The 72,089-nt window shown below is 40.8% G+C and overlaps 3 protein-coding genes across 4 annotated transcripts in view; 1 reads left to right on the top strand and 2 right to left on the bottom strand.

The window, feature by feature from the left end:
- Positions 1-2,757, bottom strand: part of LOC115223232 (alpha-L-fucosidase-like) — a 30,825-nt gene extending 28,068 nt beyond the window's left edge. The window contains exon 1 of the mRNA XM_029793718.2: positions 2,242-2,757. Coding sequence (XP_029649578.1) covers positions 2,242-2,612 — 371 coding nt within the window. The 5' untranslated portion in view covers positions 2,613-2,757. The remainder of the gene's footprint in view (positions 1-2,241) is intronic.
- A 7,485-nt stretch (positions 2,758-10,242) lies between these two features.
- On the bottom strand, positions 10,243-36,734 carry LOC115223279 (alpha-L-fucosidase). The gene is made up of 8 exons (XM_029793785.2): positions 36,087-36,734; positions 30,214-30,320; positions 29,220-29,347; positions 21,344-21,477; positions 14,278-14,375; positions 12,992-13,124; positions 11,331-11,501; positions 10,243-10,661 (listed from the first exon to the last, which is right to left on the bottom strand). Exons 1-8 carry the CDS (start codon positions 36,512-36,514, stop codon positions 10,406-10,408), a joined length of 1,455 nt encoding a protein of 484 aa, XP_029649645.1. The 5' UTR covers positions 36,515-36,734; the 3' UTR covers positions 10,243-10,405.
- A 29,533-nt stretch (positions 36,735-66,267) lies between these two features.
- LOC115223094 (B-cell linker protein-like) overlaps positions 66,268-72,089 on the top strand; it is a 114,051-nt gene continuing 108,229 nt past the window's right edge. The window contains exons 1-2 of one of the 2 annotated variants that reach the window (XM_036512331.1): positions 66,277-66,419; positions 66,531-66,689. In XM_036512331.1, coding sequence (XP_036368224.1) covers positions 66,673-66,689 — 17 coding nt within the window. In that variant the 5' untranslated portion in view covers positions 66,277-66,419; positions 66,531-66,672. Of the gene's footprint in view, positions 66,690-72,089 lie in introns of both variants that reach the window. The other variant, XM_036512330.1, reaches the window with a different exon arrangement.

A 72,089-nucleotide genomic window follows, 5' to 3' on the forward strand; every position in this document is an offset into this window, starting at 1 on the left:
ATACCTGTTGTCATAGGTGCCCTAGGAATGATAACAAAAGAGGCTGATTGCTACCTAGCTCAGATATAAGGAAACCCCAGAATGGCAGAAATTCAAAAGATAGTGCTCATGGGAACTGCCCATATCCTACGTAATCTCAATGTAACTGGAATGAAAAAGCTGACAAACCCATGGTCATAGTTATGGCTCACTCCTGAACAAGAGATATCAACATACAATCTTTCTGAGAAATGTGATAGGTGTAGGAGTGGCTGTGTGCGTGCCAAGCTGTCAAGGCACGGAAGTGCTGTCTCGCCATGTCTGCGATGTGAGCAGGATAGGGAAACCATCTTGCACACATTCATGGAGTGCCTGGAGTTATCGGGACTGATTGCTTTTGCCGAACAACTGTTGTCAGTGAGTGGAAGAGTACAGCTATCAGCAGAGACTATCATTGAGATTGTGCCACATCCTTTCCTCAGCAAGGAAGGCTTGTTTTTCTTGCGTAGTAGCCATACTGAAAGAAACAGTATGGCAGACGCGTACGAAAGGTATAGTGACAGGTACCTTTGTATCCGGCCAGGGGTTGGTTAATTTTTTAGTTACCACCTCAGTAGTAAGATCAGGCCGGAGAAGAGGTGTCTGTCACGAGATATGTTTGTGAAAAGATGGAAGCCTGTAGCTTGCAAGCTGGGTATATTTGGCACCAGGTAAGTGTGGCCGGATCAAGAAGTAAAGGTTCTACCCAGATGGCTGGGTTCCTTGCCCTACTGTGTAATATTAAATTTGTAAACTTTATATTGTAAATACTAAAACGTTTTAAGCTACTTCACCCTATATGTTTGTATGTCCCCTCTATGTAACGCCTTAATGGCGAATTTTCATGAAATAAAGTAGCTTGCTTACCAACCACATGGTTCTGAGTTCAGTCCCACTACGTGGCACTTTAGGCAAGTGTCTTCTACTATAGTCTTGGGCCAACCAAAGCCTTGTGAGTGGATTTGGTATGTGTTTGTCCCCCCAACATCGCTTGACAACCGATGCTGGTGTGTCTATGTCTCCATAACTTAGCGGTTCAGCAAAAGAGATCGATAGAATAAGTATTAGGCTTACAAAGAATAAGTCCTGTGGTCAATTTGCTCGACTAAAGGCGGTGCTCCAGCACGGCCACAGTCAAATGACTGAAACAAGTAAAAGAGTAATAATAATAACATAGGTACATAGGTTACAAGAACAGACACATATGGAGACACGGATCCACACATATAAAGATGCACATCCATACATACAAACAAGGTACATAGATGCATAACACACACACACACACACAGACATGCACACACAAGGAGACAGAGGTGCATACATATACAAACACACGCTCACACACACACATACATAGAAAATACACAAACACGGACGGGCAAGCACATAAAGATGCAGGATGCGTACTTACAGATGCACACACATACATACATATATACATACATGCATGTATAGGCACACACACACTGACCCACACACATGCGCACAAACAAACAAAAGGGAACGCAGTGTAAATAAGGGACAGAGTCAAGACTATTGAAAAGGTTGCAAGACGCAACGAAAGTTTTGGGAAAATAAAAATAAGAAATAAGTGGAAATTTTACCGGTGAGTGTGTTAAATTATAAGGCACTAAAAGAAAATGACCCTCCCCAGACACAACAGAATATGCTTCAACACACAAACTCATATAAAGAATCTTGCAAACCAAATCCCCAAAACGAAAAACAACAATAACATTGAAACTCCGATGTCTGGCAGCTGACTTGGCAGACACCCATAAAATTATCAACCATCTTACAAACAATAACTCTGAGCACCTTTTCAAACTCCACCCGTCTAACACCCGTGGACATGTTTACAAAGTCAGAAAACAGCACAGCTCCCATTACTTTCAGAAACATTTTTTCACGCTGAGAGTTGCTGAAGTATGGAACAAACTGCCGGCATCAGTTGTTAGTTGTCGGAGCACTGCATCCTTCAAAACTTCCATGCTTTCTGAGATTCGCCAACACTACACCTGATTTTCTCCCCTCCATACACACACAAGCATGTATCTGACTCATACATTGTTCGCTTCCCAGACATTTGTACATTACTGCATATGCTTTATACGCACTTTTTGACAAGTTGTGGTGCACCTGAGCACTGCATAAAATAATTTCATTATTATTATAAAGTTTTTTTTTATAAATCCTTAAAGGAAAAAAAAAAAAACTCACTGTGCCCCAGAAGCTCCAAATGTATTTGCCCAGACATCAGGGTTGAAGAATTCAGCAGTAAACCTTGGTGCAAAGTCAGCATAGGTGAAGTCAGGTCGGTAGTTTTTGTTCATGAAATCAATATAAGCAGGAATTTTTTTACCTTGCCAGTTCCACCAAAACCATTCTGAACCATAACTTGGCACAGAAAACACCCCCCAGTGAAGGAAGATACCAATCTTGGCGTCATCATACCATTTTGGTATTGGTCGAGTGTCCAAAGAAGTCCAATTGGGGGAGTAACGCAATTGTCTAGATCCATGTGAGCCCTTCTGGAAAGAAACCAAAACAGCAAGTAAAAGGAGAGCAAGAATTGTCTTGGAGATTCTCATGATTCTTTGGTTTGGTTTGATTTGATTTGTATTTCTTTTGGAAGCACAAAAGTGGAATTGTTTAGTTTGTTTAGCTAAATGGTTGCTTGCTTTCTCTGTCTAAAGTCTGTCTCTTCCCAACTATCTCTATATATATATATGTGTGTGTGCGCATGTGTGAGTGTGTGTGCACGTGTGTATATGTGCTCACATGCATGTGTGTACCATGTCAAAATATTACCCCTTCCTCTATACACTTTGACACAAATACCTGTTTCTCTAATGATAAACAAAATTGTTTCATTTCATTTGTTGTTTTAATTGTTGTTGTTGTTGATGTTTTGGTCTTTGCCCCAAAATGTAAAAATAGAAGCCACATGATGTTAGATTTTTGTTTATTTTGGTCCAACTTGACACAATTTATCTGTGGTGAGGGGTGGCCATGGCCATGTTAAAGCTTGTCTTCCATTGGCAGCAAGCTCAATTTATCAGATATGGTTTAAGAGGGTTAAAGTGCATGTCACCCACCAACACCAATACCATTACCACCATCGACACCACCCCTACTCCCAAACCACCACCACCACCACCTTCAACATCCATTATCACTATCACTGCTACCATCCTTGTTTTTCATCAGCAGCAGCATCATCATCACCATTATCCTAACTGTCATCTCTAAACTCTTCATTCACTGTTATTACCTCCTCACCACCATCATAATCATCACCATCACCATTACTACTACCAAGTCTACCACGACCACTATCATCATCATCATCGTCATCAGCAGCGCTCCCACCACCACCACCACCTTCCAACACTCTCTCCAGCACTGATATAAATAACAATCGCCATTATCACAAACAATTGTCCAGGTGATTGTCTGATAGATCTGATAAAAGGGTATCTGAGTTCAAATAACATTCAAGTTGGCTTTCCATTTTTATTCCTTCCGGGGGTGGGGGGAAGGATGCAGATTGAAACAAAGTACTATTTCTATATTAATGTCAACAATATATTCAACATTGTCAAAAATACTGTCTGGCAGTGGTTTAACAGATCAAAGAATTTCAGAGTGTAAAAATTTTGGACATAGTTTGTGTGTGTGTGTATGCATATATATATATATCTTTATATATACAAAACTGAGAATGTGTGTGTGTCTGTCTCTGTGTTTCCCTAAAACTTGAGAACTACACAACCAATTTCATTCAAATTTTACACATGCCTTACTTAGTGTCCGGGGAATGTCATCGGCAAAAATGTTCAACTTCTTGTCTAGAGCGAGCCAATAGCAATATCATATCTTAGCAATTTAACTTTTTGCCTAGGGCGAGCCCACAGCAATATCATATCTTCTCCACTACAATTCCCTAAAACTTGAGAACTTCACAACCAATTTCATTCAAATTTTACATATGCCTTACTTAGGGTCCATGTAGTTTCATGGGCAAAAAAAATGTTCAACTTCTTGCCTAGAGCGAGCTGATAGCAATATCATATCTTCTCCACTATTTCAGTATTACGTGTTAAAAGTGAAACAAAAACATTTCTCTATTTTATGTCAGATACTTTCACTTTAACAATAAAAATAATAATAACAATTGAATTATATGTAGTAAGTAATAATTAAAATCAAACTAAAGTATAATATAACCGTAACATAACAAAAGTAAAAATAGCAATTGGTATAAAATTGCATCAATGACTTGAACTTGAATAAGTGATTTCACATGAATGGGAATAAATTAAAAATAAAATTAGCATGCAGAAATGGAATAGTCCAGATGGATAATAAAAAAATTAAATTAAAGAAAAGACTATTGTCTATAAAGTATACAATATAGAGAAAAAAGAATTTTTGAACATATGGAGGAAAGCACCTCCGAAAAGTGTCTTGGTGCGACTATGAAAGGTATCTAATCAGAAGCGGTAAATTCGCCACAATAGAAGCAAGGTTCGAGTCAACTGAGCATGCAAGGGAGTACACGACTCGAACTTGCAAAGTGGAAATATTTTATTTTTACCTTTATATCTGGGACGTAGGATGTCCTGGAAAAAAATTTTAAATGCCCCCCCTCCCCCAGAAGTAGAGGTAGGCTGGATTGTAGCCACACTTCTATACAAGAGGGAGGACAAGATACAATTGATCGAAATTACAAGAGACGGGCTAACAATTCCAGTCTGTTATATATTTTGAGTATTGTTATCACTAGCGATATCGAGATATAACTTTGTATTTTGTATTTTATGTGTAGATGTATATATATAGATGTACATGTAATATGTACACATATATATACACATACATACATGCACTAGCACTATGACCCAGCAACAACGGGTCTTTAATGCTAGTATATATAAAAATATATATATATACACATATACACACACACATATATATGTATGTATATATATATATATATATAAAGTTAATCCAAACAAGAAAACAAAAAGACAACAACGCAAGGATGTGGAACAAATAAAGTATTATTGGACGCTCAGGAAAGAAGGGAAGAAGGAGGGTTTGACGTTTCGAGCGGAGCTCTTTGTCGGGAACATAGGAGAAAGAAAGATCCCGAGACGGGAGGACAGAGGAAAAAAAATTGCAGGTAGTATTCACGAGGTCACATACTAAAAGACGGAAGTGGTAAAAAAGGAGGAAAATGTTTTTGAGGCGCAATGGCCCAGTGGTTAGGGCAGCGGACTCGTGGTTGTAGGATCGCGGTTTCGATTCCCTGACCCCAATGTTTGTTTTTCTGTCCTTGTATCGTTCCCTCTTTTTCTCAACCTTATGGCGAATAAAGAAATTCTCTCTCTCTCTCTCTTTGTCTCACTCACTCTCTTTCTTAGTCTCACTCATACTGCAGACAAATATATTTATGAGGCATCAGGCTTCGCTTTGATACAGCTAGCCTCATTCCAAGCTACACTGTAGAAACGGTCTCAGTTCCTACCAGCTTTCAGTCAAAGACACGTCTTCTCTGTAGCTCCACACACAAGCTCCCTCATGCAACTCACATGTCTATTCACCTCGGCACAAGATATATGGTTCGTAAATGAAAAGATTTTATCACACACACATTCTCAAAATAACTTCTCATTACACACATGCATACATACTGTAATACAAATATCACCAGCTGACACTTGACGATATATCGAAGAGGCCAGGGAACAGAAGAAAGAAGACATGCACCCAACACCAGAGCTGAAGACACCTCCGAAAGGGGGTGCCCCGCCACATCAAAACGGTAGAGGAGTAGGGGCCGAAACCGGACGTGGTTCCTCCTGATGATGTCTTGAGCTAACTGGATCCTATAAAGGAGCTGTTGTGGCAGCAGACCACGAAACACGGTTGTAATTCCTCCTGTTACTTCTGTCAGTGCAAAAGCATAAATCAAAAGTTTCTTTGTATGTAAACACGCATGTTTTTGTGTCATACTCCATGCTTCCACCACAAAAGGTGAACACAGAATAATCAATATATTTTTACACCAAAATGTCTTATGGTGATTCATACTGTTTTTTCCATTTAATAACATGAAGCACGTGAACAGTCAACGACAGCTGTTATAATGTTTTTTATGAGTATGTGCGAGCGTCCAAGAATTGATACATGTAGAAAATTTCAATAAAAATATATTTACTTTCTGAAAGTTATGAGGAAGCAAAACCAGGCGGGACACACTAGTGTCACTGTTGTTCTCTTATCTCCCCTTTCATACAACCTACAGAAAAGTCATCAGGTGATAAAACATTAATCATCAAATGGATTAATTAATTAATTAAAATTAATTAATTAAAAGTGAGTGATATTTTAATTACTTGATACAAAAATATGGCACAATGAATCATTATTGTTTAGCCTTGATCAAATAGATCTCATATGGAAAGCATTCCGGCCATGACCATCCTGTCTTTTTTGTATTTCAGTGACTGACTTTATTGTCCAATGTATTTGTCTGGAGATAGCAGCTCTGATGTTAGATAACAGAAATATATGAGTAAGAGATAAAAATTGTCCAGCAGTGGTGGCGGTCAGAATGTTAGATGTATGGGATGAATACAGCAGTTAATTTGGCTTTTTGTGATGTATTTGCATTAAGTATGATATACAAGTGACGGTCGAGTACGAGATTCAAGCCTATTCTCCTTATCTCCTCAAAGACATACATCATCTCGAAAGAGTCCAGAAGCTGGCTACCCGCGTGGTTCTTGGTCTCAAGCATTTGTCTTATGAAGAAAGGCTGAAGACACTCTAGAAAAACAACAATGCGGAAAGGCTGAAGACACTCGACCTTTATTCTCTAGAAAAACAACATAAGCGGAAAGTGTAACCCCTCGAAAGAGCTGTTCTTCACTCCTGCTCCAGAGTGTCGGCTGCGGGGTCACTCCGAAAAGCTCTATCTGCGACGATTTCATCTCAATCGAAGGAGAGGGGCTTTCTCCGTCCGGGTTGCGGATCTGTTGAATAAGCTGCCGGACAAGATAGTGAAGATGCCGACGACCGCTCGGTTCAAAGTCTCTCTTGACCAGAAATGGCCTGAACTCTTTGCATGAACACCCTCCCTGTACATAACTCCATGTCCCCCTACATGGCCTTGCTTTTTGCTTTTTGAGCCAAAAAATTAACTTAACTTAACTATTTAACTCTTTAACTGTGAAATTAAATTCTGTGGTTATTCCAGTATTTATGTTAAATATCTTACCAAAATATAGAATTGGAATTTTCAGTAAGTCATATTGTGTCAATAAACTTGACATATCTTATTCTTTTATATGTTTCAGTATTGAGGCTGCAGCCATGCTGGGGCTCCACCAGTGTAATCACCTTTTAATTGGCCAATTCCATTGGTTTGGCTCTTGGTCAAGGAAGGAGTTCAATACCGCTGCCCTCTTTTGAGTTACCTGCCTTGATATTGGTTCGTCTGGGATCTTGGATAGCAAGAAGTCAAGTTGTTTCTTGAAAACATCTCCTCCCACTCCATGGAGATCCTTCAGATGTTTTAGCAAGGAGTTAAATAGCTATTGCAGTACATGGCCTTCACCTTAGATGAGACAGCTGGGGCTTTTGGAACAGTGCAGTGACGTCCATTTCGAGGTCTGGTATAACTCTCAATTCCAAAGTTTGGTGCCAGACCCTCCAGTATCTTCCATACATATATCTGTTTCTTTATTACCCACAAGGGGCTAAACATAGAGGGGACATACAAGGACAGACAAATGGATTAAGTTGGTCACATCGACCGCAGTGCGTAACTGGTACTTAATTTATCGACCCCGAAAGGATGAAAGGCAAAGTCGACCGCGGTGGAATTTGAACACAGAACATAACAGCAGACGAAATACGACCAGGCCCCTGATGTTTAACAAGAATACTGGTCTGACATGTAGGGTGTTGGTGGTGGCCACTGGTCTGACATGCACAGAGGTGTTAGAGGAGGCCACCCTAGATCCTTTGTTGTTTGAGGTGGTTGTGGGTGCTGGAAAGTGTTCCTCATACTGGATGTCTGGTGAAGCCAGGTTAGTTGCTGTACAATCTTTTGTGCAACCTCCAAAAAAGCCTGTTGTTCAACAGCCACTGTCTGCACTGCATCGACAGTTTGTTCCTCCTAGGAGCAGTGCTTGCACCATCCACACACTTCCATGGTGGTGGCATTGTATCTTGTGTTGTTGGAGGCTGTTCTTCCTGGTCTTCAAGGGAGTGGAATGAGCACTGCTCATATGGAATTTGGGATGAGCAAATCTGCAGCCTGTCCCAATGTCACCATGCCAACAGGTACCCTTTACAGACTCTGAGCTGAGAAAGAATGGAACTTGTTTCAACCACCTTCTCTTCATGGATGATTTAAAACTGTTTGCAAAAACAGAGCCTGAAATGGAGAGGCTGGTTGAGACTGTGCATACGTGCAGCAAGGACATGGGGATGGAATTCGGTATCTCAAAGTGTGCAGTGCTTACTTTGAAGTGGGGGAAAAGAGTAAATTGTAGGGGCATAGAATTGCCAAACAGAGAGAGGGAATAGAAAACCCGAATGATAATGGGTACATGTACCTTGGGATCCAGGAGCTGGACAATATCTTTCACAAAGACAAGATCATCACTGCTTATTTCAAGCACTTCAAACTTGCAGACTGGTTTGGTTTCCTTTTTACCAGAGCCATCACCTTTGCAGGTTCTATTTCGTTTTCCTTGTGAACCCACCTTGGGCCAACATCCATCCTCAGCCCACTGTCCACTGGAGTTTTTGTTTTTATTTCTTTCTCCTGATTTACTTTGCTGCTGTTTTTCTCCTCAATGCATGTCTTCACCTTTGGTTTCTCCTGGAGAACTTTGGCATCCTTCTTAGACTCACAGTTGTCCAGGGTGTTGCTGTCTCCTTTGTTTTGTTCCTTACTTTCAGCCTTATCCTGACCCTTCTCAGATTCTATGGAGTCACTAACTTCCTTTTCTTTTTCACCCTTTTGTACCTTCACCTATACTTTAAATATTTTCTCTAATAAGTCCAAGTGTGGTTGTGAAAGCGCATGGCTCAGTGGTTAGAGCATCGAGCTTACGACCACGAGGTTGTGAGTTTGAATCCCAGACCATGCTGCGTGTTGTGTTCGTGAGCAAGACACTTTATTTCACGTTGCTCCAGTTCACTCAGCTGTAGAAATGAGTTGCGACGTCACAGGTACCAAGCTGTATCGGCCTTTGCCTTTCCTTGGACGACATCGGTGTCAAGGAGAGGGGAAGCTGGTATGCATGGGCAACTGCTGGCCTTCCACAAACAACCTTGCCTGGACTTGTGCCTCGGAGGGTAACTTTCTAGGTGCAATCCCATCGTCATTCGTGACCGAAGGGGCTCTCCGGTTGCATTAATGTACATGAGCGAATGAGTTCATTCTTTTTCCTCTCAATTTGAGCTATGGTTCAATGAAAACCAAAGCTCTTCAGGGCCTCTGCAATAAGAGTGTTTGACAATGTTCCTTCTGCCAGGTTCCATGCATAAAATAATTCTGTTCATGACATTCCTCAACAAAAGATTGGTATGTAAAACTGCTTTCTGCAGTTAAAGGTAATCAAATTTTGAGTGGCTCAGATCTCTGCAGTAAAATGGTTAAGATGAAGATGGAAATGTCATTTGAGGGAGGTTTGGTTGGTATTTCTTGCAGGGGGATTGAATACATAGAAGCTCCCATTGCCTGTACATGGTTGCCTGGCCTGTTAGAAATAGCAACCGAATTGTCCTCAAATCACAATAAAGAAGGACACTGGATTTTGTATTCCTTGCTACACTTATATCACAAAAGAAAAATATAGGAGAATGATTACAGCTACAAACCTGTGATCATAGGTATGCTGGAGAAGTACTGGCCTAGGGTTAAACACCACCACCACAAACAACATCTTGAGCCAATAAAGGTCCATCTATGTGGTTACTTGACTTGCTAGAAATAACAACCAAGTTTCCAAGTTACACTCTACATCTTAAAAGATACATACATTTTGGTCCAAGTTTTGTTGAATATAAAAAAAAATGATGGCTTGGTCATGGGTGGAATATTTTTGATCAGGACTGAACTAGGGCTAAACAAGAATACCAGCAGAAGAAATAAAAGAGAAAAATAATGTGAATAAAAACACTAAGATTCCAAAATTAGAAAATACAAATTTATTTTTCCATTTAACATAATAAAATTCATCCAAAAGTTAAGTTTCAGTAATTAAATTTTTCTTCCTTTAAAATTAGAATTTGACCAAAAATAGAAATATGCTTATGTTTTTTCTAAGAGAGAGAGAGAGAGAAAGAGAGAGTAAATTTATTCCTCAAGGTTTGTAATTTTAAACACCCATGCCCAGTCACATGGTAAGCTCGATATAGGGATGTTGGGTAGGTCAATTTGAAACCCAGTCGTAGCATAGTAACTGTATCCAATTGGCTTTGGATAACCAAGCATGTGGACAACTGTTCTTGACGTTGGTTTTACAGCTCCAAGGATGACAATATTAGTATTTGGCCAAAACAACATCGCAGCATACACGACTTTTGTGTTGTTCTCCATTTTACTGGTGTACCTGGAGGGGAGAGAAATGGTAAAACAAGAAAACCAGATAATGGCATGGAGCAATGATCTATTCATACATATATGCATATGTATATAGTTTACAGAGAAGAAAGTAAATTTTGAATGCAGTAAAGCTGTAAGAACAGCAGAGGAAGATTGAGTATTTACCCCTTATAAAAAAGAGAAAAAAAGTTGCTAGCAGGCAGTTATGGGAGTCGAACCTGTATCCCTCAGATACTAGCTGAGAGCTTCTACCATTAAGCCAAATGACCCTTGACAAGAATTACCACCAATTTTTAATGCTAAATTACAGTTTTTTTTAAATGTGACAACATTTTATAACAAACTTTGCAAGCGTCGAATGTGGGTGGTGATGTAGACAGACAGATAGACACACCCTGTATACATGCATACACACACATGCAGAGATATGCAGATACCTATATGCACACTCATACACATATACATACATAGACGCCAAGTAAACTATTTGTGAAGTGATCCAAACAAGGGAGTCACTACATTGGTGATTGATGTTCTAGAAATAGTAGCCAAATGTATCTACTTTCTTATAAAAAATGAAGGGCACATTGGTAAATGTTTTTCAAGGTACACGATGTCAGCAACAACATCTGAAATATTTCAGACAAACGAAGATAATGGAAGCAAATATTCTTACCAAACTTTCTTTGTATATGTGTCGTTCTGGTAGGTCCAAGGTCTGCTGGCATAGATGGCCTCTCCATTGACTTTGAGCCACTGACCAACTTGGAGCAATCTCTCTTCAAACAGCGGATCAATCCGTCCATCATGGGTGGGTCCAACGTTCATTAGAAGGTTTCCTCCGCAACTAAGAATCAATTAATTGATACAATCAATCAGCAATAACAGCATTAGTAAGTAAAGTACCAGTAATAATAATAATAATAATAATAAGGGGTTGATCGCTACCTAACTCAGATACCAGGAAACCCCAAAATGGCAGAAATTCAAAAGATAGTGCTCATGGGAACTGCTCATATCCTACGCAAAATACTTTCTATGTAATCTCAAGGTTTAAAACAAACATAATTTTCGTTTTTTTTTTTTTAGACATTCACTAGTACAACACTAAATACAAAACCAAATATATGGCACCCTAGGCATAACAACATCACAAACTTCCAACCTGTTGTCTCTTGAGGTCTCTAGGTGAGACTTGGAGCCAACTTGTACAAATATAAAGCAAAAGTCAAACATAGAATAATAATAATATGTAGGATTAAAAACAAAACCTGGCAAAGCGCAGAGGAACTTAAAAGAGTCAATGGCCATTCCGAAAACAGGTAGACAGAACTTGTGAGCCTTGGTTGGCAGTCTGTCAAGGAGAAGGAATACTCTGATTTAAAAATTAGGGTAGATAGGACTCCTTAGTCACAGTGGCGACAACCTGTCTCCTGACAGTCAAGCCTGGCTCCTTCACGAAATGAACAAAAGTGTGAGAAAAGACGAGTATCTGGCACTTCCAAATAACCAGTGCTCTGGGTAGGCTGCACTCATTAGCCTAGGAGAAGGAATACTCCAAGCCCCAAACCAGGGGAGCAAGGACCCTGCCGCTTTGGCAGACTACCTTATTGGTCTATACAGGTGGGTGGGTTAGGGGTAACATTGCTTACAGCAATGATTTAAACCACCTTGAACTAACCTTACAGCCAGATGAACTAGGTCAAGGCAGGTCATGTACGGAAGTGTGCACTGTTGCAGCTTGTTACTGCATCCACCAATCCTTGATCGCTTCAAGCAAGAACGTAGAACAACAAACTAAAATCTTGTTTTTTTAAGTGGCCGTTGCCAGCCTCGCCTGGCCCCCGTGCCGGTGGCACGTAAAAAGCACCGTCCGATCATGGCCGTTTGCCAGCCTCATCTGGCACCTGTGCCAGTGGCACGTAAAAAGCACCCACTACACTCACAGAGTGGTTGGCGTTGGGAAGGGCATCCAGCCATAGAAACATTGCCAGATCAGACTGGAGCCTGGTGCAGCCTTCTGGCTTCCCAGACCCCAGTTGAACCGTCCAACCCATGCTAGCATGGAAAGCGGACGCTAAACGATGATGATGATGATGATGATGAAACACAAGGCTTTTAATAACGGTGGTGGGAATAGCTGATTAAATCAACCCCAGTGCTTAACTGGTACTTTAATTCCTTTCACCCTTGAAACTGATGTAAAATAAACTGTATTTGAATTCAAAAGAAACAGGGTATATAACAGACTAGTGTTAGGCATTCTGAGTGATCCCCCCACAAATCTTTCAATCCACAAAAATACAATAAAAGATACCAAACAAAGTTAGTACTAACCTGACAGTCTCAACCAGTAGAGATATCAGCCCTTCAATGGAATAATAGTCAGAGTAGCGAGCACGGCGCCGGTAGCCCCAGGAATGCTTATCAATAGTCATGGCATTCTCCCATTTGTGATTTACCAATTTACCTGGATGAACAACATTTGGAAGAAGAAAAAGGTTTACTGATAATTATCTCCAGATCAATGTAAATTAATGTATCTTCTCTTTTTTGTGATGATACATTGGGGTTTAAAGCAGACTTGTTCAAGGAACTGGGCTGAGGCATCTTCCATTGGCTCACCACTGGTAGGGTAGTTTTAGTAGGGTATATGTGGGTGTGGTATTGTTGTGGTGGTGTCAGCATTTATATATGGCATGAAATAATAAATGGAGGATAATGAAATTATTTAAACCTTTTTTTAACTCTGAAATCTTGTTTTAAGCTTTAAGTAGAAAACATGAGGTTAACAATCAGAATAATGTATTTTCTTTTTCATCAGTTTTCTCTCTTCAATTTTGGAGAAGATTAAGTTAAGCCAAGCTCATGTCACAGCTTACCTCTTCAACACTGAAGATCAAATTTTGTCAGCTTATTATCGTCAACAATAAAGATTGACTCAATTAGAGTTCATGTCAGTTTATTTCTTCGATTTTGGGGGGTGAAAGCAAGTTCATGTCAAACAGATCGATTCAAACTGAATGCATGTCACAGTTTATTTCGTCAGCTTTGAACCGATAACTGATGTGCAGTGATCCTGTTATACACGGCCTCAAATCTACACAGGATCCCACACACATCAGTTGTAGTTAATAACATCTGATGCTGGGTCACAATTACTACAGTTGTAGTAATTTCCAACAGGCTGGTATCATATACAGAAAAAGATTGGTCTCTCACCTGCTTAAATGTCTCACAAAATGCTGTTATATACCTGCCCTGGAAACCATGTTGCTTAAAGAATTAACCTTAACCCTTTAGTGTTCGCATTATTCTGCCAAAATTAATACTTTTTCATCTACATTGTTTTGAGTAAATCTGCTTTATCTTGTAGCTTTGAGATTTTGATGAGGTAGCTGTTAATTTTTAAAATGATATTGTAGGGTTGGTGTGAGAGACCAGATATGGCCAGTTTGAACATAAAACAGGCAGAATATTTTTGGCTGGATATGGCCAGTTTAAATGCTAAAGGGTTAAAAACTTTTTCAAGCACCATCTCACCATTTTAACAGACAAAAACATGTTCCAAGTAGCATATAACTATCTTTCTATATATCTATCATTTGGTATTTTGTACTCACCAGGATTATATCTATCATGGCATGTGTAAAAGTCTCCATGGTGACAAGAAATTCCAGCTCCCCATCGGTCATTTACCACAACAGTGTCTTTCACTGGACTGGAAGAGAAAGACAGAGAAATGGAAGAAAATTTAAGATCGTTAAAGGTATTTTAGATATCAAAGAATCACGTAAAAGAAGATGCACTTGAGAGGTAGGGAATGGTTCAATTAAGGTGGAAGCAGGGATGGTGGTGGAATAGAGCAAGAGAGAAAGATGAGGGTGAATTAGAGGCAGGGTGGATAGAAACGGGGGTGGGGTTTAGCTAGAGAGTGAAAGAAGATTAAAGAAAGAGGAGAGAATTAAAAAGGAATTTCAGAATCAATGAGTGAGGTAAGAATTCGGTTAAAAATATTTAATTCGAAATACATACAGAAATTATTTTCACTTTCAGGACAAAAATATTATGCCAATGTTGTCATGGAAATAAGAAAAAAATTTCCTGAAATTTCTATAAAACCTAGAATTTCCCACTGCATATTGTTTATCCCATCACACCAAAAACAGGTTACATTCCTCGCAATTCCAAACAATTCTAAGCACTCAATAATCCTTGAATGTGGAATCAAATCATAAGCTTTCCGATAATCAATCCATCATTTTCCGATATGGATGTTTATGTTTAAATTTACAGATAACAACACTCTATTCACAACAAACAAACCTTAACAACTACAATTCAACAATTTCAAATAATTAATCCCCAGGTTGGCCCATACAACTATGCATACATTTTTTTAATAATACCTTTACCCATACCCTTACATATATTTTTTAATAATAATAATAATAATAATAATATTAAAATTGTCTTGGTACAAAAGATGGGCTACAGCAAATATTCTGCTCAATACCACAGATTTGCTTGTCAGTTGTTTGACCTTAACCAGTTGAGCATGTCCCTTAGTGGCTGGCGATATGTGCATCTCTGATCGTGAGCAGAAGTAGTGAGGGAGCGTCATAACCATGTGTTGAGAGAGATTCTTTGGGGTTTGAATAATTCACCTCAGGAAATTTGGGTGTTTCGTTCAACGTCCTTAAACAACCCTTATTCAAGGACCTTTTGAGTGGGATGGGTTACTCGACCAGAAGATAATTCTAACTGGGCCCCACCTGCAAGGTCATATGCTGTTTATCTTGATATGAGATCACCATGTCATGCACATATGGTTGTGATGCATGTGCCTAGTTTGCCCTTATCAGATGGGTAGTCATGATGGGTATACTGGGCTTCGTATATTTTACCCCAGTGTCACTTTGATGGCATGCGCTGCTCTCTCACTCAATAATAATAATAATGATAATAATAATAATAATAATAATAATAATAATAATAATAATAATGGTTTCAGATTTAGCCACAAGGGCAGCAATTTTTGGTGGGAGGGGATGGGTCGATTACATCAACCTCAGTGTTTTACTGGTATTTATTTTATTGACCCTGAAAGGATGAAAGGCAAAGTCAACCTTGCAGGAATAATAATGATGATGATGATGATAATGGTGGTGGTGGTGGATTGATCATCGCAAAGCTTATGATATGATTCCACATTCAAGGATCCAAGATTCTTGGATGATTCCACATTCAAGGATTCAAGAATATGATTCCACATTCAAATGCTTAGATTTGCTTGGAATTGCAAGGAATGTAACCTGATTTTCTGAAGAGAAGTATGGTGGGGTGGAAAACTGAGCTGACAGCCTATGGACATAGTTTGGGCACCCTGGGTATCAGGAGAGGGATTTTCCAAGGCAATGGCTTATCTCCGTTGCTTTTTGTTCTCTGCATGATCCTGCTGAGCTTGGTACTTAGGAAAATGAACCTGAGATATAAGCTAAAGGGAAAACCTCAATCAACCAACCACATCCTCTTCATGGATGATTTGAAGCTGTATGGCAAAATGAGTTCTTTGGTGAACACAGTTCACAGTTTTAGTACTGATATTAGAACAGATAACCAGTGCTCTGGGTAGGCTGTACTAATTAGCCTAGGAGAAGGAATACTCCAAGCCCCAAACCAGGGGAGCAAGGACCCTGCCGCCCTAGCAGACTACCCTATTGGTCTATATAGGTGGGTGGGTTAGGGGTAACATTGCTTACAGCAAGGATTTAAACCACCTTGAACTAACCTTACAGCCAGATGAACTAGGTCAAGGCAGGTCATGTACGGAAGTGTAGTGGAATGAAGTGTAGTGGAATGTACCTGAAAAGAGGCAAGGTACAGTCCCTAGCAGGGACAGAATTAGAGAACTGATTAAGCAAATTGAAGTGGAAGGCTACAAATGTCTTGGCATTCAAGAATTCAATGAGATAATGGGAAAGGAAATGAAAGAACAACTTTGAATGGAATATTTCTGGTACAGTCCCTGGCAGGGATAGAATTACCTAATAGAGAACTGATTAAACAAATTGAAATGGAAGGCTGCAGATCTCTTGGTATACTGCAGTTCAATGAAATCATGGAGAAGGAAATGAAAGAAAAATTGTGGACGGAATATTTCTGAAGACTAAGATTAGTTTTTGCACTCCAAACTGACCAGATGGAATAAAATCCAGACAGTGAATACATGGGTGATAGCATCACTTTGGAATGAAAATGGAATTGTCAACTAGCAAAAAAAACAAAAAAACTGATGAACATGGATATGAAGATGAGAAAAATATTGACAATGCACAGAGCCTTCCACCCTGTGAGTGACACCAATGGGCTGTACTTGTCCAGAAGAAAGGGTGAGAGAGGTTAGATCAGTTGTCAGGACTGTATCGAAGCAGAGGAAAACAGCTTAGAGTGGTATGTAAAAAATACTGTGGAACCATTGCTGAAATATGTGAAGAAGTCCAGTATCATCAAAATTGATAATTGTGTAAAGAAAGAAAAATTTAAAGAGGAAAAAGACACAAAAATGAAACATGGAAGGAGAAAAAAAACACGTGGTCAGTTTGCAAAAGATATGAAGACAGATACAGAAGATCAGTGGCTGTGGAAGAGGAGGAGTGACCTGAATATAGAGACAGAAGTACTTATATGTGCAGCTCAAGAACAAGCGTTAAGGACTAACTATGTGAAGTGCAGAATCAACAACACTACTGACAGCAACAAATACAGAATGTGTGGTGAGAGGGGTGAAATGGTATGGCACATCGTTAGCAAATGCCTGAAATTGGCACAATGCGATTACAAAAGACGATATGACAATGTAGCAAGGATGACCCATTGGGGAAATCACAGCCAACAAAGAGTAAAGATATGGTATGAGAAAACCCCAGAAGGAGTTGCCAAGAATGTAGATTGCAAAGTGAGACATGGTTATGGTTGCAGAAAGGAATGCTGAAAAGGGAGACAGAAACTTTGTTAGTAGCAGCACAAGATCAAGCATTAAGAACTAATTGGATAAAAGTTAAGATAGACAAAAACCATGTAGATTCCCAATATAGAATGAAGATCCTGTGGGATGCAATGATTCAGAGTGATCACCTGACCAGACATCAGAAACTGGATATTGTGGTGAATGAAAAAGAAAGAACATGCATGATAATCGACATAGCATGTCTTGGTGACACAGGATCAAAGAGAAAGAAGAAGAAAAACTAAACAAATGTGATGATTTGAAGTGGGGAAATATGAAGGTTGTGTTCAATGAGGAAAGTAGACGTGATGTCTGTAGTAATTAGCATGTTTGGAAGTATCGGCATTCAACTACCAGCATGGCTCAAAAAGACTGGAACTCCTAGAAAAATCAGCATTGCTTGGAATTGCAAGAATTCTTCACATAGGTGCAGGAGTGGCAGTGTGGTAAGTAGCTTGCTTACCAACCACATGGTTCTGGGTTCAGTCCCACTGCGTGGCACCTTGGGCAAGTGTCTTCTACTATAGCTTCGGCCCGACCAAAGCCTTGTGAGTAGATTTGGTAGATGGAAATTGAAAGAAGCCCGTCGCATATACGTATATATGTATGTGTGTATGTTTGTGTGTCTGTGTTTGTCCCCCCAACATCGCTTGACAACTGATGCTGGTGTGTTTACATCCCCGTAACTTAACAGTTTGGCAAAAGAGATCGATAGAATAAGTACTAGGCTTACGAAGAATAAGTCCTAGGGTCGATTTGCTTGACTAAAGGCGGTACTCCAGCATGGCCACAGTCAAATGACTGAAACAAGTAAAAGAGTAAAGAGCAAGTTTCTTGAAGCATGACCAGTATACAAGTGTCACCTTAGTCTGCTTGTTGGGAACAGCTGACACTTTCAATCGTACCCTGCAAAATAAGCTGTGAGTTTTCATCAAACAGTAGCAGCAGCAGTGCCAACAGCAACAACAACAACAACAATTAGCTAAATGGTCCGAAGCTAGTGAAGGTTGTAAATACTTGGGCAGTATCATTACTTAGATACTCAGCAGCTTTTGTAGATTGGACAAAAACTGAATTAGCAAAGCTAGACAGAAGAACTAGGAAGGAATTCGATATAAAATGAGGACTCCACCTAAGAGCAGGAGTATCAAGATTATACTTACCTAGAAAGGAAGGCAGAAGAGGGTTAATATCAGTAGAAGACTGCGTGGAGTTATCTAGAGTAGATATAGACTCCTGTGTAGGAAATATTGAAGAAAGTTTATTAAAAGCTGCTAGAATCACAGCAAGACTTAGAGAAACCAAAAACCCAAACAAAGTTAAAAACCAGAAGAAAGAACAGAAATTATCTGATGGCAGGAGAAGGCATTGTATGGTAGATTCCCAAATACAGTTGCAGCAAATAGTAGTTAGTGAGACATGGTTATGGTTGCAGAAATGAATGCTGAAAAGGGAGACAGAAAGTTTGTTAGTAGCAGCACAAGATCAAGCATTAAGAACTAATTGGATAAAAGTTAAGATAGACAAAAACCATGTAGATTCCCAATGTAGAATGAAGATCCTGTGGGATGCAATGATTCAGAGTGATCACCTGACCAGACATCAGAAACTGGATATTGTGGTGAATGAAAAAGAAAGAACATGCATGATAATCGACATAGCATGTCTTGGTGACACAGGATCAAAGAGAAAGAAGAAGAAAAACTAAACAAATGTGATGATTTGAAGTGAGAAATACGAAGGTTGTGTTCAATGAGGAGAGTAGATGTGATGTCAGAAGTAATTAGCATGTTTGGAAGTATCAGCATTCAACTACCAACATGGCTCAAAAAGACAGGAACAAATGTAAAGATAGAACTCCTAGAAAAATCAGCATTGCTTGGAATTGCAAGAATTCTTCACATAGGTGCAGGAGTGGCAGTGTGGTAAGTAGCTTGCTTACCAACCACATGGTTCTGGGTTCAGTCCCACTGCGTGGCACCTTGGGCAAGTGTCTTCTACTATAGCTTCGGCCCGACCAAAGCCTTGTGAGTAGATTTGGTAGATGGAAATTGAAAGAAGCCCGTCGCATATACGTATATATGTATGTGTGTATGTTTGTGTGTCTGTGTTTGTCCCCCCAACATCGCTTGACAACTGATGCTGGTGTGTTTACATCCCCGTAACTTAACAGTTTGGCAAAAGAGATCGATAGAATAAGTACTAGGCTTACGAAGAATAAGTCCTAGGGTCGATTTGCTTGACTAAAGGCGGTACTCCAGCATGGCCACAGTCAAATGACTGAAACAAGTAAAAGAGTAAAGAGCAAGTTTCTTGAAGCATGACCAGTATACAAGTGTCACCTTAGTCTGCTTGTTGGGAACAGCTGACACTTTCAATCGTACCCTGCAAAATAAGCTGTGAGTTTTCATCAAACAGGAGCAGCAGCAGTGCCAACAGCAACAACAACAACAACAATTAGCTAAATGGTCCGAAGCTAGTGAAGGTTGTAAATACTTGGGCAGTATCATTACTTAGATACTCAGCAGCTTTTGTAGATTGGACAAAAACTGAATTAGCAAAGCTAGACAGAAGAACTAGGAAGGAATTCGATATAAAATGAGGACTCCACCTAAGAGCAGGAGTATCAAGATTATACTTACCTAGAAAGGAAGGCAGAAGAGGGTTAATATCAGTAGAAGACTGCATGGAGTTAGCTAGAGTAGATATAGACTCCTGTGTAGGAAATATTGAAGAAAGTTTATTAAAAGCTGCTAGAATTACAGCAAGACTTAGGGAAACCAAAAACCCAAAGTTAAAAACCAGAAGAAAGAACAGAAATTATCTGATGGCAGGAGAAGGCATTGTATGGTAGATTCCCAAATACAGTTGCAGCAAATAGTAGTTAGTGAGACATGGTTATGGTTGAAGAAATGAATGCTGAAAAGGGAGACAGAAACTTTGTTAGTAGCAGCACAAGATCAAGCATTAAGAACTAATTGGATATAAGTTAAGATAGACAAAAACCATGTAGATTCCCAATGTGGGTTATGCAAATCAAAAGAGGAAAGTGTTACTCATATAGTAAGTGAATGTAGCATGCTGGCACAGAAAGAATGCTAGAAAATAGATGACAATCTAGGGAGAGTAATCCACTGGGAGTTATGTAGAAAGCTAGGATTTGAACATACTGATAAATGGTATGAACATGAACCTAGCAAAGTACTAGAAAGTAAGAAATACAAGAAATTGTGGGGCTTTAACATTCAGATTGATAGAGTGATAGAGTAATAGAAGCTAGAAGGCCTGATTTAGTAGTAGTAGATAAAGAGAATAGAAAGTGTCAGATAATTAACTTTACAGTCTCAAATGATGAAAAAATAGCAAAGTCCCTGGACCTAGCCACTGAATTACAGAGATTATGAAAAGTGCAGGCAAAATGTATCCCAGTAGTTATAGGTACATTGGGAAGTATCCTTAAAGATTTGAGCAGATGGACAGAGGAAATAGGCATAAAAGCCAGTTTAGTACAGCTCCAAAAAACAGTGTCATTTGGGACAGTTAGGATACTAAGGAGGGTTCTTGGTGTCTAAGGTTACTTGTTGTAGCCTGATGTTAGGAATTCTTCTTTTCCAACAGTTTAATCTGTAGTGTGTATAATAACAACAACAACAATAATAATAATAATAAATAATAAAAACCTGTCATTATAGAGCCATGCAATAAACTCTGTTGAATTCCAGTATTTATCTGATGCGTGCCCTTCACCATCTGACCAAATTACATCAGGTTTGTAATTCATAACCAGTTCATACAACTCAGGCATAGTTTTCTCCTAAGGACATATTGAAATACATAGTTATTTAGGACAGAAACACTGAGGACAAAGACACACAGACAGACACACACACACAAAGATAAAGAATCAAATGGAAAAGTTATTTTATTGATGCTATTCAGATTGTCTCCTAAGAGAGTGATGCACAATATTTTCCAGATGTTCCACAAAGTTATTGAAGAGAACTTCAAAGAATACCAAATATAAATTAACTTTTAACTGCATTAAGCTACAACATGGTAGGATATTAGACTGGCTGTGAACCACCATAACTTTGTCGTGGATCACTGGTGGCCTAGGGGTACAAATATCCTGGAATAAATTTCTGAAAACTTTATCCCAAAAACCTGAAAGCGTAGTCTGTGCTGTATCTTTATAGAAAGGTAGTCACACATCTGCTACTCATTGAAAAGTGAAAGAAATTGGAATACGATGATTACTTAATGCACTTTATATATACACTTTATATACTTTATATACAATTTTATATACTTAATACACAGCACTCATCAAAAAAATTTTCACTTTTATTTTTCCATTTTTTCCATAAAAAAAAATATTCTGTACATATGATACAACCTTTAGTCAAACTGCATAAATTCTGCCACATAAATATTTCACAGAATTGCATTTATGCACATATGTTAAGTGATAGGTGAATAAAAAAACTTAGTTCAATTACAAAAAAAAATATACTTTCACAGTCCACTCACCACCACCAACACCACCATATCTCTCTCTCCTCCTCTCTCTGCTTTTCTTTAACCTCACCATCAGAACATCACCCCTCTGCTAATATTATATTTCTAACTCTCTTTCTCTATATCACAACCTTCAACTAACTTCTGTAACCATGTAATAAATATTATGTTCCTCCTACCACACATTATGGACACTCTTTTCCTCTCTCTGTCTTTCCTATCTCTCGCTCTTTCTGTCTCACTCTTCGCCTTGTCCTCTTTTTCTCTCTCCATTGTTTTTTCTTCCTCTTTTTCTCTAATCACATGAAAGTGTTACTAATGGGCTAAGTATATGTATATATATATATATATATATATATATAAACATATACACATACATATATATATATAGTGTCAATGTATCATATGTATGTATATATATATATATCATCATCATCTTTTAGCGTCCGCTTTCCATGCTGGCATGGGTTGGACGGTTCAACTGGGTCTGGGAAGCCAGAAGGCTGCACCAGGCCCAGTCTGATCTGGCAATGTTTCTATGGCTGGATGCCCTTCCTAACGCCAACCACTCCATGAGTATAGTGGGTGCTTTTTACATGCCACCGGCACGGAGGTCAGGCGAGGCTGGGAAACGGCCACGATCGGATGGTGCTTTTTACGTGCCATCGGCACAGAGGCAACACACACACACACACACATATATATATATATGCCCTGCAAAGTGTGGCATATAACCAGAGTTCAAGCTCAGTAATTAGATCCCACATGCCAATCATATATCCAGTGCATTACAGCATAGAGGTTCAAACCACAGCATAGGATTTGTGCAGAAAATGATCCACGTAAATGTATTAGTAAAACACAGAAAATACATATGCTAATTTGTGCTTTCTAAAATATAAACGTTGCCAGTACAGCCTGACTGGCCCCCGTGCCGGTGGCGCGTAAAAAGCACCCACTACACTCTCGTCGTGGTTGGTGTTAGGAAGGGCATCTAGCTGTAAAAACCCCGCCAAATCAAGATTGGAGCCTGGTGCAGCCATCTGGTTCGCCAGCCCTCAGTCAAAATCGCCCAACCCATGCTAACATGGAAAGCGGACGTTAAACGACGACGACGACGGCGGCGGCGGCGGCTGCGACGACGGCGACGGCGGCGACGGCGACGGCGGCGACGGCGACGGCGACGACGACGACGTTTCACTAGTTTACTGCCAGGACTATATAATTGTATACTGAAAAACTATATAATCTCCTTAAAACACCTCTTTTGTGTTTATAGAAAAATTACTGAAGAGGTGTTTTAACAAGACTGTATAATACTTCAAAAAGCAATTATGTATTCCTGACAGTAATTTGTCAAAACACATAACATTTTGGCAAATTATAAAGCATTAATTTCTCAACTGGCATGAAGCCATTCCCTTCAATAAAAACCCCTCCCTACCGGTTTTTAGTCATTTTTGCCATGCAAGGTACTTGGTGACCCTGTTGGGGCTGGTGTCACATTAGAAGCACTGGTGCTGGTGTCACATTAGAAGCACTGGTGCTGGTGTCACATTAGAAGCACTGGTGCTAGTGTCACATTAGAGGCACTGGTGCTAGTGTCACATTAGAAGCACTGGTGCTAGTGTCACATTAGAGGCACTGGTGCTAGTGTCACATTAGAAGCACTGGTGCTGGTGTCACATTAGAAGCACTGGTGCTGGTGTCACATTAGAAGCACTGGTGCTGGTGTCACATTAGAAGCACTGGTGCTGGTGTCACATTAGAAGCACTGGTGCTAGTGTCACATTAGAGGCACTGGTGCTAGTGTCACATTAGAAGCACTGGTGCTGGTGTCACATTAGAAGCACTGGTGCTAGTGTCACATTAGAAGCACTGGTGCTGGTGTCACATTAGAAGCACTGGTGCTAGTGTCACATTAGAAGCACTGGTGCTGGTGTCACATTAGAAGCACTGGTGCTAGTGTCACATTAGAGGCACTGGTGCTAGTGTCACATTAGAGGCACTGGTGCTAGTGTCACATTAGAGGCACTGGTGCTGGTGTCACATTAGAGGCACTGGTGCTAGTGTCACATTAGAGGCACTGGTGCTAGTGTCACATTAGAAGCACTGGTGCTAGTGTCACATTAGAAGCACTGGTGCTAGTGTCACATTAGAAGCACTGGTGCTAGTGTCACATTAGAAGCACTGGTGCTAGTGTCACATTAGAAGCACTGGTGCTAGTGTCACATTAGAAGCACTGGTGCTAGTGTCACATTAGAAGCACTGGTGCTGGTGTCACATTAGAAGCACTGGTGCTAGTGTCACATTAGAGGCACTGGTGCTAGTGTCACATTAGAAGCACTGGTGCTGGTGTCACATTAGAAGCACTGGTGCTGGTGTCACATTAGAAGCACTGGTGCTAGTGTCACATTAGAGGCACTGGTGCTAGTGTCACATTAGAGGCACTGGTGCTAGTGTCACATTAGAAGCACTGGTGCTAGTGTCACATTAGAAGCACTGGTGCTGGTGTCACATTAGAAGCACTGGTGCTAGTGTCACATTAGAGGCACTGGTGCTAGTGTCACATTAGAGGCACTGGTGCTAGTGTCACATTAGAGGCACTGGTGCTGGTGTCACATTAGAGGCACTGGTGCTAGTGTCACATTAGAGGCACTGGTGCTAGTGTCACATTAGAAGCACTGGTGCTAGTGTCACATTAGAAGCACTGGTGCTAGTGTCACATTAGAAGCACTGGTGCTAGTGTCACATTAGAAGCACTGGTGCTAGTGTCACATTAGAAGCACTGGTGCTAGTGTCACATTAGAAGCACTGGTGCTGGTGTCACATTAGAAGCACTGGTGCTAGTGTCACATTAGAGGCACTGGTGCTAGTGTCACATTAGAAGCACTGGTGCTAGTGTCACATTAGAAGCACTGGTGCTGGTGTCACATTAGAAGCACTGGTGCTAGTGTCACATTAGAGGCACTGGTGCTAGTGTCACATTAGAAGCACTGGTGCTAGTGTCACATTAGAAGCACTGGTGCTAGTGTCACATTAGAAGCACTGGTGCTGGTGTCACATTAGAAGCACTGGTGCTGGTGTCACATTAGAAGCACTGGTGCTAGTGTCACATTAGAGGCACTGGTGCTAGTGTCACATTAGAGGCACTGGTGCTAGTGTCACATTAGAAGCACTGGTGCTAGTGTCACATTAGAAGCACTGGTGCTGGTGTCACATTAGAAGCACTGGTGCTAGTGTCACATTAGAGGCACTGGTGCTAGTGTCACATTAGAGGCACTGGTGCTAGTGTCACATTAGAGGCACTGGTGCTGGTGTCACATTAGAGGCACTGGTGCTAGTGTCATTAGAAGCACTGGTGCTAGTGTCACATTAGAAGCACTGGTGCTAGTGTCACATTAGAAGCACTGGTGCTGGTGTCACATTAGAAGCACTGGTGCTAGTGTCACATTAGAGGCACTGGTGCTAGTGTCACATTAGAAGCACTGGTGCTAGTGTCACATTAGAAGCACTGGTGCTGGTGTCACATTAGAAGCACTGGTGCTAGTGTCACATTAGAGGCACTGGTGCTAGTGTCACATTAGAGGCACTGGTGCTAGTGTCACATTAGAAGCACTGGTGCTAGTGTCACATTAGAAGCACTGGTGCTAGTGTCACATTAGAAGCACTGGTGCTGGTGTCACATTAGAAGCACTGGTGCTAGTGTCACATTAGAGGCACTGGTGCTAGTGTCACATTAGAGGCACTGGTGCTAGTGTCACATTAGAGGCACTGGTGCTGGTGTCACATTAGAGGCACTGGTGCTAGTGTCACATTAGAGGCACTGGTGCTAGTGTCACATTAGAAGCACTGGTGCTAGTGTCACATTAGAAGCACTGGTGCTGGTGTCACATTAGAGCACTGGTGCTAGTGTCACATTAGAGGCACTGGTGCTAGTGTCACATTAGAAGCACTGGTGCTAGTGTCACATTAGAAGCACTGGTGCTGGTGTCACATTAGAAGCACTGGTGCTAGTGTCACATTAGAGGCACTGGTGCTAGTGTCACATTAGAAGCACTGGTGCTAGTGTCACATTAGAAGCACTGGTGCTAGTGTCACATTAGAAGCACTGGTGCTAGTGTCACATTAGAAGCACTGGTGCTAGTGTCACATTAGAAGCACTGGTGCTAGTGTCACATTAGAAGCACTGGTGCTAGTGTCACATTAGAAGCACTGGTGCTAGTGTCACATTAGAGGCACTGGTGCTAGTGTCACATTAGAAGCACTGGTGCTAGTGTCACATTAGAAGCACTGGTGCTAGTGTCACATTAGAAGCACTGGTGCTGGTGTCACATTAGAAGCACTGGTGCTAGTGTCACATTAGAGGCACTGGTGCTAGTATCACATTAGAGGCACTGGTGCTAGTGTCACATTAGAAGCACTGGTGCTGGTGTCACATTAGAAGCACTGGTGCTAGTGTCACATTAGAGGCACTGGTGCTAGTGTCACATTAGAAGCACTGGTGCTGGTGTCACATTAGAAGCACTGGTGCTAGTGTCACATTAGAGGCACTGGTGCTAGTGTCACATTAGAAGCACTGGTGCTAGTGTCACATTAGAAGCACTGGTGCTAGTGTCACATTAGAAGCACTGGTGCTGGTGTCACATTAGAGGCACTGGTGCTAGTGTCACATTAGAGGCACTGGTGCTAGTGTCACATTAGAGGCACTGGTGCTGGTGTCACATTAGAGGCACTGGTGCTAGTGTCACATTAGAGGCACTGGTGCTGGTGTCACATTAGAGGCACTGGTGCTGGTGTCACATTAGAGGCACTGGTGCTAGTGTCACATTAGAGGCACTGGTGCTAGTGTCACATTAGAAGCACTGGTGGTAGTGTCACATTAGAAGCACTGGTGCTGGTGTCACATTAGAGGCACTGGTGCTGGTGTCACATTAGAGGCACTGGTGCTAGTGTCACATTAGAGGAACTGGTGCTAGTGTCACATTAGAGGCACTGGTGCTAGTGTCACATTAGAAGCACTGGTGCTAGTGTCACATTAGAAGCACTGGTGCTGGTGTCACATTAGAAGCACTGGTGCTAGTGTCACATTAGAAGCACTGGTGCTGGTGTCACATTAGAGGCACTGGTGCTAGTGTCACATTAGAGGCACTGGTGCTAGTGTCACATTAGAGGCACTGGTGCTAGTGTCACATTAGAGGCACTGGTGCTAGTGTCACATTAGAGGCACTGGTGCTAGTGTCACATTAGAAGCACTGGTGGTAGTGTCACATTAGAAGCACTGGTGCTGGTGTCACATTAGAGGCACTGGTGCTGGTGTCACATTAGAGGCACTGGTGCTAGTGTCACATTAGAGGCACTGGTGCTGGTGTCACATTAGAGGCACTGGTGCTAGTGTCACATTAGAAGCACTGGTGCTAGTGTCACATTAGAGGCACTGGTGCTAGTGTCACATTAGAAGCACTGGTGCTGGTGTCACATTAGAAGCACTGGTGCTAGTGTCACATTAGAGGCACTGGTGCTAGTGTCACATTAGAGGCACTGGTGCTGGTATCACATTAGAAGCACTGGTGCTAGTGTCACATTAGAAGCACTGGTGCTGGTGTCACATTAGAAGCACTGGTGCTAGTGTCACATTAGAGGCACTGGTGCTAGTGTCACATTAGAGGCACTGGTGCTAGTGTCACATTAGAGGCACTGGTGCTAGTGTCACATTAGAAGCACTGGTGGTGGTGTCACATTAGAGGCACTGGTGCTGGTGTCACATTAGAGGCACTGGTGCTAGTGTCACATTAGAGGCACTGGTGCTAGTGTCACATTAGAAGCACTGGTGCTGGTGTCACATTAGAGGCACTGGTGCTAGTGTCACATTAGAAGCACTGGTGCTGGTGTCACATTAGAAGCACTGGTGCTGGTGTCACATTAGAGGCACTGGTGCTGGTGTCACATTAGAAGCACTGGTGCTAGTGTCACATTAGAAGCACTGGTGCTAGTGTCACATTAGAAGCACTGGTGCTAGTGTCACATTAGAGGCACTGGTGGTGGTGTCACATTAGAAGCACTGGTGCTGGTGTCACATTAGAAGCACTGGTGCTAGTGTCACATTAGAGGCACTGGTGCTGGTGTCACATTAGAGGCACTGGTGCTAGTGTCACATTAGAGGCACTGGTGCTAGTGTCACATTAGAAGCACTGGTGCTAGTGTCACATTAGAAGCACTGGTGCTAGTGTCACATTAGAAGCACTGGTGCTAGTGTCACATTAGAGGCACTGGTGCTAGTGTCACATTAGAGGCACTGGTGCTGGTGTCACATTAGAAGCACTGGTGGTGGTGTCATGTAAAATGCACCCAGAACACTTTGTAAAATGGTTAGCATTAGGAAGGACATCAAGCAGTAGAAACAATACCAAAACAATGGAGCCCTGTATGGCTCTTGGCCTTGCCAGCTCTTGTCAAAGTGACCAACCCATGTCAGCATGGACAACAAATGTTAAATGATGATGATGTGTGTGTGGAGTATTCTCGGATTATCAAGCTCAAAGAATTCCATGATAAATATTTGAGTTTTAATAAGTTTAATCCATAGCCATAGTTCCAACAAAATATATTTTGGTTCCACCAAAGCCTTATCATGTGTGTGTGTGTGTGCATGCATACCGATTTCTTTACTACTCACAAGGGGTAAACACAGAGAGGACAAATGGATTAAGTCGATTATATCGACCCCAGTGCGTAACTGGTACTTATTTAATCGACCCCGTAAGGATGAAAGGCAAAGTCGACCTCGGCGGAATTTGAGCTCAGAACGTAACGGCAGACGAAATACGGCTACGCATTTCGCCCGGCGTGCTAACGATTCTGCCAGCTTGCTGCCTGGGTGTGCATGCATACCTATCTGTATTATTTAACACACACACACGTGCATACACATATGTTTTCAACATGTATATATAATGAAAGACATGCATTAAGAGAGAGGCAGACTAACAAACAGACAGATGGACAGAGAAAGATAAGCAAGAATGGGTCTGAACTTACCCTAACAAACTTTTGGGTTGTAAAATTGTTGGCTTTGTCTTGTAGAAAGAGAGGATTGAACCATTCAAAGAGAGAATGGTACAAACCAAAATGGATTGGAGTCTTCTTGATGGCAGCTGCAAGTTCACCTGAAGGATGAGGGACAGAAAAAGAAGTCACCTTTAATTGTTTTGTTAGGTAGTGGTGGTGGTTGTGGGGTGTAAGGAGTGATAGGAATAAAAAAGGCAGCAAGCTGGCAGAAGCGTTAGCATGCTGGGAGAAATGCTTATCGGTATTTTGTCTGCCGTTATGTTCTGAGTTCAAATTCCGCCGAGGTCAACTTTGCCTTTCATCCTTTTGGGGTCAATTAAATAAGTACCAGTTACACACTGGGGTCGATATAATCGACTTAATCCTTTTGTCTGTCCTTGTTTGTCCCCTCTCTGTTTAGTCCCTTGCGGGTAGTAAAGAAATAGGTATTTCGTCTGTCGTTACGTTCTGAGTTCAAATTCCGCCGAGGTCAACTTTGCCTTTCATCCTTTTGGGATCGATTAGATAAGTACCAGTTATGCACTGGGGTCGATATAATCGACTTAATCCGTTTGTCTGTCCTTGTTTGTCCTCTCTGTGTTTAGCCCCTTGTGGGTAGTAAAGAAATAGGTATTTTGTCTGCCATTATGTTCTGAGTTCAAATTCCACCAAGGTCGACTTTGCCTTTCATCCTTTCAGGGTCGATAAATTAAAGTACCAGTTACGCACTGGGGTTGATGTAATCGACTTAATCCCTTTTGTCTGTCCTTGTTTGTCCCCTCTCTGTTTAGCCCCTTGTGGGCAATAAAGAAATAAGAAATAAATATGCCAGTGTGAGCATGAAGAATATACCAATGGGAGTGAGGAATGGGGAGAGTGAAGGGGAATGATGATGATGATGATGATCATCATCATCATCATCATCACGACGATGAGGCGGAGGCGGAAGGTAGAATTGAAGATTTTCAGGAAAATATAAACTAACCAACAAGGTCTCGTTTTGGGCCCACAGCTTTTGAGTTCCAATTCCAGGAGTATTTAGATGGCCAGTTGGTGAATCCTTCATGGTGTTTGCTTGTTAGAACAACATACCTAACGAAAGAATTTAGAAAAAGAATAATTAATTAACCCTTAAACAGCAGGAAGGAGTTGCATGAAGGTGTGTGCCAAACAAGCAAAAAACAAACAAAAAAATCTCTTTTTCAAAAATTACATAGAAATTATCCAATTACTTCACAAAATCAATCATTTCATCTTACCATTATTCCTGAATGTGACTATTGTCTTTTAATTATTACTATTAATTGCCATATTTAAATAGACCTTAACATTATAACTAATAGGTGTAATTTTTTAAAAATAAGCATTTGGCAACATTTAGCCTGCTTCTGCTACGCAGAGAGAGTGCTTGCTTCACTGTAGCTTTGGTCAGCTGCAAGCAGTGAAGAGAGAAAGATACACTTTACAAGGTTTCTCAGGTTAAAATGCATCCGTTTTATATCTAAGTTATTTCTTCATGCCTTTTTTAGTGAGTATATATACTACATACATTGTTTTATTGTATCATATGCTACATTTCAATGCATTTTTAATGATATTATAATAATGAAATTATTGTCTACAGTGCTCAGGTGCACCACAACTTGTCGAAAGTGCGTATAAAGCATATGCAGTAATGTACAAATGTCTGGGAAGTGAACAGTGCATGAGTCAGATACATGCTTGCATGTGTATGGAGGGGAGAAAATCAGGTGTAGTGTTGGCGAATCTCAGAAAGCATGGAAGTTTTGAAGGATGCAGTGCTCTGACAACTAACAACTGATGCCAGCAGTTTGTTCCCTACTTCAGGAACTCTTAGTGTGAAAAAATGTTTCCGAAAGTCATGGGAGCTGTGCTTTGTAAACATGTCCATGGGTGTCAGACAGATGGAGTTTGAAAAGGTGCTCAGAGTTATTGTTTGTAAGATGGTTAATAATTTTATGGGTGTCTGCCAAGTCAGCTGCCAGACGTCATAGTTTCAATGTATCCATGCCCAGGGAAGTAAGGCATTCAGAGTATGGCAAATGCCTGATGGAGGGTATTCTCTTGGTTGCACATCGCTGAACGGTTTCCAGACAATATCCTGATGCAAATTCCAGGTGAGGCTGCACCATAGCTATATAAAGCCTCAGATAGATAGCCAGAGAGCGGTTCACAAAGGACTTGGAAGTGATACCAAGACACCCTCAGATTTCTTGGCAATTTTAGTAATGTGTTTTGTCCACTGCAAATTGCTGTCAACAATAATGCCCAGGTCATGTTCACAAAAAGACTTTTTGAGATTAGTGTTGTAGAGGAAGTAAGTAGACGCTGGATTTTTCTTCCCGAAATGCATGGTGGTACATTTGTCCACAGCTAGCTTGAGTTGCCAGTCCATAATCCATTGCTGAATTGTGTCCAGGTCTGATTGCAATAAAGATATATAGTGTACAGGATCTGTCCTCTTTATTTCAAGGTACAGCTTGATGTGATCTGCATATGTCAGCACTGTGGCATTCTTTAAGTTGGCAGCTATGTCATTAATATATGCAACAAATAAAAGGGGGCCAAGAACAGATCCCTGTGGTACACCAGATGTCATCTCATAGGCTGAGGAGTGCTGTCCTAGAACTATGCAGTTAAAAATGTGCCTTACCCCTTTCCTTACAGACCTCCACATCATTTAAATCAGGGCAGCAAGCCCAGATAGCTTTTGTTGCATTTGTGGTGAATTTATGACTAAGAAATGTCAGAGAAACCTTACCAAATTTGTCAAAATATCTTACTCTGCCTATTTTGATATGTAAGATAAGAAGTGAGTGCCTCAATAAGTCCTTCTCAGTTTGTGTTCAAGAACTGCGACAATGGACAAAATATACAAAGAAGTCTTTTTGTTTTGAGGTTTCAGGGATGACTGCTACTTTTGGTTATGTAAGGTACAGGAACACAGTTTTGAAGAGTGTAAAAAACAGTGTTTGTCCAAATCTCCCATGTGAGAAGACCTTAGGTCATGGGAAAGGGCTTTTCCATATTTCAAATGAGCACCACAAAAATTTATAAAGTAACATACAATTATGAAAACAATTTTCAGAAAGTTCCATTTTGCCAAACCTGTGTTAAATTTACAATTTCAAGACCTGTTGTACTTGTGAAGACCTGTTGAGGCAAGTGAAAATCAAAATCAAAATCAAAATCGATTAACATCAATGGAAATTGTAGCTGTGATACCAGTGCCAATGGCACGTAAGAGAACCATCCGAACACAGCCATTGCCAGCGCCACCCCGACTGGCCTCCGTGCCGGTGGCACGTAAAACGCACCATCCGATTGTGGCTGTTGCCAGCCTTGTCTGGCCCAGTGCCAGTGGCACATAAAAAGCACCATCCGATCGTGGGCGTTTGCCAGCCTCATCTGGCACCTGTGCAGGTGGCACGTAAAAAGCACCCACTACATTCACGGAGTGGTTGGCGTTAGGAAGGGCATCCAGCTGTAGAAACACTGCCAGATCAGACTGGGCCTGGTGCAGCCTTCTGGCTTCCCAGACCCCAGTTGCACCGTCCAACCCATGCTAGCATGGAAAATGGATGTTAAACGATGATGATGATGATGATGATTATTGAAAAGTGCCATAAAATATTGACTTTCTTTTGATGATTGCTGAAACCATGCAAAATTTTTGAAAAATCAATTGATGTCTGTTATTTAAGAGTTAATCAATAAATTAATTAATTATCTTCTTTTCATTGTTTCAGCCACTCACTGAACTACGACCATGCTGGAACACTGCCTTGAAGTGTTTAATCAACTCCAGTAATTATTTTTCTTTTTAAATCAGGTACTTATTCTTTCAGTCTCTTTTGCCAAACTGCTAAGTTATGGGGATGCAAATAAACCAACACCAGTTGTCAAGTGGTGATGGGGGCAAACATGTTCGTTTCTCTTTTTGCCATCTGTGATTTTATCTTTGATCTTCTATATACATGAAGATAGAACACTGATTTTTTTCACCACCCCTTCCTTTGTTATTCATCCATCACCCCTTCCTTTCTCTCACTCCTTCTCAGTCAGGGCTATTACTCTCACTACTTCTCCTTCACTGAATTGCTTTTCTCTCTACAAAACTGAAAGTTACATTGCAGAACAGTCATTTTAACAAGTTATATTCATTTATCACATCTGCACCACACCGGATGCTCCTGAACCAGTTGTTGAATGTCCCACCCAAGACAAATTGATGCTAGATGTGTCGAAACAATTGTCATGATTAACAATAAATTCTCATATATTCCATCTTCTGCCTTTCATTTGCTATATATATATATATACTCTTTTACTCTTTTACTTGTTTCAGTCATTTGACTGCGGCCATGCTGGAGCACCGCCTTTAGTCAAGCAAATCGACCCCAGGACTTATTCTTTGTAAGCCTAGTACTTATTCTATTGGTCTCTTTTGCCGAACCGCTAAGTTACGGGGACGTAAACACACCAGCATCGGTTGTCAAGCAATGTTGGGGGGACAAACATAGACACACATATACACGACGGGCTTCTTTTAGTTTCTGTCTACCAAATCCACTCACAAGGCTTTGGTCAGTCCGAGGCTATAGTAGAAGACGCTTGCCCAAGGTATCACGCAGTGGGACTGAATCCGGAACCATGTGGTTGGTAAGCAAGCTACTTACCACACAGTCACTCCTGTGCCATATATATATATTTGCTATGTATATATATATAACTCCAAGAAAGTTAGGAGTTGTGAATCCAACCCACTAAGGGATAATATCTATCCAATATACTGTTGGTATAATACCCAATTATTAATACACAAGTGCTTTTTTTTATTGCATTGCAATTACATTACCAAGTGTATTAAATGGGTGAAGGTAAAGAGATATTTTACCATTAATTTATATTGCAAATAAGAAAATGGAGGAGAACAATAGTTGGGTCATCAACTTTAGGACATTAAAAATGTTAACCTATTTATGTATTAAACTGATACTTATATTAAACTAACATGCATATAGGCGCAGGAGTGGCTGTGTGGTAAGTAGCTTGTTTACCAACCACATGGTTCTGGGTTCAATCCCACTGTGAGGCACCTTGGGCAAGTGTCTTCTACTATAGCCTTGGGCCAACCAAAGCCTTGTGAGTGGATTTGGTAGACGGAAACTGAAAGAAGCCTGTCGTATATATGTATATACATATATGTGTGTATATATATATATATATATATGAGCCTGGTGCAGCCCCTGGCTTCCCAGACCCTGATGATGATGATGATATATATGTGTGCGTGTTTGTGTGTCTGTGTTTGTCCTCCCAACATCGCTTGACAACCGATGCCGGTGTGTTCATGTTCCCGTAACTTAGCAGTTCGGCAAAAGTGACCGATAGAATAAGTACTAGGCTTACAAAGAATAAGTCCTGGGGTCGATTTGCTCGACTAAAGGCGGTGCTCCAGCATGACCGCAGTCAAATGACTGAAACAAGTAAAAGAGTAAAGAGTAAAGAGTATATAAGATAAAGATACCAGTAATTATTAAAAAAACATGAATATAAATTGGTAAAATAACTTACAACTGTTTATTCTTTTATAATATGTGGGGTGAGACAGGGGAAAGGCTATCTTTCAAAGTCGGCGTAAAAGTGAGACAGAGACAGCGATTGGATCGGGGAACTTCTTTTAAAGTTGGCATTCCGTCTGTGTGTCTACAATTTCGTTCCTGCTGCTAATTTTTTCTTTCTCTCGTTTTATCTGTTTTATGTTTGTTGGCGATTTCATGATCAGATTCATAGATACGTTTTTATTCATTTATTTTTCGTTTATATTGTTTGTTTTGAAATGTATTATATAAATAAATACAGGTCCCTAATCCAATTCTTGTTTGCGTGAATCAGGAAGCCCTTGGACGCAGAGGCGTTCGGAACTTGGAATCTTTCATTTTATTTTCGTTTTGCACACACAGGCCTGTACACACAAACACAGACTCACAAGCACACACACACACACACAATAATTCTTCCCATTCACGCCAAGTTCAACTTCCCTCATACAGTCGCGCTCTCTCTGTCTCTTTCGCTTTCACGCCGATTTCCAAAGACCCCCAGGTACTACTTAAGAAGAAGTGGTCCCGGTGCGCGCACTCGCGCATCCGCGCTAGCTAGTCGTGACTAGTCGATCCTACAACGACTACCTAGCAAAGTAAATAAAACACAAAATATATAATTTTTTGGATCTTTTCCTTTTGAACGGCAGACAATTTCTAGTTAACTAAACACTTTAAAACTTCGTATACTGGTAGAATGTGTCAAAATAAAACATTTTTTTCTCTTGGCTTTATTGATAAAATTGTAATTCATTTGTTTAACGTAGTTTAATTTTTCGAATTTTAACCAATCCTATGCTCTACTGCCGTTCAAAAGGAAAAGATCCAATTTTTTTAAACAAAGTAAATAAAACACAAAACACAAAGGATCGACTAGTCACGACTAGCTAGCACAGATGCGCGAGTACGCGAGTGTGCGCACCGGGACCACTCTTCTTAAGTAGTACCAAGATCCCATTTCCTCCCAACCCTTTACGAAACAACGATAAGAATTTTCTACGAAAATCCACGATCACCTTCACAAATGTAAATAAACACACGTGGTTTGGAACTAGCAGTCGTGTGTTCTTGTAACGAAAGCTCGCCAGAGGGCTGGGGGTTCATTTTGCGAATAACTGGGGCAAATATCATACTTGTGTTAGATCAGGAGAATAAACAAGAACAGCAGCAACAACAACAACAACAACATTCAACAAGTGAAACAAAAAATAAAACAAAAATAAACAACAACCTGGCACCGGATTTGGTAAATATTTCTGCCCACTGGTTTGGGTTGAAGAACTCTGTGGTGAACATCGGAGCAAAATCCTGGTAGGTGAAGTCTGGCCTATAATTGTCCTTCATAAATTTCACAAATCTTGGGGACCGAACCCCATCAAGATACCACCAGAACCACTCAGAGCCAAAACTGGGCACAGAAAACACACCCCAATGTAGGAAGATGCCGATTTTGGCCTCGTCGTACCATTTTGGTATGGGACGTGTGTCAAGAGATTTCCAATCGGGTTTGTACGGACCGCTAGAGATGCCTGTCCGAAATGCTGTAACGTCCCAGGATAAACTTGTTGAAGACAGTAAAAGAACCAGGAATAGTGTCGACGAAGGCCACCAAACAGACACATTTAACTTCGAAACCATCTTTGTTGTAATGGCTTGCATTCAATATCAATGTTTTTTTAGTCCAAGCGTATCTGACCTTAATTTGCTCACTCGCTCGCTGAACCACTGCACTTACCACCACTCCCGTGAGAAATACTGTTACCATCACTACTACTACTTTGTATTTATATACTATGTATTTCTATCATTGCTACTACTGCTGGTACAATCTTTACAATTATTCTGTTGTGTCTGGGGAGTGTCATTTTGTTTTTGTGCTTTATAATGTAACACACTCACCGGTAAAATTTCCACTTATTTCTTATTTCTATTGTCCTAAAGTTTTCATTGCGTCTTGCAACCTTTACCAGTGAGTGTGTTACATAATAAGGCACAAAAAGAAAATGACTCTCCCCAGACACAACAGAATATGCTTCAACACACGAATTCAGATAAAGAATCTTGCAAACCAAATCCAAAAACGAAATTTACAATTATTGTTTTTCTAAAACGGGTTCAAGGCCTAAAATATGGGTGGGGTGTATATAATTAAATCAACTCCTGTACTTGACTGCCACTTTAGGATCTTTTCGGTTTGAGCGACAGTTTTTTCTAGCGGTGTCATATGAAATTGTCACCCATAATTATGACCCTAGTATCGATCTATTGCATTTCTATCTGTTTTAGGGTTAGGGTTAGGGGTGGGGGGAAGGGTATGTTTTTTTTCTTCACAAATGTAAATAAACCCAATCCGTTTCTTAAACGAGGGACATATTCATACGGCACAGAATGTTTTCACCTCAATAGACGTCATTGATTGGTTGAAATTGCAGAAATTGAAGAAGAAAAACAACAAATATCTTACAAACTATAGAATTTTCTCAAGAAAGGCAAGAAAAAAGATGTTTTATAAACACATTCTACCAGTATACGAAGTTTAAAAGTGTTTAATTATGTGGAAATTATTTTAAAAAGCTGCCGCTCAAACCGAAAAGATCCAATGACTTTCCCCAGAAACAACAGAATATGCTTCAACACACGAACTCACATAAAGAATCTGGCAAACCAAATCCAAAAACGAAATTTACAATTATTGTTTTTCTAAAACGGGTACAAGGCCTAAAATATGGATGGGGTGTATATAATTGAATCAACTCCTGTACTTGACTGCCACTTTATTTTAACACCAGCCCCCACCATTTGAGATATGAAAGGCAAAGTTGACCAGAGCGAATTTTGAACTCAGAATATAAAGACCTGTAAGAAATGCCACATAGCATTTTCTCCGGTATACTCTTTTACTTGTTTCAGTCATTTGACTGTGGCCATACTGGAGCACCGCCTTTAGTCAAGCAAATCGACCCTGGGACTTATTCTTTGTAAGCCCAGTACTTATTCTATCAGTCTCTTTTGCCGAACTGCTAAGTTACGGGGACATAAACACACCAGCATCGGTTGTCAAGCGATGTTGGGGGACAAACACAGACACACAAACACACACACACACACATATATATATATACACATACATATATATGACAGGCTTCTTTCAGTTTCCATCTACCAAATCCACTCACAAGGCATTGGTGGGCCGGGGGCTATAGCAAAAGACACTTGCCCAAGATGCCACGCAGTGGGACTGAACCCGGAACCATGTGGTTGGTTAGCAAGCTACTTACCACACAGCTACTCCTGCGCCTAACGATTCTTATTTCTTTATTGCCCACAAGGGGCTAAACACAGAGGGGACAAACAAGGACAGACAAAGGGATTAAGTCGATGACGTTGATACCAGTGCGTAATTGGTACTTAATTTATCGACCCCGAAAGGATGAAAGGCAAAGTCGACCTCGGTGGAATTTGAACTCAGAACGTAGCGACAGACGAAATACCGCTAAGCATTTCGCCCAGTGTGCTAACGGTTCTGCCAGCTCACTGCCTTCACTTTCTGACAAGTTTATGGTTGAGCCTGTGGCAGTGAAGACCTCCAAGAATCCCTGCTTACTGCTATTGAGACAGAGATAGCTGTCTGCAAGTGGGAGCCCCATGCATCAGAGTGGATATTCCAGTGCATTTCCCTCACCATCTTCCATGGCAATGCCTTCTCCATTTTGTCTGTTGGGACTACAAGACAGTCTGAATTGCAAGAAATTCAGTGAAAGTAAGAATTTTATAGTTTACTACACAATAAATTCATACAATCCCTTTTAAGAAAAAAAGAGAAGTTTAGGTACCTTATATATTTCTTTACTGCCCAGAAGGGGCTAAACATAGAGGGGACAAACAAGGACAGACGAAGGAATTGAGTCGATTATATCTCCCCCAGTGCGAAACTGGTACTTTATTTATCGACCCCGAAAAGATGAAAGACAAAGTTGCCCTCGGCAGAATTTGAAGAGTTAGACCCAGGAAAACCTGGGACGAGGTGGTGAAGAACGACCTTCGCGCTTTAGGTCTCACCGAGGAAATTACCAGAGACCGAGACCTTTGGAAGTATGCTGTGCGCGAGAAGACCCGGCAGGACACGTGAGGCCATAACCCATGGCCCCTACCTGGGACGTAGTCAGTCCACCTGTGCATACCTTTCTTCTTGGGACACATTACTATACTTGTGAAGACCTGTTGAGGCAAGTGAAAATCAAATCAAATCAAAATCGATGAACATCAATGGAATTTGTATTTTTGTGGTACCAGTGCCGGTGGCACATAAGAAAACCATCAGAACATGGCCGTAGCCAGTACCGCATCGACTGGCCTCCGTGCTGTGGGCACGTAACAAACACCATCCGAGCGTGGCCGTTCGCCAGCCTCGTCTGGCACCTGTGTTGGTGGCACATAAAAAGCACCCACTACACTCACGGAGTGGTTGGCATTAGGAAGGGCATCCAGCTGTAGAAACTCTGCCAGATCTGACTGGCCTGATGCAGCCTTCTGGCTTCCCAGACCCCAGTTGAACCGTCCAACCCATGATAGCATGGAAAGCGGACGTTAAACGATGATGATGAACGTAACGACAGACGAAATACCGCTAAGCATTTCGCCCGGCATGCTAACGTGTCTGCAGCATTGCGAAACTACATCAAAACAAAATTTTTTGAAGATAACCTGGTGAAAATTTGTAAAACTTCACCTCCTCCCTAATCCATGCCTATTTCCTTTCTTCACTCTTATTCAATTCCTGTCTCTAAATCATCTGTCACACTATTTTCATTCTAGTATACTTATCTACTCACCCACCTTTTCTGTTTTTCTATGTAATTCTGTCTCTCTCTCTCTCATATTCACCTTGTAACTTGGCCCACATCTCTCTCTCTTTCTCTCACCAACTGGGAAATTCATAGCAGTCCTTCTGTCAGAGTAGTCCCTCTATCACAGCCGTCCCTCTATCACAGCAGTCGTTCTATCATAGCTGTACCTCTATCACAGCAGTCATTCTATCACAGCAGTCCCTCTATCATAGTAGTCCTTCTATCATAGCCATCACTCTATCGGAGCAGTCGCTCTGACATAGCGGTCTCTCTACCATAGCCATCCCTCTATCATAGCTGTCCCTCTTCCTCTAGCAGAGCCATTTCTTTATCACAGTTATCCCTCTATCATACATTCATATCCCTCAACTTTATAACCCCACTCAGTTGAAGGGTTTTGTCATCTAACAACCTCATCTATGCTGGTGACACGAGAAATGTACCCAGTACATTCTGTGAAATGGTTGGCAATAGGAAGGACACCCAGCTGTAGAAAATCATGCCAAAGCAGATATTCAAGCTTGATGCAGGTCTTGGGTCGTCAGCTTCAGTTCAGCTGTTCGGCCCATGCCAGCATTGAAAAACAGATGTTAACCCTTTAGTGTTCAGAATACTCTGTTAAATGTAATAGTTTTTCACTCAAATTGTTTTGAATTAATCATGCATTATCTTCTAGCTTTGAGGTTTCAATGATGTGATTGTTTATTTTCAGAATGGCATTGTAGGTTAGGAGTGAGAGGCTAGATATCGCCAGTTTGAATATAAAACATGTAGAATATATTGGGCCGGATTTAGCCGGTTTAAACACTAAAGGGTTAAATGATGATGAGAGATATTCCCTAATGCTTTTTTTAATTTGCTTGGAACAATTCCCAAGCCTTTCAACTCACTTCTGCACATCATTATAATTATTTATTTGGTATAAATAATTAGTCATAACAAGTACGCTATTATTGCTATGATAATTAGTACACAATTATCTTTGCTGTGGGAAACATTATCAAGTCTATTATATATCTATATATATAAAACTGTAGTTGTGTGAGTGTCTGTCCCCTTCGATTTAGATTCCTAACTACTCCCACATTTTGCGGTGCAGTTTAACGAAATTTGGGTATCTTATAGTCGTGATTCATATCAAGCCTGTCTGAGTATTAGCGCGCGTCTACGATGAGTCTACGATTTTAAAAATAATTTAACATCATTTTTTATTCCATTTTAATGCATAATTTTTCGTGTGTCGATGGCAGCGGAGTTGGCGTTCATGGTCACACCTGCACCTGTTTGCTTCTCCCCCTTCTTCCCTCCTTCGTGAAGCTGTGGGGAAGGGAGTGTAAGGAAATCAACGTCGTAAAACGTTGTCAAGGAGACCAGCGTTCTTTTAGAACAACGACTTCATGGCTTGAAGACACCAAAACAGAAATGGCTAAGAAAGCCCGAATTGGCATCTATAAGGGAAGTAACTCTCTAAAAATGCTTATATAGTTATTTCCCTTACAAACCCGAGCAACGCCGTGCGATACTGCTAGTAACCTATATAAAAGATATATTATATTTATAAATGAGACAGGGCTAATTTAGCTGTTTCTCCATAGATTGGGAAAATGCTGAACAACCTTAGTCAACTTTCGAGTCTTATTGGACTCTCATCAGAGATGTCTGCATGAATTTGACCAATACCAGAGGAACAAGCAGCCGATCTGTCTATTCAACAATTACAGTAGCTACAGAAAGCAGGGGCTACTAATTTACATACCATAGGTAGGTAGGTAGATAGAGATATAGATAGATAGATAGATAAGTTTCTTTATTAGCCACACAGGGCTGCACACTGAAGGGACAAATTACAAGGTAGAGCTTTTCTTTTGGGGGATGAAAAAAAGTGGCATAGGTTTTCGATCAAAAGGGATCGTAAAAGGGAAAAAAGAAAAAAGGGGAAGAGGAAAAAAAACGATCAATAGGGATTGTGTATCACAGTGTCATGATGTACGGTGTAAAGGGGGAAGCAGATAAGGTTTATCCGTGGGAAGAAAAGCCTACGAAAAAGACCACGGTAACCTTGGTCAATATTGTTATATGTTACCACATTTGTTTGCAAGTGGGTAACCCTCTGTTTTAAATTTCCGGGTTCATAGGATTATGCTCAAGGTGGCTTCGTCATTCATACGTGCCAAGATAGGTAGGTAGGTAGGTAGGTTTAGGTAGGTAGGTAGATATTTGTAGGAAAACCTGTTGCATAAGCAAACTGTGACTGATTGAAAGCCAGTATTGATCTATGTTCAATGGGAATTCTTTGATTTTTGCTTGTTATTTTTTCTGTAACAGTTAACAAAATAATGCATTTATTGATTGTAAAATAAATATCCTTATATCTTTTATAAATATCTGTTTATATATTATATTATACTCTACATTTTATATACTATCTATTGTGAATAGCAGAATACATCTAATATTAATAATAATAATATTAGTAATAACGGAATATTATATATGCTTATGGATGTAGATGTGTATGTATATTTCAGTATATATAAGTAGTCATGTGTTACTATATATGTATGTATATTTATATCTATATCTATCTATCTATCTATCTATCTATCTATCTATCTATCTATCTATCTATCTATCTATATATATATATATATATATAATATATATTCAAATGTGTGTGTATTTTGTTTATTTTATATTTATATTTATATTTATTATTAGGGCCTGGCATGTAACTAATCCTTTCCTTGAAACCACCAGCAACCAAACCTTCATATATGTATGTGTGTGTGTGCACATATATATATATATATATATATATATATATATATTCAAACATATAAGGGATGACCATAATAGGACATCCGACTCACTAGAAAGAGCAGTTAAACTCCAAACCACTAATAGTTGTAATTCTGAAATGGAAAGAGAAATAAAAACGTTTACCCTCTCCTTTCTGGACTATGCATAGTTTTGGCAATCTTTAGTAAATAAAATAAATTTATTTACAACTGGTGTGCCTCTTCAGCAGAAAGCCAAGGACTACCATATAGTCACGAAGCGATAATAACCATGCCTCGAGTCTATATGCTATAACTTTTCAAAATCCACCACACTCGCGCGGTTTTCAAGGCAGCAAATATAAACTGCCGATTTAATTTCAAAATTAGCCAAAAAATCATTAATTAATAAATTTTAGGGTAGCAAAATCTTCTAGAAAAATTCTCCGCTACCAGCGGTCAAGTGTGAAAGGAAAAATAGTCAACAGACTATATAATATACATTCAAACATATTATTAATATATATATATATACATACGAGCAAAAGACCCCCCCCCCGTCCAATGGACGGTGCTGAGTTCTCAAACATTTAAACCAAATTTTCTCAAAACAACTTGTCCGACCGTCCCATAGGCCTCCCCCTTGAGAAACACTGATTTAACCTAAATTTAAGACACCAGCAAAAGAAGAAATAAAGATATACTTTTTTTCTATTCCAAAGAAAAATATGCAACCGAAGAGTTTAAAGTACCAGTAAGTACATCGCAACAGCTGATGTACTTGCGCATACAAATGAATGTTCCCACGGCTTTATTGATCGCATTCTCACCTGGAATCGAATTTTGTAATTTTTTCAAGATTTATACATGCCCTGATACCGTCGGTATCTACATATCAAATTTGAGTGCAATCAGATGGAGGATGCCCAAGATACTAAAAGACACACACACACACAGACAGACAGAAGGAATAATATATATATATATATATATATATATATAATAGAAATATTAAAATTACTAAGTCTCTCTAAAAGAGAACAACGGCAGCGTTCCCGGAAAATAATAGTTATCGCCATACTAATATGGCATTCTTATAAAAATAAGAATAAAGCTGTCCGCTTATTAGCTCCATGAGGCCATCGCCTTAAGTTACCTATTTGATACACAAACTGTATCCATATAACCTTCGAACAAGGGAGGTCTGGCTACGCTGCACTGAAAAGGGGCAATACCCCGAAACGCGTCTGTAGCTGCCGGTCAAGTAGTGTGGAGCGACTGACCTCCCTTGTTCGAAGGTTATATGGATACAGTTTGTGTATCAAATAGCTAACTTAAGGCGATGGCCTCATGGAGCTAATAAGCGGACAGCTTTATTCTTATTTTTATAAGAATGCCATATTAGTATGGCGATAACTATATATATATATATATACTCTTTTACTTGTTTCAGTCATTTGACTGCGACCATGCTGGAGCACCGCCTTTTAGTCGAGCAAATCGACCCTGGGACTTATTATTTGTAAGCCCAGTACTTATTCTATCGGTCTCTTTTGCTGAACTGCTAAGTGATGGGGACGTAAACACACCAGCATCGGTTGTCAAGCAATGCTAGGGAGACAAACACATACACACACACATATATATTTACATATATACGACAGTTTCCGTCTACCAAATCCTCTCACAAGGCATTGGTCGGCCCAGTGCTATAGCAGAAGTCACTTGCCCAAGATGCCACACAGTGGGACTGAACCCAGAACCATGTGGCTGGTTAGCAAGCTACTTATCACACAGCCACTCCTATATGTATATGTATATATATATATATATATATATATATATATATATATATATATATATATATATATCCCTCTCTCTCTTTGGAGAGGCACAAGCACCTACACGCACATATACACACACGGCAGTAACTCCGCCTGCCGAATTCAATCACAAAGCTTTGTCGGCCCGGGGCTATAGCGGAAGACACCTACCCAAAGTGCCACACAGTGGGACTGAACCCGAAACCATGTAGCTAGGAAGCAAGCTCCTTAACCACACAGCCATATATATATATATATATATATATATAATATATATATATATATATATATATATAGATAGATAGATAGATAGATAGATAGATAGACAGACAGACATGTACTCATACACATATACATATAGGTATGTATGTGTATATGTGACTGTGTCGTAAGAGGCTTCCTTCCCAACCACATGGTTCCAGGTTCAGTCCCACTACATGGCACTTTGGGCAAGTGTCTTCTATAGCCTCAGGCTGACCAAAGCCTTATGAGTGAATGTGGTAGACGGAAACTGAATGAAGCCTGTTTGTGTGTATTTGTTTGTTCCCCTCCCTCCATCGCTTGACAACCAATGTTGGTGTGTTTACGTCTCGTAACTTAGTGGTTTGGCAAGAGAGACTGATAGAATAAGTACTAGGCTTACAAAGAATAAGTCCTGGGGTCAATTTGTTCGACTAAAGGTGGTGCTCCAGCATGGCCGCAGTCAAATGACTGAAACAAGTAAAAGTGTAAAAGGAAGGAACATATATACATATAAAACCACCTATGGCTTGTCATCCGGTGTTGGGTTGTTTGCATTCCTGTAACTTAGTCTGCAAATGAGACTAATAGAATCAGTACTAGGTTTTAAAATAAGTCCTGAGGATGACTTGTTCGACCAAACCTTTCAATCTGGTGCTCCAGCATGGCTGCAGTTGAATGATTGAGACAAAAGATAAAAGTATAAAATTACACAGTGAAAGTTTAATTATAATTTACCTTGAGAGAGGGAGGAAGAGAGGAGGAAGAGGAGAGAGAAGAAGGCATAGAAAGAAAGACAGAGGTGCAGGAGTGGCTGAGTGGTAAGTAGCTTGTTTACCAACCACATGGTTCCGAGTTCAATCCCACTGCGTGGCACCTTGGGCAAGTGTCTTCTACTATAGCCTCAGGCCGACCAAAGCCTTGTGAGTGGATTTGGTAGACGGAAACTGAAAGAAGCCTGTTGTATATATGTATATATATATATATATATATATATACGGAGATGTACTCGCATAGCAAGTAATTTGATCTGAGATCGTGTGCTGAAACGACATATATATATATATATATATATATATATATATGATATATATATATATATATATATATATATATATATATCATATGTGTGTGTGCATGTATCCCCCCAACATCGCTTGACAACTGATGCTGGTGTGTTTACATCCCTGTAACTTAGCGGTTCGGCAAGAGACGCCGATAGAATAAGTACTAGGCTTACAAGTAATAAGTCCTGGGGTCGATTTACTCGACTAAAGGCAGTGCTCCAGCATGGCCACAGCCAAATGACTGAAACAAATAAAAGAATAAGAGGTGAGGGAGAGAGAAGAAAGAGAGAGTGAATAAAAGAGAAAGTAAGAGAGGGAGGGGTGAGAAAGAGAGAGAGAGAGAGAGAGGAATTTACCGTTCTGGGATTATTTTCCCAAGCTGCGACACCTGAAAGATGAGGTCATCAATGTTGTCCGACCCCTAATAATAATATATAATAATAATGAAATTATTGTATACAGTGCTCAGGTGCACCACAACTTGTCAGAAAGTGTGTATAAAGTATATGCAGTAATGTACAAATGCCTGGGAAGTGAACAATGTATGAGTCAGATACATTCTTGTGTGTGCATGGAGGGGAGAAAATCAGGTGTAGTGTTGGCGAATCTCAGGAAGCATGGAAGTTTTGAAGGATGCAGTGCTCCGACAACTAACAACTGATGCTGGCAGCTTGTTCCATGCTTCAGTAGTGTCAGAATGCAAGTGTGGGCGCCAACCAATTTCTTTTGTGTTTTTTTTTTTTTTTACATTTAAATTCAAATTCCTATATAATAGTACTCTACAGTACTTATTTATAAAGGATTGTTTCTTGTATTCTACAAAGTTAACTGTAGAAATTTAATAAAAAAACATCAATTTTTCTGAAAATTATGAGGAAATAAAGTCGTGGGGGTACACATGTGTAGGTATACTTCAAGAACTTGATTGTATAACATGTCATTTCTTTACTTAAAATAAAACCGACAGCAGAGTAAGTATTTACCTGTTTGGCTGTTATTTCTAGCAAGTCGAATCAAATGGCATGATCCTCACACCCTTATGAAAAACTCAGCTGGGAAGGGAATTAAACCTGTTTTACTTTTCAAAAAAGCAAGAGTTATGTCCCTTGCTCCAGTTTTATTCCTGTTTCACTCTTGTGGATCTCCATAACCAACCGATGTTTAAAAACATCTTATTCTATTTTCATAATTACATATTTTGGATCTTTTCAGTTTGAACGGCAGTTTTTTAAAATAATTTCCACGTAACTAAACACTTTTAAACTTCGTATACTGGTAGAATGTGTTTATAAAACATCTTTTTCTCTTGGCTTTATTGAGAAAATTCTATAGTTTGTAAGATATTTGTTGTTTTTTTTCTTCAATTTCTGCAATTTCAACCAACCAGTGACATCTATTGAGGTAAAAAACATTCTGTGCCGTATGAATATGTCCCTCGTTTAAGAAACAGATTGGGTTTATTTACATTTGTGAAGAAAAAAAACATACCCTTCCCCCCACCCCTAACCCTAACCCTAAAACAGATTGAAATGCAATAGATCGATACTAGGGTCATAATTATGGGTGATAATTTCATATGACACCGCTAGAAAAAACTGCCGTTCAAACCGAAAAGATCCCATATTTTTTTTAAATAAATATTATCAGTGAAGGCGCATGGCTCAGTGGTTAGAGCGTCGGGTTCAATATAATAAGGTCGTGAGTTCGATTCCCGGACCTTGCTGTGTGTTGCGTTCTTGAACTAAACACTTTATTTTATGTTGCTCCAGTTCACTCAGCTGTAGACATGAGTTGCGATGTCACTGGTGCCAAGCTGTACTGTCCTCTCCCTTGGATAACGTTGATGGCGTGGAGAAGGAAGCTGGTATGCATGGGTGACTGCTAGTCTTCCATAAACAGCCTTACCTGGACTTGTACATCAGAAGATAACTTTCTAAGGGCAATCCCATGGTCATTCATAGACAGCTATGTGCAATGTGTTACGCCTAGTCTTTGTTTTAATGTCTACTTTTCCATGATTGCATGGGTCAGAGGAAATTTGTTAAGGCAAGTGGATGCACTTCCTGCCACTAACCTTTGTTGCCAAGTAAGATAACATTTCCCCTTGACTAGACATGTTTTCACATAGAATTTGATAAGTAGGACACTGTTTTATGGTGGTAACACTAGTTTACAACTTTCACATGATGTCCAGGCAAAGAGACAAACACTCGCACACACACGCATGTGCACAGATACACACACACATGCGTGCGTACATGCACACACACAGATCAACCAAATCCACTCACAAAATTTTGGTTGGTCCCAGGCTATAGCTGACTACATGTTTCCAGGTGTCACAAAACAGGACTAATCACAGAGCTATGCAGTTGGGAAGTAAACTTCTTACCACACAGGCACACCTGTGACATTCCCCTTACCAAAAAGGAAAACTATAAGTGTCACTAACTATGACTAGGGTGTTAGAATACCTACATTGCTAGAAGTAATAGCTAAAAAACTCTAATGCTGTAGTTAAAGCACACAATTGTACATATATTGTACACATAGGCGCAGGAGTGGCTGTGTGGTAAGTAGTTTGCTTGCCAACCACATGGTTCCGGGTTCAGTCCTACTGCGTAGCACCTTGGGCAAGTGTCTTCTACTGTAGCCCCGGGCCGACAAAAGCCTTGTGAGTGGATTTGGTAGACGGAAACTGAAAGAAGTCTGCGAAATCGAATTGAACCAGCCAGGATCCCTGGTCTGGTGGTACGTAAAAAGCACTATCCGACTCGTGGCCGATGCCAGCGCCGCCTCGACTGGCTTCCGTGCCGGTGGCACATAAAATACACCAATCCGACCGTGGCCATTGCCAGCCTCGCCTGGCACCTGTGCAGGTGGCACATAAAAAGCACCCACTACACTCACGGAGTGGTTGGCGTTAGGAAGGGCATCCAGCCGTAGAAACACTGCCAGATCAGACTGGAGCCTGGTGCAGCCTTCTGGCTTGCCAGATCCCTGGTCGAACCGTCCAACCCATGCTAGCATGGAGAACGGACGTTAAACGATGATGATGATGATGATGATGATATGTGTGTGTGTGTGTGTGTGTGTGTGTGTTTGTCCCCCTAGCATTGCTTGACAACCGATGCTGGTATGTTTACGTCCCCGTCACTTAGCGGTTCGGCAAAAGAGACCAATAGAATAAGTACTGGGCTTACAAAGAATAAGTCCCGGGGTCGAGTTGCTTGATTAAAGGCAGTGCTCCAGCATGGCCGCAGTCAAATGACTGAAACAAGCAAAAGAGTAAAGTGTATATGTACTAGCAATGCAGGCGTTCCAACACCCTAGTGATATTTAGTTACAATTATAGATTTCCTTTTTGGTAACACATTGCACACAGCTGTCTATGTTAATTTTTTTGTATACACATCATTATATCCCTAAATCATCCATAGATTTTAATACTGAACACAGTCTCTCTTGATGAGGCTACAAAATTAGATAAAACGGACCAGTCAGGAAAGGGAATTCTCGATCGGTGTTTTCAGGTGATTACAGTCCCTGTTAGTACATATGTATACAATTATGTGTTTTAATTACAGCATTACAGCTTCTTAGGTATTATTTCTAGCATTGTAGGTGTTCTAACACCCGAGTCATATTTAGTGACAATTATAGATTTCCTTTTTGGTAATACATTGCACATAGCTGTCTATGTTAATTTCATATATATATATATGTACTTTATATACATGTATATATATATATATATATATATATATATTATTAGTGAATTGAAGAAATGGAGTTGAACGAAGATTGAACAGAATTCCTTTTATTGCATTCTACACATGTTTCAAAAGCCACAATTTTCCATCTTTCTATCTTAACAAAATATATATATATATATATATGTATGTATGTATGTATGTATGTGTGTATATATATATATATATATATATATATATATTATATATGGTGGTAGCAGGGAATTGTATCAGACTGCTAAAAGGGAAGCTAGGAGACAGGTGTATTTAGCCAGAGGGGAAGCAGATAAGAAAAATTTGCCAATGTTCTGTGCCGTGAGGACCAAAGACTGGAGGTGTTTCGTGTTGCAAGACAGTGTGTGAGAGAGAATTGTGATGTGGTAGGAGAGAAGTGTGTTCGCATGGAAGATGGTTCACCTGCGCTAAATGAGGATGCAAAGAGAGAGGTTTGGAGACGCCACTATGAAAGGTTGCTGAATAAAGAAAATGAATGGGATAAAGAGAGTCTGCCGAATGTTGACCCAACAGAGGGACCAGCTATCAGGGAACCCGTGGAAGAGGTAGACCCAGGAAAACTTGGGACGAAGTGGTGAAGCACGACCTTCGAACTTTAGGTCTCACTGAGGAAATGACCAGCGACCGAGACCTTTGGAAATATGCTGTGCATGAAAAGACCAGGCAGGACAAGTGAGTCCAGCCCACTTATGCATGCCTTTCCTCCCTTGGACACACAAAGACCTGTTGAGGCAAGCGAAGTTGATATTGAACCTCATCCGACGACAGGCACCTATGCCAACCCCGCTTTGCTTGCGAAGACCTGTTGGGGCAAGTGAAATCGGAATCGAAATTGAACCAATCCTATGACTGGCACCTGGCAGATGCCAGGACTCCTGGACTGGAGATACGTAAAAAGCACTATCCGAATCGTGGCCGATGCCAGCGCCACCTTGACTGGCTTCCGTGTCGGTGGCACGTAAAATGCACCAATCCGACCGTGGCCGATGCCAGCCTCGCCTGGCACCAGTGCAGGTGGCACGTAAAAAGCACCCACTACACTCATGGAGTGGTTGGCGTTAGGAAGGGCATCCAGCTGTAGAAACATTGCCAGATAAGACCAGAGCCTGGTGCAGCCTTCTGGCTTCCCAGATCCCCGGTCGAACCGTCCAACCCATGCTAGCATGGAGAACAGACGTTAAACGATGATGATGATGATGATATATATATATATATATATATATATATATTATATATATATATATATATGTATATATATATCACTGTGATCACCGTACACCAACCAGGCTATCACATGTTGCTACACATCGCTGGTGGTGAAAGAGTACAGCAGGGATCACCAACACTCCCTGCCTGAGCCTTGTTGAGCTTTTTTAGGGGTTTTCACTCAACAAACACAACGCCCGGTCTGGGAATCAAAACCACGATCCTACGACCGTGAGTACGCTTCCCTAACCACTGGCCCTTGCGCTTCTACACACACACACACACACACATATATTCAATATATGACCACGTGCGAATCGTTAGTGATTTTCTTTCTCCGTCTTCCCTTCTTTGGACCTTTTCTTTTTCTATGTTTCTGACGAAGAGCTCTGCTCGAAACGTTAAATCCTCCTTCTTTCTTTCCTTTCCTGAGCATCCAATAACACTATACTTGTTCCATGTCCTCGCATTGTTGTGTTTTCTCTTTGTTCATGTTTGGATTAACTATATAACATATATATAGGTTTCTGTGCTAATGTACACTTGGTTGCTTTCAATGACCTTCACATAATTTCTCAACTTGTTGAAGGTGTCTTCAATTGGGTGTCGTAAATGTATATGTGCATGTAGGTATTATCTGTGTTTTTAGGGGTGTATTTTTTATTTTATAAAGCCAAAAACAACACAAGTCACTTGAAATAATAATTGGTAATAGTCAATGATTGGTATTTTTACCTTGTACTTCAACATTTCAGTGCTAGGATCCCTTACCGTTTCTCTGAAGATTTCCTGAAGAAATCCTAACCCCATAATATTGAAATACAAGGTAAAAGTACAAACCAATTATTTCTTACGACGTGTTGTTCCAGTTTTGTAAAAAAAAGAAAATCAAAAGCGTTTATATAGGCGTAGGAGTGGCTGTGTGGTAAGTAGCTTGCTTACGAATCACATAGTTCCGAGTTCAGTCCCACTGCATTGCACCCTGGGCAAGTGTCTTCTACTATAGCCTCGGGCCGACCAAAGCCTTGTGAGTGGATTTGGTAGACGGAAACTGAAAAGAAGCCCATCGTATATATGTATATATATATATATATATAATATATATATACGTTTAAATATTTGTTGTGCAAGATTTTTTATGTGAAGTCGTGTGTTGAATATGACCATTCCGAAATATAACAATATATATATATATATATATGTATGTGTGTATATGTTTGTGCGTCTGTGTTTGTCCCCCAACATCACTTGACAACCGATGCTGGTGTGTTTAAGTCCCCGTAACATAGTGGTTCGGCATAAGAGACCGATAGAATAAGTACTAGGCTTACAAAGAATAAGTCCTGGGGTCAATTTGCTCGACTAAAGGCGGTGCTCCAGGATGGCCACAGCCACATGACTGAAACAAGTAAAAAGAGTATATATATCAGAAATGCTTCATGCAAACTAAATTACTCTACAATTCATTTTTGTAAATATATGTGTTCTATAGTGGAGGCGCGTGGCTTAGTGGTTAGGGTGTCAGCACTATGATCATAAGATTGTGGTTTCGATTCCTGGACTGGGCAATGCGTTGTGTTCTTCAGTAAAACACTTCATTTCACGTTGCTCCAGTCCACTCAGCTGGCAAAAATGAGTAACGCTGTGATGGACTGGTGTACCATCCAGCTGGGGAACACATACGCCATAGAAACCGGGAAACCGGGCCCATGAGCCTGGCTAGGCTTTAAAAGGGCGCATTTATTTATTTATATGTGTACTATATTGTATAAGTAGGTAAGTATCTTTGAGTATTGTCTACACTAGAGTGTGTGTGTGTGTGCATGTTTAGATATGCTTATGTTTTTGTACCTGTATGTGAGATACCAGGGCTGGTGGCACGTAAGAGAACCATCTGAACGTGACCGTTGCCAGCTCCACCCCGACCAGCATCCGTGCCGGTGGCACGTAAAAAGCACCATCCGATTGTGGCCGTTTGCCAGCCTCGTCTGGCACCTGTGCAGGTGGCACATAAAAAGCACCCACTACACTCTCGGAGTGGTTGGCGTTAGGAAGGGCATCCAGCTGTAGAAACACTGCCAGATCAGACTGGAGCCTGGCGCAGCCTTCTGGCTTCTCAGACCCCAGTTGAACCGTCCAACCCATGCTAGTATGGAAAACGGACGCTAAACGATGATGATGATGATGATGATGTGATTGCATTGTTGTAGTTTCTGTGGAGGTGTATGATTAGAGAGTGTGTAGAGAAGTGGGCAAAGTAGAAAGAGCGCTGAACTTCAGCCTTTAGAGTTCAGATTACTCTCTCAAACGATAAGCTCATTTCTTCATGTTGTTTTGAATTAGTCATGCATTACCTTGAAGCTTTCAGATTTCAATGATATGATTGTTTATTTAGAATGACATTGTAGGGTAGGTATGACAGGTCAGATCTGACCAATTTGAACATAAAACAGGTTGAATATTTTGGTCGGATATGGCCAGCTTAACCCTTTCGTTACCATATCTATTTTGAGATGCTCTGTGTTTCTTTCAATTATTTTAAATATAACAAAGAATTTAGTAAAATAACTTAGCTATCATTAAGCTAGTGTTAGGAATATAAATTGCGACTAAGGTTTGGTGGTATATTTTGATGCAAAACTTATGCAAACAAGACAGTTGTACTACAGAACCAGAGCAGGTTATGGCCAGGTTAGTAACGAAAGGGTTAAATCCTAAAAGGTTAAGTTTTTGGTGACAGAATTTTGAGAATTCACATTCAAATTTCCTAAGCCCTCATTCTTTCTCTCACACCTTTGATCTATATATCTTTCTACTGCTGACCTATTTAAATTTGCAATTTACGATTTCGTGAAGTATTTTTGTGGTTTTCCTTGTCATTTATCTGTCTCCAGCTGTAACTTGAATCCCTGACCCATAAATTTTGATTGCTGGGTTTTTCCAATTGTGGGCTATGGTGAGAAGAAATTTTTTGTTTTTGATTTTTGTTTATAACCACATGTTTCTGGGTTCAGTCCCACTGTGTGGCACCTTGGGCAAGTGTCCTCTACTATAGCCTCCGGTCGACCAAAGCCTCGTGGAAGGATTTTGTTGGCAGAAACTGAAAGAAGCCTGTTGTGTGTGCGTCTTTGTTTGTCCTCTACCACTGCTTGACAACCGATGTTGTTTTGTTTGCATCCTCATACATTAGTAGCTCAAAAAAAGAGACCATTACAATAAGTACCAGGGTTGATTGATTTGACTAAAAATTCTTCAAGGTGGAGGAGTGGCTGTGTGGTAAGTTGCTTGCTTACCAACCACATGGTTCCGGGTTCAGTCCCACTGCGTGGCATCTTGGGCAAGTGTCTTCTGCTATTGCCTCGGGCGGACCAAACCCTTGTGAGTGGATTTGGTAGACGGAAACTGAAAGAAGCCTGTCGTATATATGTATATATATATATGTGTGTGTAAATGTTTGTGTGTCTGTGTTTGTCCCCCTAGCATTGCTTGACAACCGATGCTGGTGTGTTTATGTCCCCGTCACTTAGCGGTTTGACAAAAGAGACCGATAGAATAAGTACTGGGCTTACAAAGAATAAGTCCCGGAGTCGATTTGCTGGACTAAAGGCGGTTCTCCAGCATGGCCGCAGTCAAATGACTGAAACAAGTAAAAGAGTAAAAGAGAGTAAAGAGAGAGTGGAGCCCCAGCATGGCCACATGAAACAAATAAAAAGTAAAACAATAAGGATTGATAACAACTGACATTCTAGGATGTATTTTTGCTTTGTTTTGTAAGAGTAAATTATTTGTCATTTCTTATGGAAGTTTCTGTACAGCTGCAAAAGGTTGTGTTTAAAGAGGGAACATTTGGTAAAAAATATCATTTTACAAGTGCAAAATATCATTTAACCAAAAATACCATTTACCAGTCTGCGTAGATATAGCCTGGTTCTAAAGTTACACTAAGCAACCACATAAAGAAGGCACCCGGATGCATACTACACAATTCTTAACTCATTTTTTCATATTACACAAAATATATCTTGTTCTATTTGGGGACGGTCATGTTGCCAGTTTAGCCAATAAAAACACACACACTATATATTCGGTGATACTTTGCTTCAGCTTTATTTTATTTTTTACATTAATCATATTTCGGCCAGAGTTCTTTCGTCACACTTTTGTGACCTCATCAGTGGTCCTTTGCTTTCTTCTTTCTTAGGACCATATCATCATCATCATCATCATCATTAACGTCCGCTTTCAATGCTAGCATGGTTGACGGTCAACTGGGGTTGGGGAGCCCGAAAGCTGCACCAGTCCGTCAGATCTGGCAGTGTTCTACAGCTGGATGCCCTTCTAACGCCAACCACTCCGAGAGTGTAGTGGGTGATTTTATGTGCCACCGACACAGTGCCAGACGAGGCTGGCAAACGGCCACGCTCGGATGTTGTTTTTTTGTGCCACCGAACACAGGTGCCAGACGAGGCTGGCAGACGGCCACGCTCGGATGGTGTTTTATGTCCACCGACACAGGTGCCAGATGAGGCTGGCCAAAACGGCCACGATCGGATGGTGCTTGTTACGTGCCCACAGCATGGAGGCCAGTCGACGATGCGGTATGGCTACGGCCACGTTCGGATGGTATGCACAGGTGGACTGATACGTCCCAGGTAGGGGCCAGGGTTATGGCCTGACTAGTCTTGCCGGGTCTTCGGATGGTGTTTTTATGTGCCACCGACACAGTGCTAGATGAGGCTGGCGAAACAGCCACGATCGGAGGGGGTTTGTCATGTGCCACCGCATGACTACAGCACTGATGGATTCTTGTGTGCCACAGGCACTGGTACCCAAGATACAAATTCCATTGATGTTCATCTATTTGTCTATTTTGATTTGATTTGATTTGATTTGATTTTCACTTGCCCTCAAACCGGTCTTCACAGGTGTCACAAGAGGAAGGTATGCACAGGTGGACTGACTAGTCTTGCGGGTCTCGGAAAGTGTTTTTATGTGCCACCGACACAGGTGCCAGATGAGGCTGGCGAACGGCCATTGATCGGATGGTGTTTGTTACGTGCCCACAGCAGGAGGCCGGTCGATGCGGAACTGGCTACGCCACGTTCGGATGGTTCTCTTGTGTGCCACCGGCACTGGTACCACAAAGTGTGTGCCACCGGCACTGGTACCACAAAGATACAGATTCCATTGATGTTCATCTATTTTGATTTGTTTTGATTTTGATTTTGATTTTCACTTGCCTCAACAGGTCTTCACAAGTGTCACAAGAAGGAAGGTATGCACAGGTGGACTGACTACGTCCCAGGTAGGGGCCATGGGTTATGGCCTGACTAGTCTTGGGGTCTTCGGATGGTTTTTTTTATGTGCCACCGACACAGGTTCTAGATGAGGCTGGCGAACGGCCACGATCGGATGGTGTTTGTCAGTGCCCACAGCACGGAGGCCAGTCGATGCGGTACTGGCTACGGCCACGTTCGGATGGTTTTCTTGTGTGCCACAGGCACTGGTACCACAAGATACAAATTCCATTGATGTTCATCTATTTTGATTGATTTTCACTTGCCTCAGCAGGTCTTCAACGAGTGTCACAAGAAGGAAGGTATGCACAGGTGGATCGACTACGTCCCAGGTAGGGGCCACGGATATGGCCTGACTAGTCCTGCCAGGTCCTCTCATGCACAGCACACTTCCATAGGACTCGGTCTTCAGTCATTTCCTTGGTGAGACCTAAAGTTCGAAGGTCGTGCTTCACCACCTCGTCCCAGGTTTTCCTGGGTCTACCTCTTCCACAGGTTCCCTCAACTGCTAGGGGTAGCACTTTTGCACACAACTATCTTCAGCCATTCTCGTCACATGACCATACCAGCGCAGCCGTCTCTCTTGCACACCACAACTGACACTTCTTAGGTTCAACTTTTCTCTCAAAGTACTTACACTCTGACGATTATGAACACTGACATTACACATCCATCGGAGCATACTGGCTTCATTTCTTGCAAGCTTACGCATATCCTCAGCTGTCACGGCCCATGTTTCACTACATATAGCATGGCTGTACGTACACACCATCATATAGTCTGCCTTTTACTCTTAGCGAGAGGCCTTTTGTCACCAGCAGGGTAAGAGCTCTCTAAACTTTGCCCAGGCTATTCTTACTCTAGCAGTTACACTTCAGCACCACCCACCCCCGCTACTGACTTGGTCTCCTAGGTAGCGGAAGCTATAACTACTTCTAGTTTGTCTCCCGGAACGTGGTAGAGTTGGTCTCTGCACATTTCCAGTGTTTATTTCTCTTGGAGGCATCTGCCACAGACAAAAACTATTTTCTTAGTTAGCCTTCCTTTGACATTGCTGCACCTCTTATGTGTCCATAGCTTCACTTGGTGCACCTTATAGAGTTTCTACCTACACCTTTTTTACAGATCGAGCAGGGCCATCTACCTGAAGTCGTTTGTGGTTGGTCCGCCTTCCTACTTATTAGGACTTTGGTTTTGGCTAGGTTGATTCTAAGGCCCTTCGATTCTAATCCTTGTTTCCACACACCTGAAACTTCTCCTCCAGTTCTGATAGTGACTCAGCAATTAGAGCAAGGTCATCAGCATATAGGAGCTCCCAGGGGCATCCTGTCTTAAATTCTTCCGTTATTGCCTGGAGGACTATGATAATAGGAGGGGGCTGAGGACTGAACCTTGGTGGACCCCAACCTCTACCCGAAATTCTTCACTGTACTCGTTGCCAACCCTCACCTTACTAGCTGCATCTCTGTACATGGCTCGCACAGCTCTCACTAACCATTCATCTATCCCTAGTTTCCTCATTGACCACCAGATAAGGGATCGGGGGACCCTGTCAAAGGCTTTCTCTAGTTCAACAAAGCCAGGTACAAGGGCTTACCTTTGGCTAGGTATTTCTCCTGCAGCTGTCTTACCAGGAATATAGCATCAGTAGTACTTTTCCCTGGCACGAACCCAAACTGCATATCATCTAAGCTACTCTCTCTCTAATTAACTGGGCTATAACCCTCTCCGTAACCTTCATTACCTGATCCACAGCTTGATGCCCCTGTAGTTATTTGTATCTAGGGCATCGCCTTTACCTTTGTAGCAGTTGACTATTATGCTGCTACACCAGTCATTGGGTATGACTCCTTCGTGTATCACCTGGTTAACTATACGGGTGACTATGCTATAGCCGACACTACCCGATATTTTGAGCATCTCTGCAGTAATTCCTGATGGGCCTGGGGCTTTCCCTGTCTTCATGCTTCTAATTGCCTTAGCTACCACGGAACTATCAACTCGGATAGCTGGTCCCTCTGTTGGGTCAACATTCGGCAGACTCTCTTTATCCCATTCATTCATTTTCCTCATTCAGCAACCTTTCATAGTGGCGTCTCCAAGCTTCTCTCTTTGCATCCTCATTTAGCGCAAGTGAACCATCCTCCATGCGAACACATTTCTCTCCTACCACATCTCGATTCTCTCTCACACACTGTCTTGCAACACGAAATACCTCAAGTCTTTCATCCTCACGGCGCAGGACATTGGCAAATTTTCTTTTATCTGCTTCCCCTCTGGCTAGATAGACCTGTCTCCTGGCTTCCCTTCTGGCAGTCTGATACACTTCCCTGCTACCACCGTTCTTCCAGGCCTTCCAAGCCTGTTTCTTTTGTCTAATAGCCCTATCAACAATATTGTTCCACCACCATGTTATTTTGGGTCTTAAGGGGACTTTGCACCAGCCACAGATCTGGTCAGGCGGCTTTCAGCAGGTTGTCCCTCAGAAACGTCCAGTTGTCTTCTACCCCATGTGTAGCTATACCCCCCTTCCGCTTCGTCAAAGGCTTCAAGTACATATCTCTAAATCTCTGTCCATTCGCAGGGTCTTAAGCTTCCAGACCCTTCTTCTCCATGTTGGTCGTCTTCTAGTCGCCCTCTTAGTCCTGATCCTAAAGTCACTAACTACCAGTCTATGTTGTGGGGTGCATTCTTCGCCTGGAAGGTTTTGGCATTTATAAGCAGCCATCTTTCCCTTTTTCTGGCGAGGATGGTAGTCGATTGGCTAGTATGCCGGCCCAATCGGTAGGTGACCAGGTGGCTTGTTGGTTTCCTGAAGTTAGTGTTGCAGATCATAAGACTATTCGCATCGCAGAACTCCAGCAGCCTGGTTCCCTCCTCGTTGCGGGAACCATAACCGTAGCCTCCATGCACGCCATGGAAGCCCCCAGCATGTCGTCCAACATGCCCATTGAAATCACCAGCCACAAAGAGAAGGTCCCTGTCGTTCGTCAATGAGGGTGGTCTGCAGTAGGGTGTCATAGAAACTGTCTTTCTGTCCATCGGGTAGCCCTGGCTGAGGGGCATAGGCCGATATAATGGTTTTAATCTATTATAAGCACTATTCTAATCTTAAGTATTCTGTCACTTACTCTGATACCTCATTACTCTATCTATCCATTTCTCAGCAATAAGTATACCCACGCCACCAACCCCGTCAGTGTTCCCTGCCCAGAAAATCTTGTACCTGTGTTCCTTGCCTGTGAGTCATATATATTTATATATCATCATCATCATCATTTAACGTCCGTTTTTCATGCTAGCATGGGTTGGACGGTTCGACCGGGGTCTGGTATGCCATGGAGGCTGCACCAGGCTCCGGTCTTATCTGGCAATGTTTCTACAGCTGGATGCCCTTCCTAACACCATCCACTCCGTGAGTGTAGTGGGTGTTTTTTACGTGCCACCGGCACTGGGGCCAGGCAAGGCTGGCAAATGGCCACGATCGGTTGGTGCTTTTACATGTCACCGACACAGATGCCAGTCAGGTGGCATTGGCATCTGCCACGTTCGGATGGTGCTTTTAACGTGTCACCGGCACAGGTATCTTAACAACAATTTCCATTTGAATTTTTATTTTGATATTGATGTACTTGACTCAGTAGGTCTCCTCAAGCACATATATATTTTTTCAGTATATATATATATATATATATGTATATACACACATGCATATATATATGTACATACACACACACACACACATATATATCGCCCAAATGAGAAAAATATCAGAGTAAATGTATAAAGCAGTGTTTGCATATAACTGCAATTTAGGTCAGCTGAAATATGTTTGTCACATGTTTCAACTGCTAAAGGCAAATACACTGCATGTTGTGTTCTTGAGCAAGACTCTTCATGTTGCTCCAGTTCACTCAGCTGTATAAATGAGTTGTGACAACACAGGTGCCAAGCTGTATCAGCCTTTGCCTTTTCCTTGCATAACACTGGTGGCATGGAGAGTAGAGGCCGGGGTGCATGGGCGTTTTTCATAGGCGTAGGAGTGGCTGTGTGGTAAGTAGTTTGCTTACCAACCACATGGTTCTGGGTTCATTCCCACTGCGTGGCACCTTGGGCAAGTATCTTCTACTATAGCCTCGGGCTGACCAAAGCCTTGTGAATCGATTTGGTAGACAGAAACTGAAAGAAGCCCGTCGTATATATATGTATATATATGCGTGTTTGTGTGTCTGTGTTTGTCCCCCTAGCATTGCTTGACAATCGATGCTGATGTGTTTATGTCCCCGTTACTTAGCGGTTCGGCAAAAGAGACCGATAGAATAAGTACTAGGCTTACAAAAGAATAAGTCCCAGGGTCGAGTTGCTCGATTAAAGGCGGTGCTCCAGCATGGCCGCAGTCAAATGACTGAAACAAGTAAAAGAGTAAAAGAGTATATATATATATATATATATAATATATATATATATAATAATAATAATAATAATAATAATATGAGGGAATATTATTCCAAACTTACAGGGAAAAATTCAATTTAGAAATACTAAATCAAATATCACAAAATATAATATATATATATATCCAAATTTATATGTTTTTACTTTTTTGCACTTTTTTTAATCATCGTTATATGTTTTATCTTATATTTAATCTTTCTTATAAGAAGTAATTTTTCTAAATGGTATAATTTATTTTTTCATTATTGAATTGATAAAAGGTGTCTTTTTTTTCTAATTTATATATATGTATATATATATACAACTTATAAACAAGGGCAAAAGAAAAAATTTCTTATTTTCTTTTTCCTTTTTCTTTTGCCCTTCTTTAGAAGTTGTTTATAAATTTAACCTTTGAAGGTATTTTTTAATATGCTGGCCATTGATAAAATTTTTTCGAAAAATTTTATCCTATATTAGATATATATATATATATATATATATATATATATATATATATGTATATATATATACAATATATATGAGTGTTAAGCGAAAACCGATTAAGGATATGTAACAGGATGTACAGAGAAACGACAATGAAATCATCGAATGAGAAGGCAGAACAGCAAACAAATGTATCCAATCCCCCTCCCACTACTCCCACCATATGGAGGCCACATGCATAAGTTCAGATGAACCCAACTGCAAGTGCAGATTTCGGTAATATGTACACACACACACACACACACACCACACGAACACACAATCCAGGCTATATATACTCTTACTCTCTTTACTCTTTTACTTGTTTCAGTCATTTGACTGCGGCCATGCTGGAGCACCACCTTTAGTCGAGCAAATCGACCCCAGGACTTATTCTTTGTAAGCCTAGTACTTTTTCTATCGGTCTCATTTGCCGAACCGCTAAGTTACGGGGACGTAAACACACCAGCATCGGTTGTCAAGCGATGTTGGGGGAACAAATACAGACACAGAAACACACACATATATATGCATATACATATATACAACAGGCTTCTTTCAGTTTCTGTCTACCAAATCCACTCACAAGGCTTTGGTCAGCCTGAGGCTATAGTAGAAGACACTTGCCCAAGGTGCCACGCAGTGGGATTGAACCCGGAACCATGTGGTTTGTAAGCAAGCTACTTACCACACAGCTACTCCTGCGCCTATATATTTCCTTGAAAGTAATAATTACTCAACAAGGGGTACTCCACTAGCACCTTCTACATCTATAAACTATTACTGTTTCTGAAAGCTGTTTTTTCTTATATCTACCACAGACTGCTCAAATCTTACTGCCCTTCCTTCACCTAGATCCTTGGATCTTGCAATTACATACATAGGTGCAGGAGTGGCTGTGTGGTAAGTAGCTTGCTTACAAACCACATGGTTCCGGGTTCAGTCCCACTATGTGGCACCTTGGGCAAGTGTCTTCTACTATAGCCTTGGGCCGACCAAAGCCTTGTGAGTGGATTTGGTAGATGGAAACTGAAAGAAGCCCGTCATATATATATATATATATATATATATATATTATATATATATATATATATATATGTATATATATATGTATATATATATGTATATATATATGTATATATATATATGTATATATATATGTATATATATATATATATGTATGTATGTGTGTGTGGATATGTTTGTGTGTCTGTGTTTGTTCCCCCCAACCGATGCTGGTGTGTTTACATCCCCGTAACTTAGCAGTTCAGCAAAAGAGACCAATAGAATAAGTACTAGGCTTCCAAAGAATAAGTCCTGGGGTCGATTTGCTCGACTAAAGGTGGTGCTCCAGCATGGCCACAGTCAAATGACTGAAACAAGTAAAAGAGTAAATACATATATATATATATATATATATATAAACATCACTGAAGTGAACAAGGGTACTAATCAGCACCAATATTGCTGAAAATAAGAGTCAAAACAACTCAATAGCCCTCCCTATGCTCAACTCCCTTGAGAGAAAAGTTGGGCATAAGAGGAACCAAATGTAGCATGCAAGAGAGAAGACTACGTTGGTTTGGACATGTGATGCATATGAATGAGGACAGCTACATAAAGAAGTGCTGATCAATGAAAGTGGATGCTAGCCGTGGAAGTGGGAGACCCAGGAAGACATGGGATGAAGTGGTAAAGACAGATTTCAGGAAGTTGGGCCTCACAGAGGAAATGACAATGGACCAAGAAATATGAAGAAGACTCACTCACGTGAGTGAAACTGTGTCCTAGAATTGCTGTGAGAGAACTTCTCACACACTCTACCACAACAGACCAAACTACGTCTCTAAATCTCTTCCTCGTATTTCCACTTCATGCGCTGTGCTTATCTCCCACTCCCCAATCCTGCCCTCTTGGACTGTGCCATTGTATCATTGCTCTCCACTTGCCCCTGACCTATGTCTTCTACCCACATGCCCTGTCTCACTGTACTATTACTATCTGCTAGCCCTTGACTTGTGTGTTCCATGCATATGTAACAAGAAATCTTTTCCCTCAACCTACCCCAACAAACTAATCTACACCTCCACATCTCTTCTCTTTCTCACATATCCTCCTTCATACACTATGCCTAGCTCTCACTCCCTAACCCTGTCCTTGCGACCCTGTTCCTCTGTATCATTGCTTTCTGATAGCCCCACCCCCGACTCTATATATACCCAGATTTTTCACCACTTACTCTCACTCTTTAATCACACTCCCTTTGCAATTTCCTGCCACTTATATTATGGTATTGGAATCTCAAGGCTATGCTCTGGCACTTGCCACCATCTCTACCTCTCTCTTCCTTTACTCAATCATCCCATTTATATTCTGATCCCCGGTCCTTGTGAGTATGCCTGGCATTTTGCCACCATCTATATCCTGCTGTCTCCCACTCACTCTCTCTCCTTCTCCTGCACTTCCCTCAGGTTGGGTAACTGTATATTTCCATTGCGGTAGCACACCTGTTTCTGTCTTCATTCCTGATCTCTCTCTCTCTCTCTCTCTCCCCCTCCAGTTGGGTAACCTTGTACTTCCTCTACAGCAAGACACCTGTATCCGTCTCACTATAACCTTCCATCATCCAACACAAGATCACCTCCTCTCGTGACTCCTCTCCACCCTAAAAGTTTTTTTTTTTGTCTTGCAAGTACTTGATGACCCTGTCAGTGCAGGTGCCACTTAAAAGCACCCAGTCCACACTGGGTGCTTTTAAAATGGTTGGTATTGAGAAAGGCATCAAGCTGCAAAAACCTTGCCAAAACTGACCTTGCCTGTGCTTGTGCCACAAAAAAAAAAAAACATTAAGTCCACTCTGCAGAATGGTTGGTGTTAGGAAAGGCATCCAGCTGTAAAAATCCTACCAAAACAGTCACAGAAGTCTGGTGCAGGCTTCTGCTTGGTCAGCTCTTGTGAAACCGTCCCACCCATTCCAGTATGGAAGGTGGATGTTAAACGATGATGATGAGACAGACACACACACATATGTTTATGTGTGTGTGTATCAGATACTGTGAATAGAAATGCATTATGGCATGTGCTGAATTAACTTGGATACCCAATAAGTTTGTTTCTACTCTTATACATACAATGGAAGGCAAGGTTTATGATATCGGGAGAATATCGCCTTCTCCCATTATATCTTGTTCTTTGTGTAGTTCAGGCTCTGGCAGGCAAAGAAAGAAGTCTTTAAGTACAAATGCAATTTACAACCAGTTTATTTACAAGTTTCACAGAACAGGTGAAGTGTGCTGCTCTCAGCAACCATCTTGAGCTGTTTGCATGGTGTTGTATCTCCATTAGTGTGGGCACATTGCCTCTGGAGGTAGTCGTGGCTGCCCCCTCGTTATCGTGTATGGCCATTGCACGAAGCTTAATCAATGTTGTTATCGTGCAATGCCTGTGCAAGAAGATTTTTTTTTTAAATGAGGAAAGGCTGTGCACTGAGTCAATCCCACTCACTAAGCAACAGCAGCCATAATCCAAAAAGAAGAACAAGTCAGCATCATCGGTAACCACTGAGCCGCAGGTTTTATGTCAGAGTTATATCCCAATTACCTGAGTTACCTTCTCCTAGAAGTATTCCCTAACGAAGGCTAGGAGTCCTTCACTCCCAATGGTTTAACTGCGCAATCGGGTATTCAGTCCGATTATTTCTATGTCCCCGCGCATGATACAGCCTTAAGACATTTATTGGATGGCCATTGACTCTCAAGAGTTCCTCCGCCCTTTGATGGGTTTTGTTTTTCATCCCGCATGGTGTCCTATAAACACCCTCCTTACCAAGCAAGCTTGGTGGGGTTGCCGGTTTAGTTGCCGACGGCCTGACCATGCGACAGCAAGGCCAAGCTAATGAAGTGTGCTCAGTAAGCACTGCTGCAAAGGAGTGGAGAGAGAGAATGAATCTGTTTCTGCTTTGCCCTTATATCCAGTTTGCCATCGCAAGCCTTGTTGTGATCTCACGCATGGCAAATGGATGCAGGTGAGGTCTCGCTCCAGTCTCAGAGATGGCAATGGCTGCCATGAGATCTCATCCAATACAGCGCTGATTGCTTGTGCCACAACACACATTTCCTTAATGAAATGAAAGCTTGTGAAAATGATACAAAACGAGGGGCCATGCCAAATATCGACTCTGCATCCTACATTTCTATGTTTTGCTTTGTTTCACAGCATTAAGGACTTATTCTTTGTAAGCCTAGTACTTATTCTATCAGTCTCTTTTGCCGAACCGCTAGCTTACGGGGATGTAAACACACCAGTATCGGTTGTCAAGCAGTGTTGGTGGGACAAACACAGACATACACGCACACACATATATATATACATATACATATATTACGTTCTGAGTTCAAATTCTGCCGAGGTCGACTTTGCCTTTCATCCTTTCGGGGTCGATAAACAAAGTACCAGTTTCGCACTGGGGTCGATGTAATCGACTTAATCCCTTTGTCTGTCCTTGTTTGTCCCCTCTATGTTTAGTCCCTTGTGGGCAGTAAAGAAATATATATACGACAGGTTTCTTTCAGTTTCCGTTTACCAAATCCACTCACAAGGCTTTGGTCAGCCCGAGGCTATAGTAGAAGACACTTGCCCAAGGTGCCACGCAGTGGGACTGAACCCGGAACCATGTGGTAGTAAGGAAGCTACTTACCACACACCCACTCCTACGCCTATCTCTACTAAAACTGCATCAAAGAGCTTAGCACCCACGTTCACCCACGCTTTCGTTCCATTATGGAAATGTCTAAATACAGACAAACATATAAGAACTCCCAAGTTTTACAGACAATAGGATGTCCTACCATCTGAAGAATAACACACCCTGAGACACTCTGAGTAGCGTAGGAGTGTTTTATCCGCTTTGAAGTTCTAAATGAACTTTACGACACCTGTAGAGGATACTATCACTCATTTGTTCATTCTGATTGATTCATGCAAAATCATTAATCACGAAAGATTGAACTTGAATAAAGTCGACTTGTATTTTGAACCATTTGAAGTTTTCGTTAGTTTTGCTCTAGTTGTGCTGTTGTAATTAACCTCATTACTGTTATTGCAAACTCTCATGGTTTATTTTCCAGTCATACAAGAAATTCAACAATAAACAAAAACCAAACGGTTTCAGTACAGTTTTAATAGAAAGACTTGGAAGAAAGAATTAGATGTAAGTTCGCCAATAATTTTCTTTCGTGTAAATAAATATCTGTGTTAATTTTAAAATTTGCTAGCAAAACCTTACGAAATGATAACTTTCTAAAAGATGTCCATAGTTATATGTTATATATGAAAATATGATAAAAAGTCTAATTATAACAAGTGTGAGTGCGCGCGTTTGTGTCTTTGTGTTATTTGTGATGCGTATATATTTGTATAGCGTGTATGTGTGAGTGTGGGGGGTATATAAACACACACATATACATAAATACACAGGAAAGCACTCGCATATCAGTTCGCAATATATATTTACATGTAAGTTTTAGTTTCCTGTCTCGCTCTCTCTCTCTTTCTCTCACCCTCTCTGTGACATGGCCAGAGCCTCAACCACTTAAGATGACACATTTCGAAATAGACGGAGGTAAAAAAAATTAGGGCTAGAAAACAAACCATGAAATAAAATACTATAAAAACTGATAAAATACTTATGCTATCTCTCACAACTCTCCTTTTTCACTTTTGTCCAACACAGACCCACACATATATAAAAATATATTGACAGAGAACGTTACATACATTCACTTCTGGATATATAAAACTTGGGTTACCCCCAGTATACGTATATATAAGAGCACAGCATTTTTGTGACTAGCTTGGAAGACAAAATTGTCAATATGTCTTATAATCAAAGGTAAGATGAGAAAAATTTGTTTTAAAACTTTATTCTTTGTTTTGTTCCGTTTAGAGAGTGACTGTTGCTGCTGTTGTATTTCACTGTCTATTTACATTTGGAAATTAAATATTTAGAGATCAAACAATACATTTGATATCTAAATAAATAAGCGATCTGCAACCGTGGGACAATAACGAAGCTTATTTTCTCGCATGTAATACTATATTCTTAATAAGACACCTGACAGGTCCGAAGGAGAATGCACACACGCACAAAACAATACTATGCTAAAAATAACAGCTCTTACTGTTGTTTCGGTTCTTCAACCCTTCAAGTCAGTCCTCCAAAGACATTCTTGCTTTTACCATTCCATCCGTTTAGGAGGACTGACCACATTTTCTCTACTATGTGATTTCAGGGACTTTGGCTACTATTTCTAGCAAGCTAAGCAACTACATAGAAGTCTACTTTGTTGACTTGATTATTACTGTTTCTACAAACTCCGGTTGCGGACCATCCTATCTTTTTATATACTTGTATATTACATTGTTCAATGTTTTCGTTTTTAAATAGGGGTGTGTCGCGGGGGTTAAACATGTCTTAAAATAATTTGGATGCAGTTTATTTTAAGTTTTATAAATTTATTTATAAAGTTTGTCGACTTGTTTGACAAAAAAACGTACTCACTGACCAAAACATTGGTTTTAAATTTTGGCGCAAGGTCCGCAGTTTGCATGTGGCAGGCTAGTCGATTACATTGACCCCAGGACACCACTGATGCCCATTTTACCGACTCCGTAACGACCTAAGGTCAAGTTGACCTCGGTGGAATTTGAACCGAGCTCAACAGACGAAACGCCGCTAAGGTCCAATGTCTAAATACCTTGGGTTGGGGTTAATATAATAAGGGCAACGAGGGCGGCAAGCTGGCAGAATCTTTGGCATGCCGAACAAAATGCATAGCGACATTTCTTCCGGTTTTACGATCTAAGTTCAAATGCCGCTGAGGTCGATTTTGCCTTTCATCCTTTCGAGGGCGATAAAATAAATACCATTTGAGCACTGGTAGGGGTCGATGTAAATCAACTTACCCTTCTCCTCAAAATTGCTGGTTTTGTGCCAAAAAAATTGAAACAGTACTTTAAGGACAACGATGGAATGGAATGGGTTGTTCAAATTATTTTAGGCGTAGGGGTGGGGCAAAATGAGTAACCAGAGCAAAAAGACTAGCTTCTGATCTCTTGTTATTTTTTCACTAGCTGTTTAAAATCATTGCATCATTATTTGTACTGCACATCCATCGTATTTAGGTCTAAATATCGATCAGCATAGTTGTTGCTGAAGTGAGGGAGTTCGAAACACAGTTAGGTGACAGGTGCACTTTTTTCAAGAAATTTTCACTCAAATTTGAACCGATTGTAATTGAGGTTGCTAATAAAATATTTGGATAACATTTGGTGTTTAGCAATCAATATTCTTTTGTCTGTTGGATTCCAAATCAATTTTTCTTCCCACGCAATTGTCTAGTTTGATAATTTTCAAGTTTCAAAAATGCCTAAGATGGGGTAAAATGAGTATTGTCTAATTTGTCTTACATATGCTCAAAGAGAACGGTTATAATTTTCTGAAATAGTGATCAGATTATATTATAATGCTTTTACTGCATTTAGGTAGTGCCATTTGCTTAAAGATCGCCGGTTTTGTTTGGTAGAAAAACATTTGTAAAAAATATATTTTGTCTCAAAGTCAAAAACGTACTAAAACACCTCCTTTTTCTCCCACCCCTATTTGTTTTCTCATAACTTCCAGAAAAATTAGTATTGTTCAACGGAATTTTCTACAAATACCCTTCAGATGGTGTAATTCTAATCATAATGGAATCGGTGAAGAAAAAAATCTATGGGCGGGATGAGTTTCGGAAAATTCACATGAGTCGGCATTGTTTTTCCCTATCACTTTCATAACAATGGGTACCTTTTAAGGAAATTTTCTACAAATACCTTTCAGAGTATGTAAATAATGATTATATTGGAATTTAAAATGGAAAAACAAGAGAAAATTGGTGAACACAGACATTTATATATTGACACAAATCACAATTTTTTTCGAAATTACAAATTTTTTTTTTACAGATATATGTGGTGTGTGTCAGTATGTATGTGTTCAAATCCACCAATTTTGTTTTCATATCAAATTCTGATATAATCGTAATCTACACACATTGAAAGGAATTTGTAGAAACTTGCATTGAAAAATACCCATTTTTCTTAAAGTTATGAGGAAACGAAGCCAAACACGTGTGAATTTTCCAAAACTCCCACTCACGGAAAAGATTTTTCACAACAAAAATTTATACCATCTGACACATATTCGTTAAAAAATATCAATTTTTCTGTAAATTATGAGGAAACAAAAGTTGGGGAGAGAAAGGCACACTTGTGGAGGCATGCTTTATTTTGGTATATTTAATTATGGCCCTTTTACGTTCTCGGCTCAAATTTCGTTAATTGTCAACCTTGACTTCTATTCTTCCTGGGTCGGTAAAATAAAATAAAGGACCAACCAAGTACTGTAGTTCTAAATTTGTGACCTTGTGCTAATATTAATAACAAATAATAAATGCACCCTTTTAAAGCCTAGCCAGGCTCATGGGCCCGGTTTCAGTGGCGTATGTGTTCCCCAGCTGGACAGGTCGCCAGTCCGTTGCCAGATGAGTGGACTGGAGCAACGTGAAATGAAGTGTTTTGCTCAAGAACACAACGCTTCACCCTGTCCAGGAATCGAAACCACAATCTTATGATCATGATGCTGACACCCTAACCACTAAGCCATGTGCCTCCACTTGTGCTAATTATTGGAAATCAATAGATAAAACATAGATATTAAAGACTTGTCTAAAAATATGGCTTTGACACCTAGGGTACTCCAACTGTGTCAGTGGATTGTATTCAATAAGTGTAATTCTTTCTACTATAGGCACAAGGCCCAAAATTTTGTTGAGTATGGGGCTCATTGATTATATCAACCTCAGTACTAAACTGGTACATGTTTCATCAACCTTGAAAGGATGAAGAGTAAGGTCACCCTCAATAGAACTTGAACTCAGGATGTTGAATTGAGTTGAGACCCCCTTCGGTCATGACTGACGTGGGATTGCACCTAGAAAGTAACCCTCTCAGGCACAAGTCCGAGCAAGGTTGTTTATGGAAGACCAGCAGTCGCCCATGCATACCGGCCTCCCCTCTCCACACCACCTGTGAAGGGCAAAGGGGCCGATACTGCTTGGCACCTGTGACGTTGCAACTCATTTCAACAGCTGAGTGAACCGGAGCAACGTGAAATAAAGTGCCTTGCTCAAGAACACAACACGCAGCCTGGTCCAGAATTCGGACTCGCAACCTCACGATTGTAAGCTCGATGCTCTAACCACTGAGCCATGCACCTTCTCGAACCCAGAATGTATAAAATGTAAAAATGCCACTAAGCATTTTGCCTAGTGTGGTAATGATTCTGCTGATGCCACTTAAAAGCACCCAGTCCACACTCTAAAGTGGTTGGCATTTGGAAGGGCATCCAGTTGTAAAAATTATGCCACGACTGACCCTCACCTATGCTAGTGCCATGTAAAAAGCATGGATCTTTTCGGTTTGAATGGCAGTTTTTTCTAGCGGTATCATATGAAATTATCACCCATAATTATGACCCTAGTATCGATCTATTGCATTTCAATCTGTTTTAGGGTTAGGGGTGGCTGGGAAAGGTAACCTTTTTTTCCTCAGAAATGTAAATAAACCCAATCTGTTTCTTAAACGAGGGACATATTCATACGGCACAGAATGTTTTCACCTCAATAGACATAATTGATTGGTTGAAATTGCAGAAATTGAAGAAAAAAAACAACAAATATCTTACAAACTATAGAATTTTCTCAATAAAGCCAAGAGAAAAAGATGTTTTATAAACACATTCTACCAGTATACGAAGTTTAAAAGTGTTTAGTTTCGTGGAAATTATTTTAAAAAACTGCCGGTCAAACCGAAAAGATCCAGAAGCACTAATTCTACTCTGCAGAGTTATTTGGTGTTAGGAAGGGCATCCAACCATAAAAACCCTGCCGAAACAGACACAGTAGCCTGGGGTAGTCTTCTACCTGGCCAGCTTCTGTCAACCTTCCTACCCATGCATGCATGGAAGATAGATGTTAAATGATGATGATGATGATGATATATGGGCTTCTTTTAGTTTCCAAAGTGTCACACAGTGGGACTGAATTGAGGACCCCTTGGGTGGGAAATAAGCTTCTTAGCCAGACAGTGCTTTATGGCATCACCCTAAAATTTATTTCCATTTTCCAATCTGCTGTTGTTCTCATCTGTAGTTTGGCTGCCACATTATATCACCATGACCAACACCGCAGTCATCACTAACAAATAACTATGACATGGTAGTGTACACCATGCTTTTGCAAATTGTTTTTGAGTCTGTGTAGTCATGAGCAGACACACCCACACCCCTTAATCCTCCCACTAGTGGCACATCAATTAGGTGACAGATTAAGGGCCACAATTTGGTACTTATTTGCAGCTGAGTAGACTGGAGCATCATGAAGTGCCTTGTTCAATGACATAGCACACTGCCCAGCCCTGGAATTGAACTTTTGACCTTATGATTAGAAGCCCAACATTTTAACCACATGTGGCTTTACTTGAAAACCCACATTACCAGGAAAATGTGAGTGGCTGTGTGGTAAGTAGCTTGCTAACCAACCACATGGTTCTGGGTTCAGTCCCACTGCGTGGCATCTTGGGCAAGTGTCTTCTGCTATAGCTCCGGGCCGACCAAAACCTTGTGAGTGGATTTGGTAGACGGAAACTGAAAGAAGCCTGTCATATATATATATATGTGTGTGTTTGTCCCCCTAGCATTGCTTGACAACCAATGCTGGTGTGTTTATGTCCCCGTCACTTAGCGGTTCGGCAAAAGAGACCGATAGAATAAACTGGGCTTACAAAGAATAAGTCCCGGGGTCGGTTTGCTCAACTAAAGGTGGTGCTCCAGCATGGCTGCAGTCAAATGACTGAAACAAGTAAAAGAGTAAAGAGAGAGTATGAATTTAGTGATAGTTCTAAAGCCAGCCTCTTGTGAATACACGATGATTTATTGTCAATTAGAGACAGTTTATGGAATAGAGAGATGGCTTTCAGTTCTGAAGAGACTCATGAGATTTGCTGCTTAACACCAGTTTCATAGACAACCCATTGGACCCAGAACAGATGAGGCCCTTCAGTTCTTTAGCTGCTCGTATAGGAGAAAGTAACTCCATACAAATCCTGCATTCTGAGAACTTCTGGATTCATGGCACTTGTTACATCAGACCAAGCCTCTGCACAAACCATGCTCACTGTAAGGATATTCATT

This window comes from Octopus sinensis, linkage group LG22 (assembly GCF_006345805.1).
Source record: "Octopus sinensis linkage group LG22, ASM634580v1, whole genome shotgun sequence".
Classification (NCBI taxonomy): domain Eukaryota; kingdom Metazoa; phylum Mollusca; class Cephalopoda; order Octopoda; family Octopodidae; genus Octopus; species Octopus sinensis.

What these genes read in the sequence shown, in the direction of transcription:
- LOC115223279 (XM_029793785.2), bottom strand. Translation starts at nt 36,514, where the DNA reads ATGCAAGCCATTACAACAAAGATGGTTTCGAAGTTAAATGTGTCTGTT. An exon ending in CAACCCAAAAGTTTGTTAGG is followed by an intron (nt 21,478 to 29,219) that starts GTAAGTTCAGAC and finishes ATATGTCCTTAG; the next exon opens with GAGAAAACTATGCCTGAGTT. An exon ending in CCATGATAGATATAATCCTG is followed by an intron (nt 13,125 to 14,277) that starts GTGAGTACAAAA and finishes TTGTTCATCCAG; the next exon opens with GTAAATTGGTAAATCACAAA.